Here is a 72,089-nt window from a genome sequence, read left to right as displayed (position 1 = left end):
GTCGCTGTAGGTGTCCTCCGTCGCCAAGTTAGGGCACGGAAGATCGAACTGCTCGGCCTCATCTTCCACTCCGTCTAGCAGTTCTTAGTGTGGTAAATAAAACTTCCTTTTTACAGCACCGTTGATCCTATGGCTTTGTCACTTTCTACCACAAGTAGTTTCTATTCACACAAGTTAGATCTGTCTCATACTGCATCTCATAACATGCCTAGTATATTCACTTATGCTTCACAAAGTAGTTAGATTCCTCACTTGTACTGATCTGTGGATTCGTACAAATCTGGAACCAACTCCTTATCTATGAGTGAATGTCTTCGCACGATGAGGTCAATGTCTTCTAAACTGATTTATCTTCAAAATCTTCTGAGAATTCATATGACCTCTTCCCCTTCCCTCGCACTTAATGGTGTCACAGGTACATGTCCGTGGGAGAATCCTTTGGTTCTCATAGTCTGCATTCATTTGCAGAGTTCTTACAGCATCACATAAATTCTCCCGAAGCCAGTTCCTGTTTTTCCAGCAAGCGAAAACCTTTGAAGCCTTTGAACGTGTTGAAGCCTTTCAGTTTAAAGTTTATGGCTTCAGAGAAATCAGCAAGGAAGGGTGGCAGAAAGCGTCGTGGAGAAACATCCAGAGATCTGCCAGATGACCTCTCAGAACTGTACAAGACAGATCCTGAAGAGGATTACAATCAGCGCAAGACCCGAATCCAATGGATTCGAAGATATGGGCAGAACAATGGTTCAAATACCGATTTGTAACCCAGGAATATGCTGAGAAAAATGCCATCAAGAGACCATGGGGAGACATCCTATACAAGAATCTTCTACCCAGGTCCAGAGATGAAGCCATTGAACACGGCTTCTATCCCTGCATTGTCCGTGGGCCACAGCCTGCTGATGCACACTCATCGTCACTACTATGGTGTCGTGACGACAATCTGTTCAAGCGGAATTTCCAATTTGCCCAGAACTCAGCGAAGCAGAACAAGAAGACTTTGGGGTTAGACTTCAACCCTGGTCCCTCAGCACCAAGGGCAGATGGCACACGAGATGCAGAACCCAATGTCATCGGTCCTTTCTACAACCTTGAAGGCCTCATCACCCATATCTTGGTTCAAGGGACTGCAGTGAATGAGCCTGCCACTGACGCTGAATCAGATGAAGCGCCTGCAGCGCTGAAGCCAAAGAAGCTAAAGAAGCCTAAAGCTTCAAAACCTGCCCCTTCACCAAAAATCTCACAGGCGAAGCCACTGGCAACTGCACCTCCTGAAGACAGTGTGCAGTCCGAAGACTTATCACGCATCTCCAAGCCCCAGAAGGTCAAAATGCCTCTGCCTCACACCGGCCAAGAGCTAACTACTGCTGCCATTCTGTGCAATGACGCCATCGATCTGTCAAGTGATGAAGATCTTGCAGATGACGCTCTTGAGCAACTCATCAAGAGCAAAGAAGAAGCAGAAATCTTCAATGATCTGCCTCTCTTTGATGTAACCATCATCCACAACTTCATTGATGAGTGGTTTGACACGCCAAACATCAGCTTTGAAGATCTGCAGCTACCCATTGGCCTCAGTGTCGCCTTCCAAGGCGCCATTGCTTCAGAGCTAGCTGTCGCCCAGCGCATTGTTGAACTGAAGCAAAAGATTGACTATGAAAAGGCTCAGTTCAAGAAGCATATGGCCAAGCTCAGCGTGCAAGAAGTGAAGAACTTCAAGATCATGATGCACGAGCTAAAGGAAGCCTTTCTGAAGAAACGTGCAGAAGCTCAGGGTTCGCGTGAGCGCATGAAGGTTCTGGCTGACAGATGTGTGCAAGCCTACAATGAGGCTGAGAAGCGCAAGGCCCTTGGGCGTCCTAGCATCGACCCCAGGATGGCTGCAAAGAAGAAGAAGAAGCCTGCTACGGCTGAACCCGACGCACCAAGGCAGGAAGCAATTCCTATTGTCTCCCCAACTAGAATGACTGGCTCGAAGCCAAAAAGCCGGTCAACTGCTTCAGAGCTCAAGAAGACGAGGACTGCTGAGGCTGAAGCCAGGAAGAGGAAACATCCTGAAGCCTCTCCCACTGCCCCTCCCGAGAAGAAGAGGAAGACCAAGAAAGATCGGGCTGCTCCCACAGAGCCTTTGATAGTTGAACCCATTTCTATGGTCTATCCTGAAGCTGAACGCCAACTGACAATCCATGAGCCTACTTCCACAGAGGCTCATGAAGCTAAAGACATTCCAGCAGCTGATCCCATCGCTACTGAAGACATTGGTCAACATGACCATGTAGAAGATGGTGCAGTCCTTCCTCAACTCGAGAACAGCGAACTCATCAGCATTGGTCGTCCACTGACGCCAATTGCACAGGATGCTTCATGGGCGGATCGCCCACAAGAGGAAGAAGACTATGAGGCCCAGCCAACTCCAACTTCACAGGCGTTGCCTGCGTTGCGCAGGCTTCGCAAAGTCCAAGGCCTCAAGTCTCTGCTGAAGACAATCCGGCTGCATCAGCCGCGGAAGAAGAAGTCCCACAAGTTCCCACTCCCCTGTCCCACCAAGAAGCAGTTCTCAAGGAGAACGTGCCTGTGACCGACCCTCCAGCTCGTCAAGTGGAGGATGAAAATCTTGCGGCTGCCACCACCACCAATGAAGCTAATGTGGAGCCCTCCCCAACAAAAGCATCAGAAGACAGCGAAGCCACTGATCCCGCCACTTCTGTTCCTGAGTCTGCTGCCGGTCCCCAGTTCGACTATCATGTTGAGCACAGGCCTCAGGTACAGAAGCCAATCCCAAGATTGCCAAGGTTCCCAGGTCCTGCATCAGCACCTGGCTCCTTCAATATCAATGGCTTCAGAGCAGACAACACATTCTTCGATAGCTCCAGGAACCCCTACTCAAGGGAAAGGATATCATCTGATCGGTTCTAGAGCTATCCGCAGCGAAGCTATTACTCATGCATTCTTTACAACCAAGGTCGCATCTTCCCACACAAGCGCCTTGACATTGAAGCTATAGCTGGTCTACCCTGTCTGGAAGAAGCTTTGGATTGCTTCAAGGAAGTTGGACTGCTGCCGTTTGTTACTGACCAAGAGCATTGGAATGAAGAGTTGCTGCTCCAATTCTATGCCACACTTCACATCCGCGGGTATAGCAGAGATCCGAAGACTTGGGTCCTGGAGTGGATGACAGGAAACGTTCATCACGAAGCCAAAGCCTTTGACATCATTGAGCTCACTGGTTTGCCCACTCCAAGCGATCTCTACGAGCATGGCTGTCAGCTTCATAGTGAAGCCATTGAGAGCATCTTTCAGAAGCCTGAACCTGATATGAGTCAGATGCTCAGCATGATGAAGCCATTGCCCCAAGATGCTGCTTATCCCACGGAGTTCTTCGTTGAAGACCTTGAGTATCTGCCAAGAACCATTTATCACATCATCAGGCGAACTCTCTGGCCCATCAAAGGGCACTCTCCACATGCCAAGCTTAAAGGTGCAATGAAGACTTTGATCTTCTATATTCTTCATGGAAAATGCTTCAATGCACAGGACTTCTTCATTCGCCAACTTGTTGCATCAGGCTCTGATCTGTTTGGCTTGAAGTTCTACGCCCCATGGGTAATGCGGCTAATCAAACTTCACTCCGATATCTCATATCAGCCATCTGCTCGCAATCATCGGATTTTTCTGCCTGATGTGGATATCTCTATTGAAGCCATCTATCCTGAGCCTGCCAAGGAACCTCTAAGTCTTCAGAATGCAGAGCATCAGAGTTTCTCTCAAAACATTGAAGGAGTTGAAGCAGTCACTCGTGTGTATCCTTTGGCTGGCACTACACGTGCACCACATCCTACTCCCACTGAAGCCACTGATAGTACAACTGCTCCACGACCCAAGAAGCGCACTCGTGTTCTTAACGACCGAGAGCTTCTTGTGGCTCTTCATCAGAAACAGGATAGGCATCATGACTGGCTGAAGCGTCAGATGCAAAGCCTCTTGGTGGATGTTAATCGCATTCGCAATCTTGCCACCAAGAATGCTTTCGTTGCCCATGAAACCTCTCGCCGCACATGGAAAGGGCTAACGCTGCTATGTTCTGAAGATGATCTTCAAGAGGATGGCTTCACTGAGCGATTCAAGTTTGACTCCACACCTCCTTGAAGGGCTGTGCTGCTAGGAACTCCATCCCTTGAAGATTCTGAGTTCTCTTCCTTTGCTGCAACTGTGACTGCCAGAGTTATCGAGGATGAAGACGATGCTACTTCACCGCCACCTCCTTCAGCATGCTTCGACTCTGCTCCAAGCTCTTCTGCACCGCCAAACACCACCAACGACCCTGCTGCTTCACCTACTCCCCACGGGAACGAGTAGATGCTCTATGTCTTCAAACCTTTTTGGTCCTTACTGACAAAAGGGGGAGAAGCATATGAGGTTGATAGTCTTCAAGCGGGTCCATATGGGCGGGTGCTTTATATTTTGCTTCGTGCTTACAACTCTCGTTTTGCTACATTTGGTTCCTTGAGTTGTAACACTTAAACTCGATGGTCGTCTGCTACTTATCTGCCACCTTGTTTTGCGATGATAAATTCCGCATGTGCGACGATAAATTCCGCACTTAGATCATTCTACAGACGTCCATTTTCCATTATGCATGTCGCATGTCATTATCTTCATATACTTTCACATGCATAGTGGATTGTCATCATAAGTTGAAGTGGATCTCCATAAATACAACCTGCCATGTGCATTTGCATTCCAAAAGCAAATTACTTATATGCACATCTTCAGGGGGAGCCCTTGCAACTTATGAAGACAATTCCTTATCCTTTACAATTTCACAGATTATATACCCCGTTGAAAACTTCAACTAGTTTGTCATCAATCACCAAAAAGGGGGAGATTGTAAGTGCATCTAATGCCACCCCTAGTTGGTTTTGGAGTATTGACGACAAACCTAGTTGAGGGACTAATGTGTTTGTGAGAATTGCAGGATAACACAGGTAGAAGTCCCTCATTGATTCGGTTTTCCTACCAGAGATGACCCCTAAAAATGTATGAAGACATTGAAGTCAAAGGTGGTATATGAAGATATTCACATTGAAGACTATGACAAGAGAAGACACCACATGAAGCCTATGGAGCTCAAAGACTTAGATCTTTCGTAGTTCTCTTTCTTTTGTGTTGAGTCATAGGAACCACCGTACTGTTAAGTGGGGTCCAAGAGAACCAGTCAGAATGACTGAAGTGATGCCTAACCATAACCTATGTCTTTGAGTGAAGACTATGAGAGCAAATCTTGTCCAGAGTCGGACAAGTCAGCTTTGCTTGCAGCCCAAGTAAAGTTGCCGTGTGAGTTTGAAATCTGACCGTTGGAACACGTGTCAGTTCCTTAGTGACCCAGGGTCATTTCGGACAAATCAGGTAGGGTTGCCAAGTGGCTATAAATAGCCCACCCCCTACAACCATAAACGGTGGGCTGCTCAGATTCAGTGTATGGCTTTTGTCGTTTGAGAGCAACCCACCTCGAAGCCTTTGAGAGAGAATTCCTTGCGAGGATAAAGCCCTAACCACCCAGAGCCAAAGAGAATTAGGCATCACTTAAGTCTTCTTGTCTGTGTGATCTGAAGACTTATTACACTTGAGGACTGTGCATCCTCCAGCCGGTTAGGCGTCGCGTTCTGAGCATCCAAGAGACATTGTGGATTGCCGGTGAACGAAGTCTGTGAAGGTTTGGGAGTCTACCTTGAAGACTTACCAGAGTGATTGGGCGAGGTCTGTGTGACCTTAGCTCAAGGGGAATACGGTGAGGACTGGGTGTCCTGAGCTGCGTGTTCAGGACTGGGTGTCCGGGACTGTGTGTCCTAAGGTTTAAATACCTAGCCGCCCCTAACCAGACGTACAGTTGTCACAGCAACTGGAACTGGTCCAACAAATCATTGTCTTCAACGAGTCACTGGTTTCATCTTCCTTCCCTTTACTTACTGTTACTCCTTGTGAAGTCATTGTATGTTGCACTATCTTTTGTCTTCACTGAGTGACTGCGTTGTTCTGTCTGCTTCACAATATCTTCCTACCTGATCCTTACTACATTGCTGCTATTAGTCATTGTGCTTTCACTCTATTGAATACTTGACTATGGCTTGCCTAGTGTAGTCTACCTTCCGCTGCAGGGTATTAGGTTTATTTCTATCGTTTGTCTTCATAACTCCCACGTTTTGAAGACTTTCATAAAAATCGCCTATTCACCCCCCCTCTAGTCGATATAACGCACTTTCAGCCTCGACCTCTGTGTCTGCCGCTCTCTCATGAGGGCTGGCTTCTCCATCCTCCTGTGCTGAATCTTGCTGGAGGGGGTTTTCTTCGGTACTCTGCGGAGTATTATTATCTCCCATGCTGGAATCACCGTATTTGCTTTGGCGGGATTTTGAGCGGCGCCGCTGACGCTGGCGCTTAGGCTGTTTCTTGGAGGGGTCATCCTCCGCTGTTCCATCACCATCTCCTTCTTTTGGGGTGTCCACCGTGTATATGTCATATGACGAGGTGGCTTTCCAGGGCCCAATAGGCGCTGGTTCTTCATCGTCTTCTGCATCGGCGTCCATGCCGTCGATGTCTTCGGAGTCGAAGTCGACCATGTCGGTTAAATCGTCGACAGTGGCTACAAAGTGGGTGGTGGGTGGGCGTTGAATTTCTTCATCGTCCGTATCCCAACCTTGCTGATCGTAGTCTGGCCAGGGCTCTCCTGATAAAGAGAGAGACTTTAGTGTCTTCAGAATATCACCGAAAGGCGAGTGCTGAAAGATGTCCGCGGCAGTAAACTCCATGATCGGCGCCCAATCGGATTCGATCGGCAGGGGCGCGGAGGGTTCAGAGTCCGGAGAGGAGTCCGGCTCCTTGGAGTCACGAGTCTCGCGGAGTGCGGGGCTGGTGTTCAGCTCGATCGCCGTTGGGATCGCAGCCCCCGAGGCGGCGTCCAACCACCCATCCTCGATTGGCGCAGTTGGCTCCGAATTAAGGGTCGAAGCCGATGCAGGTGTGGCCTCCAGGGCATTGTTCGGCGGCAGAGCTAGATCATGCTCGTCGTGACAGTGCGGCGCGCTCGGCAGTGGCTCGAATCCGTCGAAGATCAAGTCCCCACGGATGTCAGCCGTGTAGTTTAAACTTCCAAATCTGACCTGACGGCCAAGGGCATAGCTTTCGATCTGCTCCAGATGGCCAAGTGAATTGGCCCACAGTGCGAAGCCGCCGAAGATGAAGAACTGACCGGGGAGGAAGGTCTCACCCTGGACTGCATCGCTATTGATGATCGTAGGAGCCATCAAGCCTAACGGCGACGACACAGAGGAACTCTCAATGAAAGCACCAATGTCGGTGTCAAAACCAGCGGATCTCGGGTAGGGGGTCCCGAACTGTGCGTCTAGGCCGAATGGTAACATGAGGCAAGGGACACGAAGTTTTACCCAGGTTCGGGCCCTCTTGATGGAGGTAAAACCCTACGTCCTGCTTGATTAATATTGATGATATGGGTAGTACAAGAGTAGATCTACCACGAGATCGGAGAGGCTAAACCCTAGAAGCTAGCCTATGGTATGATTGTTGTTCTGTATGTTGTCCTACGGACTAAAACCCTCCGGTTTATATAAACACCGGAGAGGGTTAGGGTTACACAAAGTCGGTTACAATGGTAGGAGATCTATATATCCGTATCACCAAGCTTGCCTTCCACGCCAAGGAAAGTCCCTTCCGGACACGGGACGAAGTCTTCAATCTTGTATCTTCATAGTCCAGGAGTCCGGCTGAAGGTATAGTCCGGCCATCCGGACACCCCCTAATCCAGGACTCCCTCAATAGCATTCATCATTCGGTAAGCACGAAGGGAAATTAAACAATGTATGAGTTGAAGAGTTAACTCTCATTAGAAGGTGGGCACGGGTGATCAATCCGCTCTTCCTCCTTTTGTTCTTCGCTCTCCTCCTCATCTTTTTCATCCAATGAGCTCACAGTTTCATCAATTTCTTCTTCCATAGACTCCTGCAAAATATTAGTCTCTTCTTGGACAGCGGAGGAGTCCTCAATATATGGTTTAACATAGGCATTAGAAGCATAATTATCATAACAATATTTAAGTGTGGCAAAAAATTTAGATTTGTGAAGAGTAGCATCATACTTTCCAATCAAAGAAGCAATTTCATAAGCACCCTTAAAAGCAACAAATTCTTCAATTTGTTGAACATCATAGTAATTATAAACACCCTTATCATACGAAGATACGATTCCATTATCACTAAACTTACATTGGTAGGGAAGGTGTTTCTTAGGGTCTTCAGAACAACAAGTAAAATCATAAATTTCACATAAATTCAAAGAATAGCATTGCAAACGATGAATTTGATCCAATAAAAGTTTCCCTTTTGAGATAAGCGGTGTCGCACATAACAAGCATGCTCATCTAAAGATTTGCCCTCAACTAAGCTAGTTGGGGTTTCACATGAGCACATAGGGATCAAACATGATCTAGGTAAAAAGCTTCAGGAGTGTGATAGATTTTGAGTGGTTCTTCAACCATTGGTGTAGCAGGTACAACTATGTTTTTTGGTATTTTGCGTTTCCTACACATAACTAAATATAGAAAAAAAACTTAGAACAGCAAATAAAAATTACTTAGTGATAAAGCAAACAAGCACACACGAGAATACTCACCCCACGCTATTGCTCCCCGGCAACGACGCCATAAAAAGGTCTTGATAACCCACAAGTATAGGGGATCAATTGTAGCCTCTTTCGATAAGTAAGAGTGTCGAACCCAACGAGGAGCTAAAGGTAGAACAAATATTCCTCAAGTTCTATCGACCAACGATACAACTCTAGGCACACTTAATGTTCGCTTTACCTAGAACAAGTATGAAACTAGAAGTACTTTGTAGGTGTAACGGATAGGTTTGCAATAATATAAAGAGCACATAAATAAAAACTAGGGGCTGTTTTAGGTAAAGAAGCAATAAAATTAGTATAGCGAGTGTGGAAAAGTGGTGGTAGGAGTTGCGAAATTGTCCCTAAGCAATTGACTACTTTACTAGACCGATAGCAAGTTTTACGTGGGAGAGGCCACTACTAGCATGTCATCCCTGACTTGGAATTCTATGCACTTATGATTGGAACTATTAGCAAGCCCCGCAACTACTAACGTTCATTAAGGTAAAACCCAACCATAGCATTAAGATATATTGGTCCCCCTTCAATCCCGTATGCATCAATTTCTATGCTAGGTTGAAGCTTCTGTCACTCTTGCCCTCCAATACATAGTCCTATCAACATACAACTAACCCTATGGTGTGATCCACGTGCGCGCTCATATGATGGGCACCAAAGGACAGCAACATAACCACAAGCAAATTAAACCAATCATAGCAATTCACCAATTACCGATAGGACAACGAAAATCTACTCAGACATCATAGGATGGCAACACATCATTGGATAATAATATGAAGCATAAAGCAACCATGTTCAAGTAGAGGGTACAACGGGTTGCGGGAGAGTGGACCTGTAGATAGATGGGGGAAGGTGATGGAGATGCGTTGGTGAAGATGATGGAGGTGTTGGTGTAGATCGCGGTGATGATGATGGCCCCGGCGGCGTTCCGGCGCCACCAGGAGAGAAGGGGAGAGAGCCCCCTCCTTCTTCTTCTTCCTTGACCTTTTCCCTAGATGGGAGAAGGGTTTCCCCTATGGTCCTTGATCTCCATGGCATGGGAGGGGGGAGAGACCCTCTGAGATTGGATCTGTCTCTCTGTCTCTCTCTGTTTCCCCGTTCTCTGATTCTGCCCTTTAACCGTTTCTTATATATCCAGAGATCCGTAACTCCAATTGGATTGAAATCTTTGCTCCGATTTTTCCCCAAAAATTAGCTTTCTTGCGGCCGAAGAAGAGCAGTAACCGCCTTACGGGGGGCCCACGAGGGTCAGGGGCACTCCCCCTGCCTCATGGCTCCCTCAGGCAACGTCTCACATTGATTTTCTTCCCATATTTCACATATATTCCAAAAATATTCTCCGTCCGTTTTTATCCCGTTTGGACTCCGTTTGATATGGATTTTCCGTGAAACAAAAAACATGCAACAAACAGGAACTAGCACTGGGCACTGGTTCAATATGTTAATCCCAAAAAATAGTATAAGAAGTTGCCAAAAGTATATGAAATTTGTAGAATATTGGCATGGAACAATCAAAAATTATAGATACGATGGAGACGTATCAGCATCCCCAAGCTTAATTCCTGCTCGTCCTCGAGTAGGTAAATGATAAAAAAGATAATTTTTGCGGGAGAGTGGACCGACGTAGATAGATGGGGGAAGGTGATGGAGATGTTGGTGAAGATGATGGAGGTGTTGGTGTAGATCGCGGTGATGATGATGGCCCCGACGGCGTTCCGGCGCCATCGGGAGAGAGGGGGAGAGTGCCCCCTCCTTCTTCTTCTTCCTTGACTTTCTCCCTAAATTGGAGAAGGCTTTCTCCTCTGGTCCTTTATCTCCATGGCATGGGAGGGGCGAGAGCCCCTCCGAGATTGGATCTGTCTCTTTGTCTCTCTCTGTTTTTGCGTTCTCTGATTCTGCTCTTTCACCGTTTCTTATATATCCAGAGATCCCTAACTCCGATTGGATTGAAACCTTTGCTCCGATTTTTTTTCCGAAAATTAGCTCTCTTGCGGACGAAGAACTGCAGTAACCGCCTTACGGGGGCCCACGAGGCTCAGGGGCGTGCCCCCTGCCTCATGGCTCCCTCGGGCACCGTCTCGCGTTGATTTTCTTCCCATATTTCACATATATTCCAAAAATATTCTCCGTCCGTTTTTATCCCGCCGTTTCATATGGATTTTCCGCGAAACAAAAAACATGCAACAAATAGGAACTGGCATTGGGCACTAGATCAATATGTTAGTCCCAAAAAATAGTATAAAAAGTTGCCAAAAATATATGAAAGTTGTAGAATATTGGCATGGAACAATCAAAAATTATAGATACGACTAAGAAGTATCAAGGCCGAGGTGGAGCGCCTCGGGGCGGAGGCCGCCTGGGTCGTGGAGGCACAGCAGGCCCTTGCCGAGGCGGACCAGCAGCGCGGCAAGCTGGCCGACGACAAGGGGTAGCTCCAGGCCGAGGTGGAGCGCCTGAAGGCGCTGGTGGCCACAGCGGAGGAGACCTGGCAGGGGGAGACCCGGCTCCATGAGGAGGCCGAGAAGGCGGCCGAGGATAAGGACACCGAGCTGAAGGCAGCCCTTGCCAAGGTCTCCGACCTGGAGAAGGCGTTGGAGTAGCGTGACCGCACCATCGCCCTGGAGCGGGGCGGTACGTTGCTCGAAGCGCAGCACCTAGAAGAGTCCATCTCCAGTAAGTGCTTTTCTTTGGTTTTGTTGTTGTCGCCGGGTTGGGACTCCGACCTTTCTTCCTTAGTAGTTTTCTTCTGACTTGCTTTTCTTCTTGACAGGGACCTTCCCAGAGACGCTCCCGCTGGCCCGCAAGGAATCGTGGGTTCCGGGACCGACCCGAATGTGGCCTAGACTTTCCCAGAGATCGTGACCGCCGCCCAGGCCTGCCCACGGGTCCTGAGCAACCAGATGAGGCGGCTTTCTCAGGCTGGTGCGACGATGACGGTGGCCCTCTGGCCGGGTTCCGTTGCGCCAGGCAGCTTCACGTGGCTGGCACGGTGGTTGGAGGCGGGCCCGGACCGTCTTCATGAGTGGCGGGTTTCCGCTGCTCGCGCCGGCGCTGAGATGGCGCTTCGGTTCGCGGTGTCATGGCATCCGGACTTGGCGCTGGATGCGTTGATGGGCCAGCGAGCCAGCTCGGAGAGCCAGCTGCAGGCGGCAGCTAGATGGATCGCCGCCCGGGCCAGCTACATCGCCAGGTTTGCCTTCCATGACGAGTTCCAGCCGGAGCGGGCAGAGGATGGCAGAGTTGTGCCTGCTGAGGACTACGGCCTTCTTCTGGACGACCCGGAGGGCAGCTCCGAGGAGACGGGAGTCTACCGCGATGGAGATGCCGAGGAGGAGCATACCGGCACCTCTGCGGACCCGTCGGCCGCGCGCTTTGGTGGAGGCAATGCCTGATTTCTTTTAACTTGTAGAAAATTTCTGTTAGGTAGCAGGTCCACCCACCCACTGGGGGTTGACTGGGTGTAATGAATTCTGGCCTTGAGCCTGTTAAAATTTATGATGTATGAGCTGTGTGAATGTTTGCGCCTTTGCTTCTTGTCTTTGGAGCTGTTTTCTTGCGACTGCCTCCCTTTGGGTTTCACCCCCGTGAGTCTGACGGCCAGGGCTCTAGTCCGTGATAAGGGGTTCAGCCTTTGAGAGGGACGCGCAGTACTTGGGCTTTTGAAACGTTGGGCGTGAGCGAAACACCCACTGGGCCGGCTGTCGGCCGGGTTGGCGAATAGCCGGTCGTGTGGTAATTTAAAGCGGTGCGGCCGGGTCGACCGATCCGGCGATATGCAGAAACTTCATGGATGCCTGCGCTTTTGCTTTTCATTTTTAGGGCCATTTTCTTGTAACTCTCCCTCTTTGGGCCTCCCCCCCCCCACGAGTCTGACGGCCAAGGCTTTGGTCTGTGACAAGGGGTTCGGCTTTTGAAAGGAGCGTTCAATACTTAGTCTTTCAAAATGCTAAGCGCGAGCGAAACACCCACTTGGCTGGCTGACGGCGATCCGGCGGGCCGGGTTGGCGAGCAGCCGGTCGTGCGGTAACTTAAAGCGGCGGGGCTGGGTTGGGCGACCCGGCGGTTCTTGACTTAGTGTTCGTGGCGCACTGGTGCTTTTGTTCTCATGCGCTTGCTAGCCCGCAGTCAAATCCGGATCTTCAGCTTAGGGCGACTCGAGAAGCTATGGCGATCCGACGCGTTGAGAGCCGCTAAGAAAAAACGGCGAGGGGCCAAGCCGTCCAGCCCCCGAGCCCCCGGGTCGAGCGAATCGACCCGGTGGCCGGGTTCGGCTTAAGTTTTTAAAGTGGTGCACAAATGTAGAGACACAATAGCTTGGTCGCAAAAGGGGCAGCCCCCGAGCGTCGTTCGGGGACCCCATAGTTTTGAGATGATTACAAAAGATGGTGATACATACGTGTTCACAGCTAACTGTAAAACGGGGCGGAGTAGCTCCGCGTTCCATGGCCGGGTTGTTTCTTTGCCGGCTGTGTCTCTCTTGCGCTGGTTCGACTTGCGGGCGTCGATGAGGTAGTAGGCGTTGCGATCGCATAGGGCCTTGCTGACGATGAAGGGGCCCTCCCATGGTGAGGACAGCTTGTGCTGGCCATTCTGCTGCTGGACGAGTCGGAGGACGAGGTCCCCCTCTCGGAAAGCGAGGGGCTTGATTTTCTTGCTGTGGTAGTGCCTCAGACCTTGCTGGTAGATGGTTGAGCAACTGAGTGCTAGGAGATGTGCTTCTTCAAGCAAGTCGACACCGTCTTCGCGGGCTTCTTTTGCTTCGGCTTCCGTGTACATCGTGACACGCGGCGAGTCGAACTCGACGTCGGTCGGGATGACGGCTTCTGCTCCGTAGACGAGGAAGAACGGGGTGAACCCGGTCGACCGGTTAGGCGTGGTGCGGAGACTCCAGAGAACAGCCGGCAACTCGTCGAGCCAGCTACCGGGGGAACGGACGAGTGGCTCGACGAGCCGCGGCTTGATGATGGATAGGATGAGGCCGTTGGCCCGCTCTACTTGGCCGTTGGACTGCGGATGTGCAACAGAGGCCAGGTCGAGGCGGATGCCGGAGACGAAGCAGTACTGCACAAGTGCGCCCTTGACGAAGTTGGTGCCATTGTCCGTGATGATGTTGTTCGGCATGCCGTAGCGCACCGCAATGTCCTTGATAAATCGAACGGCCATTGGACCGTCCAACTTCTTGATCGGCCTTGCCTCGATCCACTTGGTGAATTTGTCCACCGCCACCAGCAAGTGCGTCATGCCGCCTCGAGCGGTCTTGAAGGGTCCCACCATGTCGAGTCCCCAGACCGCGAAGGGCCAGGCGATCAGGATGGTCCGGAGTGCCGACGCCAGCTGGTGGCTGCGCTTGCTGAAGCGTTGGCATCCCTCGCACTTGAGGACGAGTGACTCGGCATCTTCGAGGGCCGTGGGCCAGTAGAAACCATGGCGGAAAGCCTTGGCCACCAGGGACCGCGAGGCGGCGTGGTGCTCGCACTCGCCCTGGTATGTCGAGGAGGATCTCAATGCCCTTGTCCTGTTCGACGCAGTGCTAGAACACACCGGTGGAGCTGCGCTTGACGAGCTTGTTGTTGATGATGTTGTAGGCGGACGCTCGGTGCTGTACTTGCCGAGCTTCGGTCTCGTCCATGGGGAGGACTCCGTTTTCCAGGAACTCTGAAATGGGCAGGGCCCAGGATGGTACCGCGACCCCGGTGAGGACGGCCATCGCGACAGGTTCCGGGGTGGCAGCCCCCGAGCCGGGTTGGGGTGTGGCCAGGCTGGCTGGAGCAGTCCCCGGGCCGGGTTGAGGCACGGCCGGGTCGGTCAGAGCAGTCCCCGGGCCGGGTTGAGGCGCAGCCAGGTTGGTCGGAGCAGTCCCCGGGCCGGGTTGAGGTGCGGCCGGGTCGGTCGGAGCAGTCCCCGGACCGGGTTGAGGTGCGGCCGGTCATCTGGGGCATGGATGGACTCGGAGTCCGGAGACGGCTTGACGGACGGCTTCTGTAGGTGCTCGAGAGAGACGTCGGACGGAATGGACTACTGGGATGAGGCGATTTTGGCGAGCGTGTCGGCCGCTTCATTCTCCGCGCGCGGGTCGTGGAGGAACTCACAGCCCTCAAAAAATCCGGACAGCTTATGGACGAGGAAACGGTAGCTTGCCATGTTGGAGTCGTGGGCGTCCCACTCGCCGGAGCACTGCTGGACTACTAGGTCCGAGTCGCCGAAGCACAGGATTCGCGGATGCTGAGTTCCTTGGCAAGCTGGAGGCCGTGCACAAGGGCTTCGTACTCGACGATGTTGTTAGAGGCAGCGAAGTGGGTCTATAGTGCATACTTGAGCCGATCGCCCTTGGGAGAGGACAGCACGATGTTGGCCCCCAGGCCGAGTCGCATCTTCGAGCCGTCGAAGTGCATGCGCCAGTGCGTCGAGTCCGTCGGCGGCGGCATGTACTGGGTCTCAGTCCAGTCGACAAGGAAGTCGGCCAAAGCCTGGGACTTGATCGTGGTGCGGGGCTCGTAGAAGATGGTGTGGCCGGCTAGCTCGAGCGCCCACTTGGCGACCCGGCTAGAGGCATCCCGGCACCCGATGATCTCGCCGAGAGGGGCCGTGCTGACCACGGTGACGACATGCTCTTGGAAGTATTGCTTCAGCTTCTTGGCGGTGAAGTACACGCCGTAACACATCTTCTGGTAGTGCGGGTAGTTTTGCTTTGAGGCGGAGAGCACCTCACTCAGGTAGTAGACGGGACGCTGGATGGCTTGAACCTTGTCCTTCTCTGATTGCTCGACCACCATCACCGTGCTGACCGACCGCGAGGTCCCGGCGACATAGAGCAACAACGGCTCCTTCTCGGCCGGGGCGGCCAGGACAGGTGCTGTGGAGAGCATGCGTTTGAGATCCCGGAAAGCTTTGTGCGCCTGGTCGTTCCACTCGAACGGTGTTGTCTTCTTCATTAGCTGATACAGGGGCAAGGCCCTCTCGCCCAGCCGGCTGAGAAACCGGCTGACCGAGGCCAAGCAGCCGGTGAACTTCTAGACATCGCGCAACCGAGCCGGCTTGCGCATGCGCTCTATGGCCTTGATCTTCTCCGGGTTCGCCTCAATGACGCGCTCCAAGACGAGGAAGTCGAGTAGCTTTCCGGCCGGGACGCCGAAAACGGATTTTCCGGGTTGAGCTTGACCTTGTATTCACGCAAGCTGCCAAAGATTTCCTTCAAATCGTCGAGGAGCGTGAGGTGCTGCTTGGTCTTCACCACGATGTCATCCACGTATACGTGGATCTTGCGGCCAAGTTGCGGCAGCAAGCATTTCTGCATGCAGCGCTGGAAGGTAGCACCGGCGTTCTTCAAGCCGAACGACATGGTGATGTAGTAATACGCCCCAAAAGGCGTGATGAAGGATGTCTTCAGGGCATCGGCTGGGTCCAGCTTGATCTGATGATAGCCGGAGTAAGCATCCAGGAAGGACAGGAGCTCGCACCCGGCGGTGGTGTCGATGACTTGGTCGATCCGCGGGAGGGCGAAGGGTCTTTGGGGCAGGCCTTGTTCAGGTTGGTGTAATCGATACACATGCACCAGGTCTTGTCCTTCTTCAGGACGAGGACTGGGTTGGCCAGCCACTCAGGGTGAAATACTTCCATGATGAAGCCGGCCGCCAAGAGCTTGGCGACCTCATCACCGATGGTCCTTCTCTTCTCTTCGGAAAAGCGTCGCAGGGGTTGATGGACAGGCTTGGCGTCCTTGCGGACGTGGAGTTTGTGCTCGGCGTACTTCCTCGGGATACTCGGCATGTCCTTGGAGGTCCATGCAAAAATATCTCGATTCTCATGGAGGAAGTCGACGAGCTCGCCTTGCTATTTGTTGTCGAGGCGGGTGCCCACGACAACGTACTTGCTGTAGCTGGGATCCTCCGGCTTCAGCTTTACCTTCTTGGTCTGTTTGCAGGTCTTGAACGCGGCCTCATCGGCCAGCTCCTCGGTCAGGATCTGGGTGGCCGACGCCTCCTGGGCCAAGGCGACGATCTGGTCCAGTTGGCGCCGCTCCTCGGCTACAACCGGCAACTCGGGTAGCTTGGCACCGTCTCGGGCGCAGTCCACGAACTTGCAGTAGTCGCCGGTGATGGTGATGAGGCCCTTTGGACCCGAGAGCTTCATCTTTAGGTCGGCGTAGTGGGGGACCGCCATGAACTTGGCAAGCGCAGGCCTGCCCAGCAGCGCGTGGTACGCGCTGGACAGGTCCACCACCTCGAACCAAATCGGCTCGCGTCGGAAGTGGCTGCTGTCGTCGAACAGGATGTCGAGCCGGATCCAGCCGATCGGGGAGCAGAAGAGGCTGGGAACGATGCCATGGAAGATCGTCCGGGTCGGTTCCAGGTCCTTGGCCTCGAGGACGAGCTTGGTCATGGTGCCGCGGTAGAGAATGTTGATGCTGTTGCCGCCGTCGACGAGAACCCGGGAGAACTTGCACATGCGTCGGGGCACGACAATGGTGGGGTCAAGTACGAGAGCGTAACCACCCGGGTTTGGCATGACGGCCGGGTGGTCTTCCCGGGTCCAGGTGACCGAGCGCTCCGACCAATGCATGTACTCCGTCTTGGCTGGGACGACGGTGCTCACCTCCTGCCGAAGGAGGCGCTCGCTGCACTTGTCGTCGCCGAGGCTGGTGAGGACGACGTAGGTCGTGTTCTGGGCCGGGAAGGGGTTGTCGCGTATCGCGCCGGCGGCCAGAGGCGGTGGCGGAGGCGGAGGCGGCGGGATGTCGCCCCTAGCGATGCGCTTGGTGATGGCCCACTGTCGAAGCGTGTGCGTAGACAGCCTCACGCCGCTGTGGTGCTTGCAGGGAGCGTCGAGCATCTCCTCGAAACTCATGGCAGGCTGCCATGCCATTTTGCCGGTGTTCCGTCGTTTGGCGGCCGGGTCGGCCGCGGGCGCCTGCTCGGCGGTCGCGACGAGTCGGTTGTCGTAGCGCTGAGCCATTTGATCGGCTTTGCGCTTGTTGTTCTGCTGGTTGTGCTGCTGCTGGCTTCCCTCACCGGCCGGCTTCGGAGGCGGCACCGGCTTTGCCTTGCTGGCTTCGTCCAGCGCCACCTGGATCTTCATGTCAGAGTTGGCATTGGCCTACTTGTCCGCCGTCACCATGAGCGCAGCCATAGTGGCCGGTTCGGAGCGCAAGAGCTTGTGTTTGAGGAGGGTGCCGTCTCGGCACCCGTTGACGAAGTACTGGATGGCTTGAACTTCGTGGACGCCCTCACAGTTGTTCCGGAGCTCGGTCCAGCGTGCGAGGTACTTGCGGCCGGTTTTTGCCGGCCCCTGCATGCACATGGCGAGCTGACTCGGGCGGCCGGGTCCTTGTAGGTGCCGGTGAAGTTGCGCACGAAAGCCTGCTCGAAGTCGACCCACGTGTTGATGCTACCGGCCAGCAGACTGTTCAACCAGGTGCGGGCCAACCCCTGGAGCATGAGAGGCGCGTAGCGCACGGCGAGGCGGTGGTTGCCGCCGGCGATGCCGATGGCGGTGGTGTAGTCGGTGAGCCAGTCCTCCGGCTTCACAGTGCCGTTGTACTTGGGGGTGTCGCGGGGGAGCGTAAATCCTTTGGTGAAGGGCTTGCCCCGGATGCGTGGCCCGAAGCACGCCGGTCCGATGGGGCCGGTATCCTCCAGCTCCTGGGAGAGGGTGAGTCGGTCGAGGCGGTGACGAGCGTCGGTGTTGTCGATGTCGCGTGGGCCCAGCCGGTCAGTGATCGCGCCGCGGGGGGGAGGGTCACCTGCAGCCGGACGTCGGCCGGGTTGGAGCAGGGGATCGAGGCGGCGCCGGGCCTTGGAGGCCGGCTCGTCCGCCAAGCCGCCAGCGGCCGACAGGGCGGGGTTGCGCCGGGTCCGGGTGCGGACGGAGTGCGCCTCGCCGGGTGGCGAAGACGCCGTGTGCTAGAAATCGCCGGGTCCAGCTACACGAGCGGAGCCGGATCCGGCTGGCTTGGCGAGTTGGTTGAGGCGGTCCTACTGCGCGTTAGCCGCAGCGAGGAGGCCGTTCACCCTCTTGAGGTGATCCTACAGCTCTTCATCCGCGAGCTGATCCATGCCGGGCGCGGCCGCCTGGGCGGCGTGCATGTTCTTCGTGGGAGTCTCGTAGATAGGAGGGAGGGCGCCAAAAGCACGCCCGATTACGCCACCCCGAGCTCGCACGTCGGCGACCCGGCTTGGCTCGGGGGCATCAGGCATGAAGCCGTAGGTGGCGTTGCACTCCAGCTGGGTGGAGTCGAGGCGACGCTGCATGGCGGCGAGCGTCTTGGTGAGGTCCAGCAGGCGCTGGCGATCGTCGTTGAGGCGAATCTGGACCTCGGTGATGTTGGAGGCATCGATGTCCGTGCCTATGGGAACGCGGAGGCTCTGTATCGTGGCGTGCAGCGGGTTGTGCGAGCCGGCCCTATACACCGTGGCCTTAGCTTCGGCGGCCTTCCTTGCCGCACTTGACGATGAGGAGGCGTCGATGTCGGTGACGAAAACCTCCACGCAGAGGTCCATCTTGCCGGTGGGAGCGCCGTCGTTGATGAGAGCGGAGGGTCGGTAAAGCTAAGTACCTCGCGGGGGTACTCGTCGTTCGTAGACGCTTCGGAGATGCGCATCGTGGCGAAGGAGGCGGCGAGCACGTCGATGACGTTGTCCGCCAGCACGACGGGCTCGTCGGAGTCGGAGAAGATCCCCATCTGAAGCATGCTCCTGGCCAGGACCTCGAGCTGCCCCACGGTGGGCGCCAACTATCGTGGTGGGTGCATGACAGATGCCAAGGGATGGCTAAAGATAGGAGGAGGCTCGAGGGCACTGGTGGGCTCCAGAGGAGAGGTTGGCATGAGCGAGCGCGGGACGCAAGACATACCCAGGTTCGGGGCTCTCCGGAGAGATAACACCCCTAGTCCTGCCGAGTGTGGTTTATATGTAACAGTACAGAGCTGCTCCTAGAGCTGTAGGGAGGAGGAAGGAGGTCCGGCCAAGGCTTAGGCTGCTCCCTCTCCTCGGGTGTCGCTTGCTAGGTGTGCGTGGTCGACAGTGTGAATGAAGTGGGTTGCCCGTATGCATGGGGGCTCCTGGGGGTTTTATAGGTCAACCCCCCAGGGGTACAAGGGTAATGTTACAAGGCCGTAGGGCCGGGTTGTCAGTGTCCGTGAACCCGGAGCTGGGACCCGCCGGGTACTAGGGCTCGCCGGGTTCTCCTGGCGCGGGCCCCACGCGCCTAGGGGGCACTGTGTGTCGTCTTGTCGATCGTCAGGGCGTGGCCGGGTTGAGTCGGCTACAGTGGCGCTCCATCAGGTCGCCGCTTGTTGGCGTCATAGGTTACACCGAGGCACTGTTGCCACGCCAGACCTAGTCAGCGGGTAGGCGTAGGGCACTGTGGCCACGCCGGCCCTAGTCAGCGGGTAGGTGGAGGGCATTGTTGCCTCGTTCGGCTGACCAGAGGCATGGGCGGGCTACTGTGGCTTTGATCATTAGCTGGCGGAGACTTGTCCCATCATACGGCTGGGATGGGATGGCCGCTGACCCTTGGCTGAGTTTGGAGAACACGCCAAGGGCGGTGCTGGCTTGATGGAGAAGTCTCGAGCTTGGTCGTTGGGGCCGAGTTGAGGAGTCTGGCCGGGTCGGCCTGCTTGGCCGGGTCGAGCGACCTGGCCGAGTCGAGCAACTCGGCCAAGGTCGGGCCGAGTTGCGGGGTGATGCAGGCCCCATTGTTTTTGAAAAGGATCCGGGTTTCGTCGCCTGCCTGGGGTTCATCCCCCCGACAATGTGCCTATTGTGGTTGCAAATGTTACTATCTTAACGGACTTTGTTATTCTTGATATTCCCAAGGACGATAGTATGTCCATTATTCTTGGAAGACCATTTTTGAATACTGCAGGGGTTGTTATTGATTGCAACAAAGGCAATGTCTTTCATGTTAATGGTAATGAGGATACGGTACACTTTCCGAGGAAACAACCTCAAGTCCACAGTATCAATTCTATTGGAAAATTTTCAACAATTACTATTGGAGGTTTTGAATTTCCTTTTCCTACCGTCAAGAAGAAATATGATATTCTTATTGTTGGGGACATGCATATCCCCGATGAGGTAACCTAGTGCTATTCGAAATTTCTCCGGTTTCATGCGATTCGGAATGAGTTTGTTAACAAGACTTGATCAACCTTGTTAATGGATTCCTTTTGATGAGCATGAGATGGATGAAGTTAGAAAGCACAACCTTCTGTACCATCTTTTTTACTTTCTGTTATTTATATTAAATAAAGCAAAAATAGTATTTTCTGTCTGTTTTCTGAATTATCCTTGCAATAAAAAATACCTCGAAAATAAAAGTTCTCCAAATGCCCTGAAAATGAAATATGATTTTTCCAGAATATTTAAGAATTATTGGCACTGAGAACACACCAGGGGGCTCCACCATGTGCCCACGAGGGTGGAGGGCACACCCACCCCCCCTGGGCGCCCCCTGCCTTGTGGACCCCACGTGGGTCCCCTCCACTTATTCTTGCACCCACACACTTCATCTTGCTCTAGAAAAAATCACCCACCAGCTCAAACCCGAGTTCTAGCTGATCTTGCTGCCATTTTCGATCTCCTTGCTCAAAGCTCCATTCACAAAACTGCTTTGGGGGATTGTTCTTCGGTATGTGACTCCTCCAATGGTCCAATTAGTTTTTGTTCTAGTACTTTATTCATTGCAAATTTTTGCTACTTAGGTGACCCTGTTCTTGAGCTTGCATGTCAAATTTATATGGTTCTAAGTAGTTCTAATGCATGATATTGCCTCTAGGCACCTATGGGAGTAGTTGCTATCAATCTTGTTGAATTTGGTTCACTTTTATTTTAAGTTACTAAAAATTTCAGAAAAAGATGAAGAGATTTTTGAGGGGCTCATCGAGCCGAAGCTCGAAGGATAAGCAAAGTGAAGAGAATAAGAAGCCCAAGTATAATCTCCCTTGTACTGCAGAGGTTCGGCCGTGTGAATGGCCTTGTGACGAGTTCTTAAGAGAAGCAGGGATTTATGAAGATTTTTATTATTTGGCTGAGAATGCAAGCCTCACCGACTTCCTCCATGACCAGCGCGAACAGTATATCTTACTCACCAATATCTTTGTGCAAAATTTTCATTTCCATGCTAGGAGATCACCACCTTCAGTGGAATTTTATTTATATGATGAGCATAAGGAGATGTCACTTTGAGGGCAGCACAGAGGAACCACATCGTGATGATGTGGAGGGATTTATTGATGTAATTGTTGTAGGGGAAACAAGGAAAGTTTCTGATGCAAGAATCACTAGCATACATTTTCCTGTTCTATGTTACTTTGCAATATTTGCTAGTAGATACTTAATTGGTCGCGGGAACTGTGGAAATCTTAGTGCCCCTGATATTGTTATTTTGCACCGTGCTTTGTTTCATGATACTACTTTCAGTTTAGGCGCTATCGTTGCTAAACGGTTAAATCTGAACCGTACAAAGGGTCATGTCCTAGGAGGCATCTTCGCCTCGCGCCTTACTGCACACTTTAACATACCTATTAGGCATTATGAGAAAGAGGAAAAAGTTGTTGCCCCCTATTTTTCTAGATTATAAGAGTATGGTAGCACATGAGTTTTTTGTTAAAGATAAGAAGAAGTTGCTTAAGTATAAGTTGATATTTGATAAAAGTTATTGCGAAGTTATTACCTTGCCTGCTCCCTCTTTGTTTAACATATTTTCAGGTACATACCTCATTTTGCCGGAGGCCATTCATGCATGCCGGAGCCAGACATCAGCTCCGGAGCCAGAACCACCACTTGATCCTTACCGTCAGTCTGTTTATCAGTGGGATCCGGAGGAGATCGCCAACCAGTGGAATCCAGAGGACACTCCTCCATACACCGGAGAGGGCCACTTTGATCCTTGGGCATAGACCAACTTAGGCTAAAAGCCTAAGCTTGGGGGAGTACGTATTTCTCACCAACATTAAATTCATGTTCACACACTCATGCCAGTTGTCGGTGCTCATATTTTTTCATTGTATCATCCATGCATCTTTTTAAGCTTTCTTCTTGTGCGTTTGAAAAACCTTAAGAAAAGAAAAACAAAAAAATTAGTTGTAGCTTTTAACTAGTTTACTTTCCATGCCTGTAGTGGTAGTAATTAAAAGAAAACCTAAAAAGATTTCTCGTTCTTCTTTTGCTTGTTGGGAGTTTTCCCGTGTAAATAGTTTTATTTCTTTTCTTTGAGGGTCGAGGGGAGAAGACCATGATGAAAATGTTGAGTGGCTCTCATATGCATTATTGTTGATCTAACAAAGAGCCCATATTACGTTGTCTTCTCCCTTGAATTGAATGCTTGCAGATTCCAGCTTAGTCCAATGCACGTGCACTATTATTATTATCCACACTATTCGGTCGTGCAAGTGAAAGGCAATAATGACGATATATGATGAACTGATTGAGATGAGAAAAGCTGGTATGAACTCGACCTCTCTTGTTTTTGTAAATAGGATTAGTCCATCGTTCCTGATTCAGCCTATTATGAATGAACCATGTTTGCAATGACAATTAGAGATTATAGTTGCCCATGCCATGCTTAATTTGCTAGGAGTTTATAATGGTTTACCTTGCGTGCCAACATGCTATTAAAATGGTTGTGATGTGGTATGATAGGGTGGTATCCTCCTTTGAATGATTCGAGTGGCTTGACTTGGCACATGTTTACGCATGTAGTTGAAACAGAATCAACATAGCCTCTATGATATTTATGCTCATGGTGAATTATATCCTACTCATGCTTGCATTCGGTGTTGATTAATTTTAATGCATGTTCATGACTATTGCCGCTCTCTAGCTGGTCGCTTCCCAGTCTCTTTCTAGCCTTCACTTGTACTAAGCGGGAATACTGCTTGTGCATCCAATTCCATGAACCCCAAAGTTATTCCATATGAGTCCACCATACCTTCCTATATACGGTATCTACCCGTCGTTGCAAGTAAATTTGTATGTGCCAAACTCTAAACCTTCAAATAAACATTCGGTTTTGTATGCTTGAATAGCTCATGTGTCAACTAGGGTTGTCTGTATCCTCCATGCTAGGCGGGTTATTCTCAAGAGGAGTGGACTCCGCTCCTCACTCACGAGAAAATGGCTGGTCACCGGGATGCCCAGTCCCATGCTCAAATCAAATCAAAATAATTGCAAACAAAACTCCCCCTAGATTGTTGTTAGTTGGAGGCACACGTTGTTTTGGGCAAGCCATGGATTGATACTTGTTGGTGGTGGGGGAATATAAACTTTACCATTCTGCTTGGGGACCTCCTATAATGTGTGTAGCATGGGAGATATCGAGATCTCTCGGTTGTTATGTTGACAATGGAAGTATACCGCTCAAAATATTATTCATCTCTATTTCAAAATCGAGCTCTGGCACCTCTACAAATCCCTGCTTCCCTCTACAAAGGGCCTATCCATTTACTTTTATGTTGAGTCATCGCCCTCTTATTAAAAAGCACCAGTTGGAGAGCACCGCTGTCATTTGCATGTATTATTGTTAGTTTACATTGAGTATGACTTGACTGGATCTTTTTTACCATGAATTACAATTTCCAGTCAGCCCTTAATCGTTAAAGGTGCTCTGCATTTATGTTTTGCGGTCTCAGAAAGGGCTAGCGAGATACCGTCTTGTTATATCATATTATGATTGTTTTGAGAAAGTGTTGTCATCCGAGATTTATTATTATTGCTCGCTAGTGGATTATGCCATTGATATGAGTAAACATGAGACCTAAATGTTATTGTGAATATGGTTAGTTCATAATCTTTGCTTAAAACTTGAATACTGGCTTTACATATTTACAACAACAAGAGCAAACAGAGTTTGTAAAAGTTTTTCTTTATAAGTCTCAGTTTGTTAACTGAATTGCTTGAGGACAAGCAAAGTTTTAAGCTTGGGGAGTTGATACGTCTCGAACGTATCTACTTTTCCAAACACTTTTGCCCTTGTTTTGGACTCTAACTTGTATGATTTGAATGGAACTAACCCGGACTGACGTTGTTTTCAGCAGAATTGCCATGGTGTTATTTTTGTGCAGAAATAAAAGTTCTCGGAATGACCTGAAAATCAACGGATATTATTTTTAGAATGTATAAAAAAATTCTGGTGAAAGAATCAAGGCCAGGGGGCCCACACCCTGTCCATGAGGGTGGCGCGCACCTACCCCCTGGGCGCGCCCCTGCCTCGTGGGCCCCCTGGTGCTGCACCGACCTCAACTCCAACTCCATATATTCGTGTTCGGGGAGAAAAAAATTAGAGAGAAGGATTCATCGCATTTTACGATACAGAGCCGCTGTCAAGCCCTAAACTCTCTCAGGAGGGCTGATCTGGAGTCTGTTCGGGGCTCCAGAGAGGGGAATCTGTCGCCATCGTCATCACCAACCTTCCTCCACCACAAATTTCATGATGCTCACCACCGTGCGTGAGTAATTCCATCGTAGCTTGCTGGACGGTGATGGGTTGGATGAGATTTATCATGTAATCGAGTTAGTTTTGTTAGGGTTTGATCCCTAGTATCCATTATGTTCTGAGATTGATGTTGCTATGACTTTGCTATGCTTAATGCTTGTCACTAGGGCCCGAGTGCCATGATTTCAGATCTGAACCTATTATGTTTTCATGAATATATGTGAGTTATTGATCCTATCTTGCAAGTCTATAGTCACCTATTATGTGTTATGATCCGTTAACCCCGAAGTGACAATAATCGGGATACTTACTGGTGATGACCGTAGTTTGAGGAGTTCATGTATTCACTATGTGTTAATGCTTTGGTCTGGTACTCTATTAAAACGAGGCCTTAATATCCCTTAGTTTCCAATAGGACCCCACTGCCACGGGAGGGTAGGACAAAAGATGTCATGCAAGTTCTTTTCCATAAGCACGTATCACTATATTCGGAATACATGCCTACATTGCAGTGATGAACTGGAGCTAGTTCTGTGTCACCCTATGTTATAACTGTTGCATGATTGATCGCATCCAACACAATTAATCATCATTGATCCATTGCCTACGAGCTTTTCATATATTGTTCTTCGTTTATTTACTTTTCCGTTGCTACTGTTACAATCACTATAAAACCAAAACTGTTACCGTTACTTTTACCACTGTTACCACTACTATCATGTTACTTTGCTACTAAATATCTTGCTGCAGACTGATAACCCACAAGTATAGGGGATCGCAACAGTTTTCGAGGGTAGAGTATTCAACCCAAATTTGTTGATTCGACACAAGGGGAGCCAAAGAATATTCTCAAGTAGTAGCAGTTGAGTTGTCAATTCAACCACACCTGCAAACTTAATATCTGCAGCAAAGTATTTAGTAGCAAAGTAATATGATAGTAGTGATAATAGGAACAAAAGATAACGGTAGTAAAAGCAATGTTTTTGGTATTTTGTAGTGATGATAGCAATAGCAACGGAAAAGTAAATAAGCGAAGAAGAATATATGGAAAGCTCGTAGGCAATGGATCGGTGATGGAAATTTATGCTGGATGTGGTTCATCATGTAACAGTCATAACCTAGGGTGACACAGAACTAGCTCCAGTTCGTCAATGTAATGTAGGCATGTATTCTGAGTATAGTCATACGTGCTTATGGAAAAGAACTTGCATGACATCTTTTGTCCTACCCTCCCGTGGCAGCGGGGTCCTTACGGAAACTAAGGGATATTAAGGCCTCCTTTTAATAGAGTACCGGAACAAAGCACTAACACATAGTGAATACATGAACTCCTCAAACTACGGTCATCACAGGTAAGTATCCTGATTATTGTCACTTTGGGGTTAACGGATCATAACACATAATAGGTGACTATAGACTTGCAAGATAGGATCAAGAACACTCATATATTGATGAAAACATAATAGGTTTAGATCTGAAATCATGGCACTCGGGCCCTAGTGACAAGCATTAAGCATACCAAAGTCATAGCAACATCAATCTCATAACATACTGGATACTAGGGATCAAACCCTAACAAAACTAACTCAGTTACATGATAGATCTCATCCAACCCATCATCGTCTGGCAAGCCTACGTTGGAATTACTCACGCACGGCGGTGAGCATCATGAAATTGGTGATGGAGGATGGTTGATGATGATGATGGCGACGGATTCCCCTCTCCGGAGCCCCGAACGGACTCCAGATCAGCCCTCCCGAGAGGTTTTAGGGCTTGGCGGCGGCTCCGTATCGTAAAATGCGATGATTTCTTCTCTCTAATTTTTTCTCCCCGAAACACAATATATAGAGTTGGAGTTGGAGTCGTAGAGGCAACAGGGGGCCCACGAGGTAGGGGGGCGGACGGTGGGCCCCCTGGCCTTCATCTTTGGCAGGTATTTTTCTTATTTTCTGAAAAGTGGCTCCGTGAAGTTTCAGGTCATTCCGAGAATGTTTGCTCCTGCACATAAATAACACCATGGTAATCCTGCTGAAAACAGCGTTAGTCCGGGTTAGTTCCATTCAAATCATGCAAGTTAGAGTCCAAAACAAGGGTGAAAGTGTTTGGAAAAGTAGATACGTTGGAGACGTATCAACTCCCCCAAGCTTAAACCTTTGCTTGTCCTCAAGCAATTCAGTTGATAAACTGAAAGTGATAAAGAAAAACTTATACAAACTCTGTTTGCTCTTGTTGTTGTAAATATGTAAAGCCAGCATTCAAGTTTTCAGCAAACATTATAACTAACCACATTTGCAATAACGCATATATCTCAAATTTACTCATATCAATAGCATAATCAACTAGCAAGCCATAATAATAAATCTCGGATGACAACACTTTTTCAAAACAATCATAATATGATATAACAAGATGGTATCTCGCTAGCCCTTTCTGAGACCACAAAACATAAATGTAGAGCACCTTTAAAGACCAAGGACTGACTAGACATTGTAATTCATGGTAAAAGAGATCTAGTCAAGTCATACTCAATGTAAATTAACAGTAATGAATGCAAATGACAGCGGTGCTCTCCAACTAGTCTCTCCCTAATAATAAAGCACGGATTGAGTCTCCGGGTTCACCGTCACAATACGCTTCTTCCCGTGATTTTACGCTTTCAGCTTGAATTTAAAACACATTCGAGGTGGTACTAAATTTTTTCTTTTATATTATAATTGATCACAACGATCGGACGCCAGTTTTTTTCGAGACAACGGACGCCAGTTTTAACGGGAGTACATGCAGCCGGGCCAGCCCAATTCATCGAGCATAGCATTTTCTGTAAGGAATCGAGCACAGCGGTCAGACGCACAAAAGGGCCGGCCCAATTCGCAGGCTTCGAACGAAATACGAAAAATATAATTGGTACTATAGGAATCGAACTATAGATCTCACGTTGGATGTTACTGAAGCTAACCAGCCGAGCTACCAACCAAGCACGACTAAGATGGAGCACTAAATCTAAAGTCTAATAACTACTTGCCAACCAATTCGGAACACGACGACCAACCGAGCAACCTCATGCTCATGTACTGATGAGAGGATTCACATTTCTATTAAATAGTACCATCTCGCTCCTTAACATATTATTTCATAGGCAAGACCATCGTTGGGTTTAAAAACTACAGGCATATATGGCGGCTATACGGCCGCTCCTGTCCTGCTCAACTGTGCCCCGTAGCCGTGTTGCATGTGCATGCCGGATGATTAAAACTGATTCTTGAGATATGCATACTGGATGATTACAAAGGGATGGTGGTTCTATTTGTTTTTTTATCACGAGATAATGGTTAGCTCTAATTAAAGACATGATTATGCCTTGAATGGTTAGGTATTTCCACACACAACTATGATAAGATATACTATATATTTTAGGAGTACCATTCAATGAATGAATAAAGTAGCACATTACTTCCGGCTTGAAAAATACGGACGCAGCTAAGTGGTCAGCCCACCTAATAATACTCGACTTATGGAGTATACATAAGCACTGATAATATATGCGAAACCTCGGCTGGGCCTGCATCCATGCTCAATTGTATCCGTCGTAGGCTGCATATACAATTGAATATATAGTGATACACTGAATAATCTCACCTTGCTCTCGTGAATCAAATCTCACCAATTCAAATATGTCTACGTTATCCCTAGCATCAACCGGCCTCCTCAAGAATGAACAAAAGCACATGAGAAAAGCACAGGCAAAGGCGGGACAAGATCGGCGGGAGGCAAGGGTACGGAGGTGGGTCAGTGGAGGGAAAAACATGTCTGCTATAGGAGGCGAGGACGGCGCTCGGGACGGCCGACCAGGCGGGAGGTGCAGGCGGGGAATTGCTCGTCAGCCGACACCGCACCTATAGATGGCGGGGATGGGTACACTCCACGGCGGCGGTGCTTGGGGTTCCGACGAACGGAGGCGAAAGTCGACAGGAGAAGCTCTGCGGCGACACCCTGAAGGCCATCAGCCATGGCGGGAGCTCTCGGAGCCCGCTCAGAGGCCGCCATGGTCGCCACCATGGGACGCGCGGGCGGCCACTGGCGTTGTGGAGCAGGGGAGCTGGGGATCCGGCGCGCGAGTATGTAGCCCGCCATGGCCATTGGTGCTGGGTGGTGGAGCACGGGAGCGGGGTATCCTGGCTGGCAGCGTGGGCAGGAAGACAAGCGGCCGGAGCAGGGGAGCGGTGCGGGGGGGTAACGGGGTAACGGTGGCGATGATGGGGCAGGCGGAAGCGGCGGCACGTCTGGTATCGAGGTGGGATGGGGGTGGGGGTTGGGAACTTGGGATGGATAACTGACGATAAAACCGAAGAGATAAGGCGACGGGGTGAGCTCAGGGAAGAACTGACGAGTCCATACCACGCCTGGAGGATCGGCTGATTTTTTTTCTAACTACGTGCAGGCAATTTGGATGGACCGGTAAATATCTTCCACTTTTTTTTAGGAGTGCACACATGTGTTTGTTCTCCAAAACTATGCACACATTGCGGGATTTAGTGATATTATTATTGAAAGGAGTATGAACAGGTTAAAGCACACACGAGCCAACACACATATGCTTGCATGTCCTATAAAGTAAATATAAAATAAATTGTCTCCGGCCGCTATTGTTCTCATTTCATACGAGTGCGTAATAAATTATTGGCGTCAAAACACAGACATTTACGTGTCATGGCAATCGAATCTTTAGTTGATCTCAATTGCGATGAAAAACCATGCATGTACGCAACAGAATATGATTGGCGCCCCTAAGAATTCTATTGTTAATTGATTCATCATTTTTATCATCATTAAACTTATCCTCTACATGTCTAGCCTAATTAATGATAAATTAACGTTTGCTCGCAGTAAAACACACCACTTTTTTCTCCCATTGCAACGCACGGGCATGTTTTCTAGTACTTTTTAATAAGAGGATGATGACTCAGCATAAAAGTAAATTGATAGGCCATTCGCAGAGGGAAGCAGGGATTTGTAGAGGTGTGCCAGAGCTCGATTTTGAAATAGAGGTGAATAATATTTTGAGCGGTATACTTTCATTGTCAACATAACAACCAAGAGATGGCGATATCTTCCATGCTACACACATTATAGGCGGTTCCCAAACAGAATGGTAAAGTTTATACCCCCCTTCCACCAACAAGCATCAATCCATGGCTTTCTCGAAACAACGAGTGCCTCCAACTAACAGGAGTCCCAGGGGGAGTTTTGTTTGCAATTATTTTGATTTAGTTTGCATAAAGCATGGGATTGGGCATCCCGGTGACCAGCCATTTATCTCGTGAGTGAGGATCGGAGTCCACTCCTCTTGAGAATAACCCGCCTAACATGGAAGATACAGACAACCCTAGTTGATACATGAGCTATTCGAGCATACAAAACAAGATATTTATTTGAAGGTTTAGAGTTTGGCACATACAAGTTTACTTGGAAGGGCAGGTAAACACCGCATATAGGTAGGTATAGTGGACTCATGTGGAATAACTTTGGGGTTTAAGGGATTGGATGCACAAGCAGTATTCCCTCTTAGTACAGGTGAAGTCTAGCAAAAGACTGGGAAGCGACCAGCTAGAGAGCGACAACAGTCATGAACATGCATTAAAATTAATCAACACCGAATGCAAGCATGAGTAGGATATAATCCACCATGAACATAAATATCGTGAAGGCTATGTTGATTTTGTTTCAACTACATGTGTGAACATGTGCCAAGTCAAGTCACTTAAATCATTCAGAGGAGGATACCACCCTATCATACCACATCATAACTATCTCAATAGCATGTTGGCATGCAAGGTAAACCATTATAACTCATAGCTAATCAAGCATGGCATAAGAAACTATGATCTCGAGTTGTCATTGCAAACATGTTTATTCATAATAGGCTGAATCAGGAACGATGAACTAATCATATTTACAAAAACAAAGGAGGTCGAGTTCATACCAGCTTTTCTCATCTCAGCCAGTCCATCATATATCATCATAATTGCCTTTCACTTGCACGACGGAATAGTGTGAATAATAATAATAGTGCACGTGCATTGGACTAAGCTGGAATATGCAAGCATTCAATAAACAGGAGAAGACAAGGCAATATGGGCTCTTTTGTCAGATAAACAATAATGCATATAAGAGCCACTTCAACAATTTAATTATGGTCTTCTCCTATCGACCCCCAAAGAAAAGAAAAGAAATAAAACTATTTACACGGGAAAGCTCCCAACAAGCAAAACAAGAACGGGAAATATTTTTGGATTTTCTTTTTAATTACTACTACAAGCATGGAAATTAAACTAACTAAAAGCTACAACTAATTTTTTTTGGTTTTTTCTTAAGGTTTATTAAACACACAAGAAGAAAGCATAAAAAGGAAATTAAACTAGCATGGATGATACAATGAAAAAGTGTGAGCACCGACATCTAGCAATGAGGGTGTGGACATAAATGTAATGTCGGTGGGAAATACGTACTCCCCCAAGCTTAGGTTTTGGCCTAAGTTGGTCTATGGCCACGGCTGGGCTGGCGGATATCCATAATAGTAGCTGGGGTCGTACTGCGATGCCGCGGCTATCGCCTGCTGAGCTGCAGCGTGGCGACGAGCGGCCTCCTCTCTCCTCTCGTACTCATCTGCCTCCTCTCTGGTAATAGTATATCCTCCTCTTGCCTGATAATCAAAGAAGGCAGGAGCAGGGAGAGTAATATGGAAAGCACGACGTCTGGCAAAGATTAATCGGTACTGGAGAGGTGATTCATTCCTCTCGACAAACTGGTGGTGAACCATAGCATTAAAATCTAGATAAGCAGGCGGTAATTCAATATCATCTTCGCGTATGGCTATACCAAGAAAATTAGCGATGTGGGTTGCATAAATTCCACCAAAGAAATCTCCATTAAATCTATTAAGATGCAACCTACGTGCAACGATGGCTCCCAAATTATAAGATTGGTCTCCTAACACAGCACTCCTAAGAATACTGAGGTCAGGGACACACATATGACATGCCTCATCTTTACCATTAATGCATCTACCTATGAAGAGAGCAAAATAATGTATAGTAGGAAAGTGAATGCTCCCTATGGTAGCTTGTGTAATATCTCTAGATTCTCCTATAGTTATGCTAGCAAGAAAACCTCTAAATTCAAATTTGCGAGGATCCCTTATACTACCCCATTGTGGAAGTTTGCATGCAGTGGTAAAATCCTCTAAGTCCATAGTGTAAGATTTATCATAAAGATCAAACAGGACAGTTGGAGAATTACGTGAAGTTGAAAATTCAAACCTCCTCACAAAGGTACTGGTGAGGTTGTGGTACTGGCTGCACTTCTCTTCCTCGAAGCTCATGAGATCAGCGTTACGCAAATATGCGTTGAATTCTTCCTTAATTCCCGCTCGATCCATAAAGTTCTCAGAAGGCCATTCACAAGGACGCATTGGAGCGTCTCTTGGTGGCTCGTCATCAGCATCACGCATTGCAAGCCTGGGTCCTTGCTGCCTTGAAGAACCACCTTGGAACATTTTCCTAAGCATTTTTCTTCCTCTGAAAAATTCTGAAAATTTTTAGTAACTTCAAAATAAAAGTAAACCAAACTCAATAATATTGATAGCAACTACTCCTACAAGTGCCTAGGGCCTATATCATGCATCAAAACTACTTTTGACCATATAAATTTGACATGCAAGCTCAAGAACAAGGTCACCTAAGCAGCAAAAATTTGCAATGAATAAAGCACTAGAACAAAAACTAATTGGACCAATGGAGGAGTCACATACCAAGGAACAATCTCCCCAAGCAGTTTTGTGAGAGGTGCTTTGAGCAAGGATATCAAAAATGGTAGCAAAGTGAGCTAGAACTCGTGCTTGAGCTGGATATTCGTGTTTGTGGGAGGAAGATGAAGTGTGTGGGTGCAGGAATAAGTGGAGGAGGGCCACCGTGGGCCCACGAGGCAGGGGGCGCGCCCGGGGGGTAGGGCGCGCCCTCCACCCTCGTGGGCAGGTGGTTGACCCCCCTGCTGTGTTCTCAGTGCCAAATATTCTCAAATATTCTGGAAAAAATCATATTTAAATTTCAGGGCATTTGGAGAACTTTTATTTTCGAGGTATTTTTATATTGCACGGATAATCAGATAACAGACAGAAAAATATTTATTTTTATTTTATTTAATATAAATAACAGAAAGTAAAAGTGGGGTACAGACGGTTGTGCCTTCTAGTTTCATCCATCTCATGATCATCAAAAGGAATCCTCTAACAAAGTTGATCAAGTCTTGTTAACGAACTCATTTCGAATAACATGGAACCGGAGAAATTTCGAATAACACTATGTTACCTAATTTCAGTAGGTGTCAACTTGCTCAAATCAAGTCTACGATATAAAGAGAGTGGCATAACACTAACATCGGTTCCAATATCACATAAAGCAGTTTTAACATAATTTCTTTTAATAGAGCATGGTATAGTGGGTACACCGGGATCTCCAAGTTTCTTTGGTATTCTACCCTTAAAAGTATAATTAGCAAGCATGGTGGAAAATTCAGCTTCCGGTATCTTTCTTTTATTTGTAATAATATATTTCATGTACTTAGCATAAGGATTGGTTTTGAGCATATCAGTTAATCGCATACGCAAAAAGATAGGTGTAATCATTTCAGCAAAGCGCTCAAAATCCTCATCATCCTTTTTCTTGGATGGTTTGGGAGGAAAAGGCATGGGTTTCTGAACCCATGGTTCTCTTTCTTTACCATGTTTCCTAGCAAAAAAGTCTTTCTTATCATAACGTTGATTCTTTGATTGTGGGTTATCAAGATCAACAACAGGTTCAATTTCTATATCGTTATCATTACTAGGTTGAGCATCATCATGAACATTATCATTAACATTACCACTAGTTTCAGGTTCATTACCAGATTGTGTTTCAGCATCAGAAATAGAAATATCATTTGGATTCTCCGGTGTTTCAACAATAGGATCACTAGAAGCATGCAAAGTCCTATCATTTTTCTTTTTCTTCTTTTTAGAAGAACTAGGTACATCTATATTATTTCTCTCAGAATCTTGCTCAATTCTCTTAGGATGGCCTTCAGGATACAAAGGTTCCTGAGTCATTTTACCAGTTCTAGTAGCCACTCTAACAACATTATCATTATTTTTACTATTCAATTCATTGAGCAAATCATTTTGAGCTTTAAATACTTGTTCTACTTGAGTGGTAACCATAGAAGCATGTTTACTAATAAGTTTAAGTTCACCTTTGACATTAGCCATATAATCACCCAAGTGTTCAAGCATATTTGAATTGTATTTCAATTGTCTAACAAAATAAGCATTAAAGTCTTCTTGCTTAGCCATAAATTTATCAAACTCATCTAAGCATGGGCTAGCAAATTTAGTAAATGGGATTTCAGCTTTATCATATCTGTAGAGAGAATTTACCTTTACTACCTGTGTTGGGTTATCAAGACCATGAGTTTCTTCAATAGGTAATGGATTAAGATTATATGTTTATTCAATAGGCGGTAAATTAAGACCATGTATTTCTTCAATAGGAGGTAAATTCTTAACATCTTCAGCTTTAATACCTTTTTCTTTCATAGATTTCTTTACCTCTTGCATATCTTCAGGACTGAGAAATAGAATACCCCTCTTCTCTCGGAGTTGGTTTAGGAATAGGCTCAAGAATTGGCTCCGGAGGTGTCCAGTTATTTTCATTTGTCAACATATTGTTCAATAGAATTTCAGCTTCATTCGGTGTTCTTTCCCTGAAAACAGAACCAACACAACTATCCAGGTAATCTCTGGAAGCATCAGTTAGTCCATTATAAAAGATATCAAGTATTTCATTTTTCTTAAGAGGATGATCAAGCAAAGCATTAAGTAATTGGAGAAGCCTCCCCCAAGCTTGTGGGAGACTCTTCTTCAATTTGCACAAAATTATATATATCCCTTAAAGCAGCTTGTTTCTTATGAGCAGGGAAATATTTAGCAGAGAAATAATAAATCATATCCTGGGGACTACGCACACAACCAGGATCAAGAGAATTAAACCATATCTTAGCATCACCTTTTAATGAGAACGGAAATATTTTAAGGATATAAAAGTAATGAGTTCTCTCATCTTTACTGAACAGGGTGGCTATATCATTCAATTTAGTAAGATGTGCCACAACAGTTTCAGATTCATAACCATGAAAAGGATCAGATTCAACCAAGGTAATTATATCAGAATCAACAGAGAATTCATAATCCTTATCAGTAACACAGATAGGTGAAGTAGCAAAAGCAGGGTCAGGTTTCATTCTAGCACTTAGAGATTGCTTACTCCATTTAGCTAATAACCTTTTTAGTTCATTTCTATTTTCGCAAGCTAAGATAGCGAAAGAAGCTTCTTGATCAAAAACATAACCCTTAGGAATAACAAGTGATTCTTCATCATCACTTTCATCAGTATCATCAGATTCAATATTTTCAATCTCTCTAGCCCTAGCAATTTGTTCATCAAGGAAATCACTAAGTGGCACAGTAGTATCAGGCATAGAGGTAGTTTCATTATAAGTATCATGCATAGCAGAAGTGGCATCATCAATAACACGCGACATATCAGAACGAATAGCATAAGCAGGTGTAGGTGTCGCAAGCTTACTCATAACAGAAGGTGAATCAAGTGCAGAGCTAGATGGCAGTTACTTACCTCCCCTCATAGTTGAGGGATAGATATTGGTTTTTGGATCTCTCAAGTTCTTCATAATGATAAGCAGATATATATATATCCAAAGTGACTTAAAGAATAGAACTATGCTCCCCGGCAACGGTGCCAGAAAATAGTCTTGATAACCCACAAGTATACGGGGTCGCAACAGTTTTTGAGGGTAGAGTATTCAACCCAAATTTGTTGATTCGACACAAGGGGAGCCAAAGAATATTCTCAAGTATTAGCAGCTAAGTTGTCAATTCAACCACACCTGGAAACTAAATATCTGCAGCAAAGTATTTAGTAGCAAAGTAATATGATAGTAGTGATAACGGAACAAAAGGTAACGGTAGTAAAAGCAATGTTTTTGGTATTTTGTAGTGATGATAGCAATAGCAACGGAAAAGTAAATAAGCGAAGAACAATATATGGAAAGCTCGTAGGCAATGGATCGGTGATGGAAAATTATGCCGGATGCGGTTCATCATGTAACAGTCATAACCTAGGGTGACACAAAACTAGCTCCAGTTCGTCAATGTAATGTAGGCATGTATTCCGAGTATAGTCATACGTGCTTATGGAAAAGAACTTGCATGACATCTTTTGTCTTACCCTCCCGTGGCAGCGGGGTCCTTACGGAAACTAAGGGATATTAAGGCCTCCTTTTAATAGAGTACCGGAACAAAGCACTAACACATAGTGAATACATGAACTCCTCAAACTACGGTCATCACAGGTAAGTATCCTGATTATTGTCACTTCGGGGTTAACGGATCATAACACATAATAGGTGACTATAGACTTGCAAGATAGGATCAAGAACACTCATATATTAATGAAAACATAATAGGTTCAGATCTGAAATCATGGCACTCAGGCCCTAGTGACAAGCATTAAGCATACCAAAGTCATAGCAACATCAATCTCAGAACATAGTGGATACTAGGGATCAAATCCTAACAAAACTAACTCGATTACATGATAGATCTCATCCAACCCATCACCGTCCAGCAAGCCTATGATGGAATTACTCACGCACGGCAGTGAGCATCGTGAAATTGGTGATGGAGGATGGTTGATGATGACGATGGCGATGGATTCCCCTCTCCGGAGCCCTGGACGGAGTCCCGATCAGCCCTCCCGAGAGGTTTTAGGGCTTGGTGGTGGCTCCGTATCGTAAAACGCGATGATTTCTTCTCTCTAATTTTTTTCTCCCCGAAACACAATATATAGAGTTGGAGTTGGAGTCGGAGAGGCAACAGGGGGCCCACGAGGTAGGGGGGCGCGCCCCCACCCTCGTGGAGAGACGGTGGGCCCCCTGGCCTTCATCTTTGGCAGGTATTTTTCTTATTTTCTGAAAAGTGGCTCCGTGAAGTTTCAGGTCATTCTGAGAACGTTTGCTCCTGCACATAAATAACACCATGGTAATTCTGCTGAAAACAACGTTAGTCCGGGTTAGTTCCATTCAAATCATGCAAGTTAGAGTCCAAAACAAGGGCAAAAGTGTTTGGAACAGTAGATACGTTGGAGACGTATCACAGATATTAAGTTATCCAGGTGTGGTTGAATTGACAACTTAGTTGCTAATACTTGAGAATATTCTTTGGCTCCCCTTGTGTCGAATCAATAAATTTGGGTTGAATACTCTACCCTTGAAATGTTGCGATCCCCTATACTTGTTGGTTATCAGTGGGCAGGGGCACCCCAAAGGCACACCAAGATTTCTCTTAGCCATGTGCGGTGCCCCCCTCCACCGTTTACTCCTCCGGTCATAGTGTCGTAGTGCGTAGGCGAAGCCCTGCGTGGATCACATCACCATCACTGTCACCACGCCATCGTGTTGTCGGAACTCTCCCTCGACCCTCTACTCGATCAAGAGCTCAAGGGACGTCATCGAGCTGAATGTGTGCTGAACATGGAGGTGTCGTACGTTCGGTACTTGGATCGGTAGGATCGTGAAGACGTTCGACTACATCAACCGTGTTAACCTAACGCTTCCGCTTTCGGTCTACGAGGGTACGTGGACACACTCTCCCCCTATCGTTGCTATGCATCTCCTAGATAGATCTTGCATGATCGTAGGATTTTTTTTGAAATTGCATGCTATGTTTCCCAATAGTGGCATCCGAGCCAGGTCTATGCGTAGATGATATGCACGAGTAGAACACAAAGAGTTGTGGGCGATAATAGTCATACTGCATACCACCAACGTCTTACTTTGATTCGGCGGTATTGTTGGATGAAGCGGCCCGGACCAACATTACATGACCGTGTTCATGAGACTGGTTCTACCGACGTGCTTCGCACACAGGTGGCTGGCAGGTGTCTGTTTCTCAAACTTTAGTTGAATCGAGTTTGACTACGGCCGGTCCTTGTTGAAGGTTAAAACATCACACTTGACGAAAAATCATTGTGGTTTTGATGCGTAGGTAAGAACGATTCTTGCTAGAAGCCCGTAGCAGCCATGTAAAACTTGCAACAACAAAGTAGAGGACGTCTAACTTGCTTTTGCAGGGCATGTTGTGATATGATATGGTCAAGACGTGATGATATATAAATTGTTGTATGAGATGATCATGTTTTGTAAAAGTTATCGGCAACTGGCAGGAGCCTTATGGTTGTCGCTTTATTATATGAAATGCAATCGCCATGTAATTGCTTTACTTTATCACTAAGTGGTAGCGATATTCGTAGAAGCAATAGTTGGCGAGACGACAACGATCCTACGATGGAGATCAAGGTGTCAGGCCGGTGACGATGGAGATCATGACGGTGCTTTGGAGATGGAGATCAGAGGCACAAGATGATGATGGCCATATCATGTCACATATTTTGATTGCATGTGATGTTTATCCTTTATGCATCTTATTTTTCTTAGTATGGCGGTAGCGTTATAAGATGATCCCTCACTAAATTCTCCCTGAGTATGCACCATTACTACAGTTCGTCGTGCCGAGACACCACATGATGATCGGGTGTGATAAGCTCTACGTTCACATACAACAGGTGCAAGCCAGTTTTGCACATGCAGAATACTCGGGTTAAACTTGACGAGCCTAGCATATGCAGATATGGCCTCGGAACACTGAGACCGAAAGGTCGAACGTGAATCATATAGTAGATATGATCAACATAGTGATGTTCACCATTGAAAACTACTCCATCTCACGTGATGATCGGACATGGTTTAGTTGATATGGATCACATGATCATTTAGATGACTAGAGGGATGTCTATCTAAGTGGGAGTTCTTTAGTAATATGATTAATTGAACTTTAATTTATCATGGACTTAGTACATGATGGTTTTTGCATATCTATGTTGTTGTAGATCAATGGCCCATGCTACCGCTTCCTTGATTTTAATGTGTTCCTAGAGAAAGCTAAGTTGAAATATGATGGTAGCAACTACACGGACTGGGTCCGTAACTTGAGGATTATCCTCATTGCTGCACAGAAGAATTATGCCCTGGAAGCACCGCTAGGTGCAAGACCCGCTGCGGGAGCAACTCCGGACGTTATGAACGTCTGGCAGAGCAAAGCTGATGACTACTCGATAGTTCAGTGTGCCATGCTTTACGTCTTAGAATCGGGACTTCAAAGATGTCTTGAACATCATGGAGCATATGAGATGTTCCAGGAGTTGAAGTTAATATTTCAAGCAAATGCCCGAGTTGAGAGATATGAAGTCTCCAACAAGTTCTATAGCTGCAAGATGGAGGAGAATAGTTCTGTCAGTGAACACATAGATGGAGGAGAATAGTTCTGTCAGTGAACACATACTCAGAAGTCTGGGTACCATAACCACTTGACTCCGCTGGGAGTTAATCTTCCTGATGATAGTGTCATTGACAGAGTTCTTCAATCACTGCCACCAAGCTATCAAGGCTTCGTGATGAACTATAATATGAAAGGGATGGAAAAGAGGGCAAAGTGGAGAAGGGGAACTTCAAGAAGAGCAGCAAGTAAGTTACTACTCAAGGGAAGAAGCCCAAGTCTGGATCGAAGCCTGAAACCAAGTGCTTCTACTTCAAAGGGACTGATCACTGGAAGCGGAACCTCCCAAAGTATTTGGCGGATAAGAAGGATGGCAAAGTGAAAGGTATATTTGACATACATGTTATTGATGTGTACCTTACTAATGCTCGTAGTAGCGCCTGGGTATTTGATACTGATTCTGTTGCTCATATTTGCAACTTGAAACAGGGGCTACGGATTAAACGAAGATTGGCTAAGGACGAGGTGACGGTGTGTTGGGGAACGTAGCATGCAATTTCAAAAAAATTCCTACGATCACGCAAGATCTATCTAGGAGATGCATAGCAACGAGAGGGTGAGAGTGTGTCCACATACCCTCGTAGACCGAAAGCGGAAGCGTTATGTTAACGCGGTTGATGTAGTCGAACGTCTTCGCGATCCAACTGATCCAAGTACCAAACATACGGCACCTCCGTGTTCAGTACACATTCGGCATGATGACATCCCTCGAGCTCTTGATCCAGTATAGGGTCGACGGAAAGTTTTGTTAGCACGACGGCATAGTGACGGTGTCGATGATGTGATCCGTGCAGGGCTTCGCCTAAGCACTACGATAATATGACCGAGGTGGTAAACCATGGAGGGAGGCACCGCACATGGCTGAGGAATAGTTGATGTGCTTTTGGGGTGCCCCCTGCCCCTGTATATAGAGGAGGAGGGGAGGAGGCGGCCGACCTAGGGGGCGCGCCAAAGGGGGGAGTCAACTAGGATTCCCAATCCTAGTTGGACTTCCTTTCCTTTTTCGGAGGGGGGAAAGAGGGAAGGGAGAGGAAGAGGAGAAGGAAAGGGGGCTCCCTCCCTAGTCCAATTCAGACTCCCTATGTGAGGGGGCGCGGCTACCCCTTGTGGGATGCCTCCCCTCTCCCCTATGGCCCATGTAGGCCCAATATTCCCCTGGGGGGTTACGGTAACCCCTCGATACTCCGGAAAAATCCCCGGATCACTCGGAACCATTCTGATGTTCGAATACAACCTTCCAATATATGAATCTTTACCTCTCGACCATTCTAAGACTCCTCGTCATGTCTGTGATCTCATCCGGGATTCCGAACAAACTTCAGTCACCAAAACACATAACTCATAATACAAATCGTCATCGAACGTTAAGCGTGCGGACCATATGGATTCGAGAACTATGTAGACATGACCGAGACATATCTCTGGTCAATAACCAATAGCGGAACCTGGATGCTCATATTGGCTCCTACATATTCTACGAAGATCTTTATCGGTCAAACCGCATAACAACATACGTTATTCCCTTTGTCGTCGGTATGTTACTTACCTGAGATTCGATCGTTGGTATCATCATACCTAGTTCAATCCCGTTACCGGCAAGTCTCTTTACTCATTCCATAATGTGTCACCCCGCAACTAACTCATTAATTAGTTACATTGCTTGCAAGGCTTATAGTGATGTGCATTACCGAGAGGGCCCAGAGATACTGATGACCCACAAGTATAGGGGATCTATCATAGTCCTTTCGATAAGTAAGAGTGTCGAACCCAATGAGGAGCAGAAGGAAATGATAAGCGTTTTTCAGCAAGGTACTCTCTGCAAGCACTGAACTTATCGGTAACAGATAGTTTTGTGATAAGATAATTTGTAACGAATAGCAAGTAATAAAAGTAAATAAGGTGCATCAAGATGGCTCAATCCTTTTTGTAGCAAAGGACAAGCCTGGACAAACTCTTATATGAAGGAAAGCACTCCCGAGGACACATGGGAATTATCGTCAAGCTAGTTTTCATCACGATCATGTGATTCGCGTTCGGTAGTTTGATAATTTGATATGTGGGTGGACTGGTGCTTGGGTACTGTCCTTACTTGGACAAGCATCCCACTTATGATTAACCCCCATTGCAAGTATCCGCAACTACAACAGAAGTATTAAGGTAAACCTAACCATAGCATGAAACATATGGATCCAAATCAGCCCCTTACGAAGCAACGGATAAACTAGGGTTTAAGCTTCTGTCACTCTAGCAACCCACCATCTAATTATTACTTCCCAATGCCTCCCTCTAGGCCCAAACAATGGTGAAGTGTCATGTAGTCGACGTTCACATGACACCACTAGAGGGATGACAACATACATCTCATCAAAAAATCGAACAAATACCAAATTCACATGACTACTTATAGCAAGACTTCTCCCATATCCTCAGGAACAAACGTAACTACTCACAAAGCATATTCATGTCATAATCAGAGGGGTATTAATATGCATAATGGATCTGAACATATGATCTTCCACCAAATAAACCAAGTATCATCAACTACAAGGAGTAATCAACACTACTAGCAACCCACACGTACCAATCTGAGGTTTGGATACAAAGATTGGATACAAGAGATGAACTTGGGTTTGAGATGAGATGTTGTTGGTGAAGATGTTGATGGAGATTCACCCCTTCCCGATGAGAGGAACATTGGTGATGACGATGGCGATGATTTCCCCCTCCCGAAGGGAAGTTTCCCCGGCAGAACAGCTCTGCCAGAGCCCTAGATTGGTTCCGCCAAGGTTCCGCCTCATGGCGGCGGAGTTTCTTCCCCAAAGCTTGCTTATGATTTTTTTTCTCAGACGAAAGACCTCATATAGCAGAAGATGGGCATCCCACCGGGGAGCCCACAAGGCAGGGGGCGCGCCCAGGGGGGTAGGGCGCGCCCCCACCCTCGTGGCCGGGGTGTGGGCCCCCTCTGGAACTTCTTTCACCCAATATTTTTTATATATTCTAGAAATAACTTCCATGAAGTTTCAGGACTTTTGGAGCTATGCAGAATAGGTCTCTAATATTTGCTCCTTTTCCAGCCTAGAATCCCAGTTGCCAGCATTCTCCCTCTTCATGTAAACCTTGTAAAATAAGAGAGAATAGGCATAAGTATTGTGACGTAATGTGTACTAACAGCCCATAATGCAATAAATATCGATATAAAAGCATGATGCAAAATGGACGTATCAACTCCCCCAAGCTTAGACCTCGCTTGTCCTCAAGCGAAAGCCGATATCGAAAAATATGTCCACATGTTTAGAGATAGAGGTGTCGATAAAATAAAATACAGACATGAGGGCATCATGATCATTCTTAGAACAGCAACATATATATATATATTGTCATATGATCTCTTATGATAAAGTAACAATTCAATCACAATTTCAAGTATGAATCATAAACTTCATTGAAAACTAACAAACTCTAATCTCAGTCATTGAGGCAATTGCAATTTATCATAACATAGGAAAGAGTCAATATAAGAGATTTTCAGGAAGTCCACATACTAAACCATCATTTAGTCTTTCACAATTGCTAACACTCACGCAATACTTATGGGTATGGAGTTTTAATCGGACACAGAGAAAGATAGGGGCTTATAGTTTTGCCTCCCAACTCTTTACCTGAATGGTAACGTCAACAATAATAGTTCATGCAAACCCACATCTAATTAGCCATATATATTAGGATCTTTCCAACACATTGTGCTTGCCAAAGGATAAAATGTAAAAAGGAAAGGTGAAGATCACCATGACTCTTATATAAGGTAGAAGATAAAAGTAAAAGATAGGCCCTTCGCAGAGGGAAGCAGAGGTTGTCATGCGCTTTTATGGTTGGATGCACAAAATCTTAATGCAAAAGAACGTCACTTTATATTGCCACTTGTGATATGGACCTTTATTACGCAGTCCGTCGCTTTTATTTCTTCCATATCACAAGATCGTATAAAGCTTATTTTCTCCACATTAATAAATCATACATATTTAGAAGGCAATTTTTATTGCATGCACCAATGACAACTTACTTGAAGGATCTTACTCAATCCATAGGTAGGTATGGTGGACTCTCATGGAAAAACCGTGTTTAAGGATATTTGGAAGCACAAGTAGTATTTATACTTGGTGCAAAGAACTTGGCTAGCATGAGAGGGAAAGGCAAGCTCAACATGTTGGATGATCCATGACAATATAATTTATCTCAGATGTAAGAAAACATAACCCATTACGTTGTCTTCCTTGTCCAACGTTAACTCTTTAGCATATCATACTTTAATGAGTGCTCACAATCATAAAAGATGTCCAAGATAGTACATTTATATGTGAAGACCTCTCTTTCTTTATTACTTCCTATTAATTGCAACGATGACCAAAACTATGTTTGTCAACTCTCAACAACTTTTATTCATCATACTCTTTATATGTGAGCTCATTACTCTCCATAAGATCCATATGATCTCTTTATTTCTTTTTATTTCTTCTCTTTTATTTTATTCCCTCAAGATCATAGAAAGGTAATCAAGCCCTTGACTCAACACTAATCTTTATTATATATAGCTCACGGACTCGATTACATAGAAGGATCATAAAGCAAAACTCACAACTAGATCATACTAAAACTTTATTCTACTAGATCAAGATATTATCAAAAAGATCGAACCAAAAAAATCGGTAAAGATAAAAGTTGTGATGGTGATATGATACCGGGGCGCTCCCCCAAGCTTGGCAGTTACCAAGGGGAGTGCCCATCCCCATGTGATTATGTCTCCTTCCTCTGAGGTGGTGATGAAGGAGTTGTTGATGATGTAGGCTTGTCGTCCATCTTCCAAGGCATAAGCTCACCATAATAGAAGGATGATCGAGTCTCCGGAATCCTCAAATCTGCAGCCAAACTCATCCTCTTGAATCTATATTCATACTCATAGTTTTGGTTTTGCAGGTCATAGATCTGGGCTTGGACGCGCTCGATTTTCCCGTGAAGCTTGAAGATGGCCTCCCCAATGTCCTTGGTGTCTAGCTTGTGGTTGTTGGTGAACTCCGTGATCATTATGTGATTGGAGTCGAGTCCACTCTCCACCATCTCCTGACACTTGAAAACTTGTTGCTCCATTGCCTCGAGCCTTGTCTCCACGCTTCCGGTCCTCCTCGGTCCCTCCACATCGCGGATGTGCAACAACCCCTCACGCATCTCAATGGTTTGAGGGTGTTGCATCACTTCCGTGAGGTAGGGGTTGATGACCTTCTCGAAGAACTTGTCCTTGGGGGCACTTGAAGACACCATGGCGATCTAGATCTGTCAGAAAAATAGCTCGAAACAAAGACAGGAGATATTTGCATGATACGGTGGTCAAAACCTTCGGGAGATTATATAATGAATTTTTACCGACCAAAAGGAGTATCGTACAAGAAAACAGAGTCCGGGGGGCACACGAGGTGCCCACGAGGCAGGGGGCGCGCCCAGGGGGGTAGGGCGCGCCCTCCACCCTTGTGGAAGCCTCGTGTCCTTTCCGGTCTGCTTCTTATTTTCCTATTTTCTTAAATATTCCAAAACAGAGAAAAATTGCCACTATAACTGTTTTGGAGTCGGTTTACTTACCGTACCATGTACCTATTCCTTTTCGGAGTCTGAAACGTTCCGGAAAGTGTCCCTTATGTATTCCTCCGGGGTTACGGTTTCAATAATATTAGTTTCAACATTTATAGGATTACCTGACATATAATGTTTGATTCTTTGACCGTTCACCACCTTCGGATTTGTGCCTTCCAAGTTGTTGATTTTTATGGCACCGGAATGATAGACCTCCTTGATAACGTAAGGACCTTCCCATTTAGAGAGAAGTTTGCCTGCAAAAAATCTTAAACGAGAGTTGTATAGCAATACATAATCACCTACATTGAACTCGCGCTTTTGTATCCTTTTATCATGCCATCTTTTAACTTTTTCTTTAAACAGTTTGGCATTCTCATAGGCTTGGGTTCTCCATTCATCAAGTGAGATAATGTCAAATAACCTCTTTTCACCGGCAAGTTTGAAGTCATAGTTGAGCTCTTTGATAGCCCAATATGCCTTATGTTCTAGTTCGAGAGGTAAGTGACATGCTTTATCATAAAACATTTTATATGGAGACATACCCATAGGGTTTTTATATGCAGTTCTATAGGCCCATAATGCATATCAACTTTCCTGGACCAATTCTTTCTAGATCTATTAACAGTCTTTTGCAAAATTAATTTGAGCTCTCGGTTACTCAATTCTACTTGACCACTAGACTACGGGTGATAAGGAGATGCAATTCTATGATTAACATCATACTTAGCAAGCATTTTACGAAAGGCACCATGAATAAAATGTGAACCACCATCAGTCATTAAATATCTAGGGACTCAAAACCTCGGAAAAATAACTTCTTTAAGCATCTTAATAGAGGTGTTATGATCAGCACTACTGGTTGGAATAGCTTCTACCCACTTAGTAGCATAATCAACAGCAACTAAAATATGTGTATACCCATTAGAGGAAGGAAAAGGTCCCATATAATCAAAGCCCCAAACATTAAATGGTTCAATAACAAGTGAATAATTCATAGGCATTTCTTGACGTATACTAATATTACCGATTCTTTGACATTCATCACAAGACAAGACAAACTTACAGGCATCCTTGAAGAGAGTAGGCCAATAAAAACCGGATTGCAATACCTTATGCATAGTTCTATCTCCAGCGTGGTGCCCTCCATAAGCCTCGGAGTGACACTTGCGTAGGATCTATTCCTGTTCATGCTCAGGTACACAACGCCTAATAATACCATCTACTCCTTCTTTATAAAGATGTGGGTCATCCCAAAATTAATGTCTCAAATCATAGAAAAACTTTTTATTTTGCTGGTATGTGAAACTAGGTGGTATAAATTTAGCAACAATGTAATTAGCATAATCAGCATACCATGGAGCAGTGCTAGAAGCATTTATGAAATTTAATTGTTCATCAGGAAACCTATCATCAATAGGTAGTGGGTCATCAAGAACATTCTCTAACCTAGACAAGTTGTCTGCAACGGGGTTCTCATCTGGCAGAAATCACATATTTGACCTGAGGGCCAAATCAAATCACAAACTGACCTCGTTCCGAAAAAATTTCACTCTGCTGACCCTTTCGTGTGGCGCCCGACAGCTGGGTGCCACACACTACTATGCAGCGCCTCTCTCTTGGGCGTCGCACCTCCTGCCAGCGTGGCAGCCTGGTCCAGGTGCGGCCCCACAGACAGCACTGCAGCGCCTCAGACTTAGGCGCCACACTTGTATTGTGCAGCGCCTAGATCTTGGGCGCTGCACTATGAGTTAAAGTGCATCGGCCCAGCCCGTCCAGGTAGTTCTTCCCCCTCTCCGCTCTCTGGACAGAGAGCAGCGGCGGCGCCCCCATCGAATCCCCCCCCCCCACATCCCTCTCAGATCTGAAGATTTGATCCGTGGATTCGATCTCCAATCCATCCTACTAGGTAAACTCCTTCGTTCCCTTTCTTTTCCTCCGTAAATTTGTTGCCATTTTAGATATTTGTCCAAGATTTGATGGAACCCTTGATTTGCTTGATTTGCTTGATTTAGGATGTGTATTCATAGTGGTAGTATTGTAGTGTTGTTGCTTAGTTCACAATATATAGTTCTTGTTAGTGAAACCCTAGATTGTTTTGTTTATATATATATATGAGATGCCTATTTATATAGATAACAATGAGATGTTGAGTTTTGTAGAGATATATGATCTGTTTTTTTAGATATATATTAGATGTTGATTTTATTTGAAATATTAGATGTTGAGTTTATTTGAACACATATGACATATTCATTGTGTGAGAAGGAGATGTTGAGATTCTTGTAATTGAACACATATTAGATGTTTAGTGTATACCGATATTTGAGATGAAGATGAACTCATATATGTTTATTGTTTGAACTTTGTAAGGATGGTTTGGCTTCTCGACGATGTCTACGACATGAAACACCGGGCCTACATGATGCGCGAGAAGGAGATGGTAATAACGAGTAATCTAAATATTTTGCCTTAAGTTGAAATTTACATGCCCTAAGATTTGTCATTACTTGTTTTTTGCAGAAGCTTGAACCTTCGAAGATTCGGTATCACGGGGTCTCTGGTCCTGCCATGCCTTACGATGAGCGGTACACACCGTACATCAAGCAGGCAGGACTACTCCCGTGGATTCAGTTGGTCAGCCGGTCCACGCCGAATCTGAACGCTCCACTGGTGTCCGCTCTTGCTGATCGGTGGAGGCCGGAGACGCATAGTTTCCATCTTCGGACTAGGGAGATGACCGTGACGCTCGAGGATGTCTCGTTGATCACCGGTCTTGCTATCGACGGGATGCCTCTCTGTATGAGCACCGATTCTGATGGGTGGCGCGAGCAGATGATTGCTCTTATCGGTATGGCTCCTACCAAGGCTGAGGCTGATGTAGAGGAGGGAGAAGAGAAGAAGAAGGAAAGGAAAGCAGCCGGAGCTGCTTTCATGTGGATTCAAACTCACTTTGCGACGTGCCCTCCGGATGCCACTGATGATATGATCCAGACACATGCTCGTGTCTACATGTGGTATGTTGTGTCGAGGACTTTGTTCCCTGACTCCACTGGCAAGAACGCTCCATGGATGTGGCTGAAGGCGTTGACCGTCTTCGATAGAAAATGGAGCTGGGGTTCAGCGACTCTTGCCTACTTGTACCGACAGGTAGTTGGTCTGTTTTGTGATCAACTCATTTCTTCATTAGCAATGCAAGCTTGCTGTCAAGTTAACATTGTTTTTCTTTCATATGCAGCTGGAGGATGCATGTTGCAGGATCACAGGTAGTGCAGGCATTGGTGGTAATATGCTTCTACTTTCTGTATGGAGCTGGGAGCGTCTGCCTATTGGATGCCCGAAGAGCGTCAGGTTTAATCCTTGGTATGAAGATGAAGATGACGAATTACGGCGCCCCACTTGGGCTTACAAGTGGGATGTGGTTTCCAAGATGACGAACGATGTCAATCTCATGTACCAGAAGTACGTTGCCAAGTTGGACACGATTACGCCTGAGCAGGTAACGAGGTCATTACTTCAGTCATTTCTCATGTTTGCCTGAAAAAATTCACCAATTTTGCATTCTTTCCCTATTTCATAGGTGGAATGGCAGCCATATGGCGCCAATGACAGACTTGGGTACACCCCGGAGTTTACCATCAACCCGATGTGCTTGCGGGATAGGGATCTCTGGCGTATGCGGTGCCCACTGATATGCAACTGGGCTGTTGAGTTTCATTTGCCACATCGTGTGTGTCGTCAGTTTGGTCTGTTCCAGCCTCACCCGCCGGAATGGGTGGATACGGACAAAGCACTTCATAGGTAAGAGAGCATGAACCGTATTGACTAAGCATCATCACTCCTTGATTTTGCTAATGTTTGGTTTTGTACCATGCAGGTTGGACAGGAGAAGGCAACGGAAGATAAAGGACTGGGACAAGCATCATGCTTCGTATGTTACCCGCTTCCAGCTTTGTGTGGAGGAAGCTCGTAGCAGTGCACGCGCCAAGCTTCGTGAGCATAGTCCACTTGCTTTTGATAACTACATACGATGGCTTCTTGAAAATACTCAAGTTGAGATATGCCCGCTGGCATATAATGAGGATATTCTTGAAGAACCTGTAAACTTTGAGGATCTATCAAAGGGGAAGTACAACAGAGATGTCAGGGTAGGGCACGGAGTCCCTGCTGTTCCGGTGATTAACTATGTGGTAAAGTGTTTCTTCTTTACTTTCCGGTTGGCCGTATTACACATGTTTGAATGGCTAACGTGTTCATTCTTTCTCATCCGCAGCGCACCGAGATCAAGAAAGCAGCTGATGAGAGCTAGTCTATTCTGGAGGAAACACCGGCTGGAAAAGGCAATGATGATGGTTCACTACGAGCATTCCTCAAGGTACAAATCGCATTCACTATGAGAGGTAGCCTATGTTGCGGAGTTTCATATCTTCCACACTTGTTCATGTTACAGCGTCAGGCCAGGAAGTTAAGGCGGTTAGCAAATCTTCTCGGTTGCCGTGATCCCGAATTTGATGAACCATCTGCCTCTAGGTTTGGTACACCATCAGCCCCTCATCTCACCATCAGAGGGACGATGTGAGTTCCTCATATGCTTATCAGGATGATGAGGGTGCGGTCACCCAAGAGGTATGACTAATCCTTTAGATGTGATTCTCACTTGATTACGACGTCGGTCTTCACCATATTGTTTGATTGTGTGATAGGGCGATGAGCTTGATGATGACATGACTTTGGCGGACGCTCAACTTCGGTCCCCATATGTGTTCAAGCCTAGGCAGCCTAGACGACGGTACACGCCCAACGACTTTGACAACAGAGGCAACCCAAAGGTGGTCGTAGGGACCTCGCGGATGGCTAGCTTGGATCATGAGGCGGAGGAGGAGGCGGAGGAGGAAGTGCAGGAAGAGCAGGCTCGTCCACCCAGGAAGAAGAAGATTGCCTGTAGGCGTGGCACCAGGAACACGCGCGGAAGGCATTAGTGTTTGTTACTATGGAAGTGCTCTATTGTAGCCGTTTCGTTAGGTTGATGAACTTGTTGGGTTATGTTATATGTTGGTGAACTCTTACTATTATGGTATTTGTGTTTGCGAACTAGTAGTAACGTTGAATTGTCCTAAATGATGTGATGTTCAAGTTATTAGTTGTCTTTGTTCAGTATTTGTCCTAAATGATGTTGTCTTTGTTCAGTTGAATTGTTTAGTATTTGTATTTGCCAAAATGGAATCTGTTTCTGCAGTTTGGCAGTTAACAGCACTACAGCGCCTGACAGTCAGGCGCTGCACTGTACTATGCAGCGCCCAACGCCTAGGCGCTGCACCTCACAGTGCAGCGCCCGTCTCATAGGTGCTGCTTCACTGGCCATGGCTACCCATAGGGCCACATAAGGCTTTGAGCACTGGCGATCCACGAAAATTACCAAGTCATAGTGCAGCGCCCCAGAGCAAGGCGCTGCACGTTATAGTGTGACGCCCGTCCGTTCGGCGCTGCATAGAACAGTGCAGCGCCTTTGTTCTGGGCGCTGCACGGTTGTTTACTACAAAAACAGAGTTGACAGCACATTCATTCACCGGAACATCATAATACTTACAATGACTGCATCATCACAGCAATTTGAACAAACAAAAATTTTATGTCGACGAGTTCATAACTTAAGACAATTCATACACAAACATTTAGCCAAAAAGACACAGTCATTTACGTCTCATATCACATAGTAGCACACATTTTGGTTCATAGAAAAGGCCATGGTCCTTGTCCCTTCTTCTTCCTCTCTTCTTCTTCTTCTTCTTCTTCTTCTCCCTCCTCCGACCACCAAGGGAGCTCACCTTTCGCCTCCGTGTCCTCCACCCCCTTCATTGTTTCCATACCTATGAAAATGTCAATATAATAGTTAGTCACACAATGCAAAATGACAACACAAGCATTGAGCCAAAAGAACAAGATCATAGTAAGTCACATATGGCAATGGTCCATTGAGCCAAGTGAACATTCCTCCACCACGGCCGCTGCCAAGGCCAAGATCACCACCACGGCCTCTACCACCACCACGGCCTAGACCACCACCACGGCCTCTACCGCCACCATGGCCTCTACCGCCACCACGGCCTAGACCACCATGTTCTTACTGAGAAATTCATGACCACCGGGGTCAAGTTTCTTGTGTCTGAGCAATGCATTGAACAATGTGGCAAACCGCTTATTGGTGAAAGCGAGACAACAATCTTGAAGATCATCGGCCAACTCCTTGATACCACATGCCCTATAGAAGTTTGCACAAAAGTGCCTCATGCACCATCGATGGTGCAACTTTCTATGTCCGGGAATGTCAACCACCACCGCATTTAGAATTCTTGGATGGCGATCCGATATGACACAAATTTCCCTTTCGGCTGGTAATACCCTTGTTCTCAATTGACGCAAGAACCACTCCCAGTTATCATTGTTCTCCACCTCAACCAAAGCGAAAGCCAAAGGCAACACCCGGTTATTGGCATCACTTGCTATTGCAACCAATAAAGTGCCCTTGTATTGTCCGATCAAGAACGTGCCATCAATGGTGATGACGGGCCGACAATGCTCAAAAGCCCTCACACATTGCTCAATGGCCCAAAATGCACGACCAAATACTCGAACGGTCCTCTCATTGTGAATCAATGTTTGGTGCCCATGAGGCTCAACCACGTGAACCATGCCTGGGTTTGTGGTGGCCATAGCTAACAACAACCTAGGGAGTCGGTTGTATGCTTCCTCCCAATTGCCATACAACATCTTGAATGCGGCTTGCTTTGCCTTCCATGCCTTGTCGTACTTCACCTTGTAATGAAAGATGGCTTTCACAAGGTCAATGACACTCTTGATGCTCATTGTTGGAAGTGTGGATATTTGGTTGGAAAGCCTATAAGCGATGAACTCGGACGTGAGTTGTCTGTGTTGTTGGTACACAAGCTTGCCATCCGCATTCTTGTGCCGGCACATGTGATTTGGCAGACAACTCACTATGCGCCAAGTGGGACCTCCTTTTCATGGCCTTGCACGTACAATCCATGGACAACTTGGCACTTCACATTTCACCGTGTAACGCACATTGACGTCCGAGTTGGCCACTTTATGTGGACGATAATGCGTAACCGAGTAGTTGTCGAGCCACATCTTCAATTCCAAGAAGGATTGAAACTCAAAACCGGGATATATCCCGTTCTTGCCGTCTTCCAAATCACGGTGAGAACTTGGCCTAGCTCCAAGAGATATGCATTTGCCACCATCCACAACGGCTTCATCCGCGAGACTAAGATCCTTGAACAATGGTGTCTTGTGATCCCGCCCGAATACCTTCTTGAATGCTTGGGCCTCCTTCGGTGTGAACCCCTCCTCATCAACTTCTTCATCGGGACCATCGTCATCCGAGTCTGATGCATATGCATGGGAAAAAGGGATGGATTGGTCCATTGTCTCTTGCACATGATATTGGTCGAGATCACCCACATTGTTGTCATGGAGATCAACTTCGTTGTCATCCTCCTCGTACTCATCATTCTCCTCTTCAAAACCTTCATTTTGGTTGTTTGGAGTCGGGCTCAATGTTGGCCAATCTTGTTGCGTGAAATGAGGTTCACTCATTTGATCTTGGTTCATGGGTGGTGGAGTGCTAGCAACCAACGGGGAGGGGTTCCGGTTCAAGTCCAAATTCAAAGTAGACTCAACCTTCTTGGAGGCAAATAACTCAAGAGCCTTGTCTAGAGATTTGGCAACCGTCTCCTTGTATGCAACCCAACGTTGCTCAGAGTTCACACGCATTGTCTTCCAACGGATGTGCATTCCAAAACCAACATTATGCCTTACCTCGAACTCAACAACGTCACTTGGGTCCATCCAATTCAAATCCTTCCTCACTTGGTCCAAGAGCTCCGCATAGCTTGGACTACTCTCAAACACCATGTCAAGCTCATCCGGGTCCGGCTCAACATTGCCTTTCAAAAGGCCTCTTTATCCACATGATGAACATAAACACATTATCTCCCCATCCCTACAATAATAAAAAACACACATATATCAAGTAAGTACTTAACAAAAATATTTGCACAAAATACATATGCCATAACATATATATGAATTAATAACCCTAACCCCCACTTAACAATAACCACAACCCTAACCATAGCATAACCCTAACACCAACATCAAACACACATAACCCTAACCCTAGCATACTATGAAAGCCTAACCAACCCAAATTAGCAAAGAAACACAACATGATTCAATACAAATTTGCAAATCCAAGCCAAAACTAGGGTTTCCCCAAAGTAGCAAGATTTGAGCAAATGTGACAATTCCTATGGATGAAAACGAGGGGATCAAAGGAGATTACCTTAAGGGAGGGGTTGGCTTCGAAATCCATGGTCAAATACTCCGGATTTGCAAGATTTGAGAAGGATTTGAGAGGGGGAGAGGGGAAGAGAGGAGGGGCGCAAGGCTAAGGGTTTGTGTGGGGTGGGGTGTGTGGGGTGGGGGTGGGATGGGAGAGAGGGTGGGGCCAGCCTAAGTGGAACACAACCTGTGCAGCGCCCAAGAGCTAGGCGCTGCACATTACACGTGTGGCGCCTAAGCCTGAGGTGCTGCAGTGCTGTCTGTGGGGCCGCAACTGGACCAGGGCTGCCACGCTGGCAGGAGGTGCGACGCCCAAGAGAGAGGCGCTGCATAGTAGTGTGTGGCGCCCAGCTGTCGGGCGCCACACGAAAGGGTCAGCAGAGTGATTTTTTTTCGGAACAAGGTCAGTTTGTGATTTGATTTGGCCCTCAGGTCAAATATGTGATTTCTGCCTTCTCATCTCCCTTTCTATCGATAATATGCAAATCAAATTCTTGTAGCAAGAGAACCCATCTAATAAGTCTAGGTATAACATCTTTCTTTTCCATAAGGTATTTAATAGCAGCATGAACAGTGTGAATAGTTACTTTAGAATCAACGATATAAGGTCTGAACTTATCACAAGCAAAAACAACTGCTAAAAATTCTTTTTCAGTAGTAGCATAATTTCTCTGGGCACTATCTAGAGTTTTACTAGCATATTGGATAACATTCAGCTTCTTATCAACTCTTTGTCCTAGAACAGCACCTACAACATAATCGCTAGCATCACACATAATTTCAAAGGGTAAATTCCAATCAGGTGGCTGAACAATAGGTGCATAAATCAAAGCTTTCTTAAGTATTTCAAATGCTTCTACACAATCATCATCAAAGATAAAAGGAATGTCTTTTTGTAATAGGTTAGTCAGAGGCCGAGAAATTTTTGAGAAGTCCTTAATGAACCTCCTATAAAAACCTTCATGACCAAGGAAACTTCTTATACCTTGAATGTCCTTGAGACACGACATCTTTTCAATAGCATCAACTTTAGCTTTATCAACTTCAATACCTCTTTTAGAAATTTTATACCCCAAGATAATACCTTCATTAACCATAAAGTGGCACTTCTCCTAGTTCAAGATAAGATTAGTTTCTTCACATCTCTGCAAAACTCGATCAAGGTTGCTCAAGCAATCATCAAAAGAGGACCCATAAACGGAGAAATCGTCCATGAAAACCGCACAAATTGTAGCGACCCGACCTCAAACGGTCAAGTCTCTGTGCTTCAGTGTCATCCCTAGATCGGTAATGCTGACACACACACAGTACTCAAGGATTTATAACAGAGTAGCAATCACACACTTATTTCATCGAATGTCTCAAAAGAGAACTTATTACATTAAATATGGCTTAAGACCACCTAATACGATAATAGCGGAAGGCTTGGAAGATAAAGTGAGTCCATCAACTCCAACGGCATAGCTGAGCTGCACGATAACGACCTAACGAACCTTACTCCTTGTCTGAAAAGTCTGCAACATAATACGTTGCAGCCTGGAATGGGTGAGCACATGGAATATGTTGGCAAAGTAACATAGTAGAGCAAGAACAGAATAATGCTATCACTACATGCATATTTGGCTGGTGGAAAGCTCTAAGGTTACAGTTTTGCAAAAAGCCAATTTTCCCCTACAACAAAGGAATATATTTTATTTAACTATCATGGTAGTTGAAACATCATTGAGAAGGTTCCTCCAACTCAATCCCAATTAGAGTAATTAACAACCCAACAATATTAGTTTAGAGTGATGAGATACTTATGATACTCCAAGTACTAGATACTCAAGATGTCCATAACCGGGGACACGGCTAACCATGATTAGTTTATACACTCTGCAGAGGTTTGCACACTTTTCACCACAAGAACCGATCTCCTCCGTTGGATTTCTCGCACTACAAGTGTTTGAGAAATGTATGACCGAGACACAGTCTTTTAGAAGCATTAACCCCTTACTCCGGGCAGACCATACCAAACCTACATCCCACTACACGCTGATCCACCTCTTCGGGAGCTTCACGCAACTTACTCAACTATGCTAGAGCCCATAATAGCTTGTGGCTGCACACGGAAGTTTCTAGCATGAAAATATCTCAGATCCCTTTGAGCCTGGGTGGCGGACCATAGGATTATCACACGGGTACTCCAGGATATCCTAGGACAACACTTGATTCTCCAGGTGCCCAACAAACAATCCGCCCAGATGTGTATTCAAGTTGCCACCTTAAGTTGAACCATTAATTAACAATCTCACATCTGTCATGGATTTCACTCACCCAACCACGTCTACGAGCATAGCATAGCAATATAAGCAACACATAGAAGTAACTCCCAAGGGTTTGATAATAACAGGGCAATAGGTTCTACCTCATCAACTACTTCCCAACCCACATGTTAATCACATCCTAACCATGCAATGTTTGAGGATTCGAACTAATGCATAAAAACTGGGTGATAAAGGGGTATGATCAAAGTGTTACTTGCCTTGCTGATGATCCGCAAAACCTAGGGACTCGTAGTAGCATGCTTCACACTCCGGGTGTTCTATCGCAAACAAACAAAAGCATACATAAGAAATCAAGCAACGAAGCATGCGTAAATCTCGAATAATAAGATCTAACCAGAAAGTTCAACTTAAGAACTCCGGTTTGCAAAAAGAATCAAATCAACAGAGCAACGAAACTCAAACTGCGGAAGAAACAAGATCCGTTTACTAATTTGGACTAACGTCAAATTTTATAGTAGCAAAAGCTTGTTCAAGTTGGTTAAATGGAAAGAGGGTTTCGAGACAAAGATCTAGGCCCTTGAATCGCCTGATTCCGACAAACGAGCGAAAAGATAAACTAAAACGAAAATCGGATCAGAAATCACGATTGAAAATAATCACGGAAAATCCGAGAAAAAGAAAACTGACGAACAGGCTAATGAACGAGCGTACGTTGTCTGTTACTAACGAGTAAACTCCATTCATTAAAACGAACGTACGGACGAACGTCCGCAAAGTAACTAAACCGCGAAAAAACCGGCGAACCGATCTATCCAAAAAAACTAGGGTTTCTAAAAAAACCGAACCGGGTTTTTTTTTAAAAAACAGACGGTTCTACCTCCGGTGAGGTCCGGCACGGCGGGGCAGCTCCAGCGAGCGGCGGGGCAGTGCGGGGCGGCGGCGGTTAGGGCAAACGGCGGCGGCGGCGGCTCCGATGAGGGGCGGCGGTGGCGGCGATTGCGGGTGGCGGGGTTGGCAGCTCTAGGGGCGGGGGCGGGGGCTTATAAGGAGGGGGCGGCGTGGCTTTGAGGAGGGGGCAAGGCGCGGGGGGGCGGAGTCCCAGCCGGACTCTGGTCGGGCGGCGCCGCGGCGCGCGCAGTCTCTTGCTCGGAGACGGCGGCGCGGGGAGTGGGCCGGCGGCTGGGCTTCGGCCCAGTTAGCCACTGCGCGCTTTTTAAATAATTCCGTCGAAACTAAAAAAAATCCTAGAAAATAAAATAAAAATCTAAAAATGCCAAAACAAATCTTCACCGTCTAAATAAAATATTTAGAACAAGATGAACATTTTCTTGGCCCTAAAATGCAACTTTGAAACATGCAATTTTTCTAATTCAAATAAAATAGCAATAAAATCCGAATAAAACAAATATTTGATTTTAATATTTTCCCTCCAATATTTCATTTATTTTGGAGAAGTCATATTATCTCCTCTCATATATTTTAATATGAAATATTTTTGAAGAGAAAAATATTTAAACCAAAAATCTCATTTCAATATTTGATGAAACTCAAATATGAAAACAGGGAAATCCCCAACTCTCTCCGAGGGTCCTTGAGTTGCTTAGGATTCTGAGGATCGCAAAATGAAATGCAATAAAATATGATATGCATGGATGATCTATGTATAACATTCCAAATTGAAAATTTGGGATGTTACACAAATCTTTTCACAAAAGTCAGAGAATATAGCCATCATGCATCTTTGAAAGGTAGCAGGTGCATTACATAAACCAAAAGGCATACATCTATAAGAAAAAGTACCGAAAGGGCAAGTAAAAGTGGTATTTGCTTGATCATCAGCTGACACAGATATTTGAGAGAAGCCAGAGTAACCATCTAGAAAGCAAAAATGTGTATGTTTGGATAATCTTTCTAGCATTTGATCAATGAAAGGCAAAGGGTAATGATATTTTTTTAGTAGCTTTATTTAATTTGTGAAAATCAATTACCATCCTATAACCTATAATAATTCTTTGTGGAATCAATTCATCTTTATTATTACGAACGACAGTAATACCTCCCTTCTTAGGGACACAGTGGACATGACCTACCCACTGACTATCAACAACGGGATAAATTATACCTGCCTCAAGGAGCTTTAATATTTCCTTTCTTACCACTTCTTTCATCTTAGGATTCAGCCGTCGTTGGTGATCAATAACTGGTTTGGCGTCTTTCTCCAAATTTATTTTGTGTTGACATAGAGTGGGACTAATGCCCTTAAGATCATCAAGAGTATATCCAATAGCAGCACGGTGCTTCTTCAGAGTTTTCAATAGTTTCTCTTCTTCATGCTCTGAAAGGTTACCACTAATAATAATAGGATATTTCTTCTTTTCATCAAGATAAGCATATTTAAGAGTACCAGGTAATGGTTTAAGCTCAAACATGGGATCACCCTTGGGTGGAGGAGGATCCCCTAGGATTTCAACAGGCAAGTTGTGTTTTAGAATAGGTCCTTGTTTAAAGAATACTTCATATATTTCCCTTCTTTCATTCATGAACAGATCATTTTCATGGTCTAGCAAATATTGTTCTAAAGGGTCAGTAGGAGGCACGACAATAGAAGCAAGACCAATAATTTCATCTTTACTAGGCAATTCCTCATCACGGGGTTGTCTACGAAACTTAGCAAAATTAAACTCATGAGACATATCCCCTAAACAATAGAAACAATATCCTTATTGTAGTCTATCTTAGCATTAACAGTATTCAAGAAGGGTCTACCAAATATAATGGGACAAAAGCTATCTTGTGGGGAACCAAGAACAAGAAAATCAGCAGGATATTTAACCCCACACAAGACTTCAACATCTCTAACAATCCCAATTGGTGAAATAGTATCTCTATTGGCAAGCTTAATGGTAACATCGATATCTTCTATCTCAGCAAGTGCAATATCATGCATAATTTCTTTGTATAAGGAATGAGGTATTGCACTTGCACTATCACCCTTATAACATAAGCCATGATAGCAATGATCTCCTATTTTAACAGAAATAGCAGGCATGCCTACAACAGGTCTATGTTTATTTTTAGTATCAGGTCTAGCAATTCTAGCAGTCTCATCACAGAAGTAAATAACATGCCCATCAATATTATCGGCAAGATATCTTTAACCATAGCAATATTAGGTTCAACTTTAACTTGCTCAGGGGGTTTGTGTGTCCTTATATTACTTTTGTTGACTACAGTTGAAACTTTAGCATGATCCTTTATTCTAACAGGGAAAGGTGGTTTCTCAACATAAGCAGTAGGAACAACAGGATCATTATAAGTGATAGTCTTTTCTTCAACTTTAATAGGTGCAACTACTTTTACTTCAATGGGAGGATTATATTTAAACCACTTCTCCTTAGGGAGATCAACATGAGTAGCAAATGATTCACAGAAAGAAGTTACTATCTCATAGTCAAGTCCATATTTAGTGCTAAATTCACGAAATGCATCGGTATCCATAAAATATTTAACACAATCAAACTTAGGTGTTATACCGGACTCCTTACCTTCGTCGAGGTCCCAATCTTCAGAGTTGCATTTAATTCTCTCCAATAAATCCCATTTGAATTCAATAGTCTTCATCATAAAAGATCCAGTACAAGAAGTATCTGATGACCCACAAGTATAGGGGATCTATCATAGTCCTTTCGATAAGTAAGAGTGTCGAACCCAACGAGGAGCAGAAGGAAATGATAAGCGGTTTTCAGCAAGGTATTCTCTGCAAGTACTGAAATAAGTGGTAACAGATAGTTTTGTAATAAGGTAAATTGTAATGAGCAACAAGTGACAAAAGTAAATAAAGTGCAGCAAGGTGGCCCAATCCTTTTTGTAGCAAAGGATAAGCCGGAACAAACTCTTATAATAGGAAAAGCGCTCCCGAGGACACATGGGAATATCGTCAAGCTAGTTTTCATCACGTTCATATGATTCGCGTTTGATACTTTGATAATTTGATATGTGGGTGGACCGGTGCTTGGGTGTTGTTCTTACTTGAACAAGCATCCCACTTATGATTAACCTCCATTGCAAGCATCCACAACTACAACAAAAGTATTAAGGTAAACCTAACCATAGCATGAAACATATGGATCCAAATCAGCCCCTTACGAAGCAACGCATAAACTAGGGTTTAAGCTTCTGTCACTCTAGCAACCCATCATCTACTTATTACTTCCCAATGCCTTCCTCTAGGCCCAAATAATGGTGAAGTGTTATGTAGTCGACATTCACATAACACCACTAGAGGCTAGACAACATACATCTTATGAAAATATCAAACGAATACCAAATTCACATGACTACTAATAGCAAGACTTCTCCCTTGTCCTCAGGAACAAACGTAATTACTCACAAAGCATATTCATGTTCATAATCAGAGGGGTAATAATATGCATAAAGGATCTGAACATATGATCTTCCACCAAATAAACCAACTAGCACCAACTACAAGGAGTAATCAACACTACTAGCAACCTACTAGCACCAATCCCAGACTTTGAGACAAGAATTGGATACAAGAGATGAACTAGGGTTTGGAGATGAGATGGTGCTGGTGAAGATGTTGATGGAGATTGCCCTCTCCCGATGAGAGGAGCGTTGGTGATGACGATGGTGATGATTTTCCCCTCCCAGAGGGAAGTTTCCCCGGCAGAACAGCTCTGCCGGAGCTCTAGATTGGTTCTGCCTCGGTTCCGCCTCGTGGCGGCGGAGTGTCGTCCCGAAAGGTTGCTTCTTATTTTTTTCTCATCGAAAGACTTCATATAGGAGAAGATGGACGTCGGAGAGCCACCAGGGGGCCCACGAGGTAGGGGGGCGCGCCCTAGGGGGGCGCCCCCCACCCTCGTGAGAAGGGTGTGGGCCCCCTGGCCTTCATCTTTGGCGAGGATTTTTCTTTATTTCTTTTAAGATGTCCCGTGAAGTTTCGGGACTTTTGGAGTTGCGCAGAATAGGCCTCTAATATTTGCTCCTTTTCCAGCCCAGAATTCCAGCTGTCGGCACTCTCCCTCCTTATGTAAACCTTGTAAAATAAGAGAGAATAGCCATAAGTATTGTGATATAAAGTGAAATAACAGTCCATAATCGATAAATATCGATATAAAAGCATGATGCAAAATGGACGTATCAACTCCCCCAAGCTTAGACCTCGCTTGTCCTCAAGCGAAAAGCCGATAACAATAAATATGTCCTCATGTTTAGAGGTAGAGGCGTCGATAAAAATAAAATACGGACATGCAAGCATCATGATTATTCTTATAACAGCAACATATATAGATTTTGTCATATGATTACTTATGTTCAAGTGATGATCTATTCACAATGCAAAAGTATAAATCATAAACCTTATTGGGCTCCAACAAACTATAATCTCAGTCATTGAAGCAATTGCAATTTATCATAACATCGGAAAGAGTCTATGTCAGAGCTAAAAAGAAAGTCCACATACTCAACTATCATTTAGTCCTCCATAATTGCTAACACTCACGCGATATTTGTGATTACGGAGTTTTAACCAGACACAGAGAAAGATAGGGGCTTATAGTTTTGCCCCACAACCTTTTACCTCAAGGGTAATGTCAACAATAATGGTTCATGCTCCCCTACATCCAATTAGATATATATATATATATCATGTTCTTTCCAACATGCTGAGCTTGCCAAAGGATAAAATGAAAAAGAAAAGGTGAAGATCACCATGACTCTTGCATAAGGTAGAAGATAATAATAAAGGATATGCCCTTCGCAGAGGGAAGCAGAGGTTGCCATGCGCTTTTATGGTTGGATATATAAAATCTCAATGCGAAAGAACTTCACTTTATATTGCCCCTTGTGATATGAACCTTTATTATGCAGTCCGTCGCTTTTATTACTTCCACATCACAAGATCGTATAAAGCTTATTTCTCCCACACCAATCAATCATACATATTTAGAGCAATTTTTATTGCTTTGCACTGATGACAACTTACTTGAAGGATCTTACTCAATCCATAGGTAGATATGGTGGACTCTCATGGCAAAACTGGTTTAGGGATATTTGGAAGCACAAGTAGTATTTCCTACTTGGTGCTGAGAATTTGGCTAGCATGAGGGGGAAAGGCAAGCTCAACAAGTTAGAGGAACCATGACAACATACTTTATCTCAGATATAAGAAAGACATAACTCATTACGTTGTCTTCCTTGTCCAATATCAACTCTTTAGCATGTCATATTTTAATGAGTGCTTCAATCATAAAAGATGTCAATGATAATATATCTATATGTGAAAACCTCTCTTTCCTTATTACTTCCTATTAATTGCAACAATGACCAAAGCTATGTCTGCCAATTCCCAACAACTTTTAATCATCATACTCTTTCTATGTGAAGTCATTACTCTCAATAAGATCAATATGAACTTGTTGTTTCTTTTTATTCTTTTTCTCTTTTCTTTTATTCACCCAAGATCATGGCAAAATAATCAGCCCTTGACTCAACACTAATCTTTATTATATATAACTCACGGACTCGATTACATAGAGATCATAAAGCAAAACTCAAAACTAGATCATGCCATAAACTTTATTCTACTAGATCAAGATATTACTAATAGGATCGAACTAAGAAAAACAGGTAAAGATAGGAGTTGTGATTGTGATACGATACCGGGGCACCTCCCCCAAGCTTGGCAGTTGCCAAGGGGAGTGCCCATACCCAGATACTCAATTCTTCTTTGTTGGAGGAGACGGTGGAGGTGTTGTTGATGATGCGGGCTTGTCATCCATCTTCCAAGGCATAGGTTCACCATCATAGAAAGATGATCGAGTCTCCGGAATCCTCAAATCTGCAGCCAAACTCATTCTTTTGAATCTATATTCATACTCACAGTTTTGGTTTTGAAGGTCATAGACTTGGGCTTGGAGGTGCTCGATCTTCTCATGTAGCTTGAAGATGGCCTCCTCGGTGTTCTTGGCATCCGGCTTGTAGTTGTTAGTGAACTCCGCGAGCATCATGTGGCTAGCGTTGATTCCACGCTCCACCATCCTTTGGCACTTGAAAACTTGTTGCTCCACTGCTTCGAGCCTCGTCTCCATGCTTCCGGTCCCCTTTGGTCCCTCTTCATCGCGGATGTGCAGCAACCCATCACGCATCTCAATGGTTTGAGGGTGTCGCAGCACCTCCGCGAGGTAAGGGTTGATGACCTTCTCGAAGAACTTGTCCTTGGAGGCGCTTGGGGCCGTCATGATAACCTAGATCTGTCAGAAAAATAGCTCGAAACAAAAACAGGAGATTTTTGCGTGATACGGGAGTCAAAACCTTCGGGAGAATGTATAATGAATATTTACCGACCAAAATACGTAACGTGCAAGAAAACGGAGTCTGGAAGGCACACGAGGTGCTCACGAGGTAGGGGGGCGCGCCCAGGGGGTAGGGCGCGCTGTCGGTGTCAAAACCGGCGGATCTCGGGTAGGGGGTCCCGAACTGTGCGTCTAGGCCGGATGGTAACAGGAGGCAAGGGACACGAAGTTTTACCCAGGTTCGGGCCCTCTTGATGGAGGTAAAACCCTACATCCTGCTTGATTAATATTGATGATATGGGTAGTACAAGAGTAGATCTACCACGAGATCGGAGAGGCTAAACCCTAGAAGCTAGCCTATGGTATGATTGTTGTTCTCTATGTTGTCCTACGGACTAAAACCCTCCGGTTTATATAGACACCGGAGAGGGTTAGGGTTACACAAAGTCGGTTACAATGGTAGGAGATCTACATATCCGTATCGCCAAGCTTGCCTTCCACGCCAAGGAAAGTCCCTTCCGGACACGGGACGAAGTCTTCAATCTTGTATCTTCATAGTCCAGGAGTCCGGCTGAAGGTATAGTCCGGCCATCCGGACACCCCCTAATCCAGGACTCCCTCAGTAGCCCCTGAACCAGGCTTCAATGACGACGAGTCCGGCGCGCAGATTGTCTTCGGCATTGCAAGGAGGGTTCCTCCTCCAAGTACTTCATAGAAGATTTTGAACACAAAGATAGTGTCCGGCTCTGCAAAATAAGTTTCCACATATTGCCATAGAGAGAATAATATTTACACAAATCTAATCTGCTGACGTATTCCGTAGTGTGACGCACCACGGCCAAGCCTTTATTCGAATCGTTTTATTATCCCACCTCAGCGCGTCATGCGAGGCGGTTTCCTTGGCACGTCTTGTTAAAGCAGAGATCGTGTCCCCTTATTCCGGGATTCTCATCAATACGGGCGTGGGTAACCCAACCGCTTCTAGGACTCCTAGACTATAGGCAAGTCCAAACGGCCACGGAGAGGACGCTTGATATTCACCCTCTTTATAAAGGGACAAGGCTTTTATTTTTTCCCTCCCGTGCTCAATCGAATCCTTCCCCCACCTCAAGCTCAAACACCCAAAGTTCAGGTCAGGTGCTCCGAACCTTCAATCATGTCCGGATCTAGCCTTCAAGGCCGATGGGTGCCTTCCTCCGTCACGGAAGAAGACATCAAAAAGTTGAGGGAGGCCAGATATCTGACCGCCGAGGTTTTGCATCGGCTGCCTGCCCGAGGGCAGGCCGTCCCCTCCCCCGAACCCAACGAGAACGTCGTGTTCGTCTCCCACTTCCTCCGAGGTCTAGGCCTTGCTCTGGATCCTTTCGTCAGGGGTTTGATGTTTTATTACGGGCTAGATTTCCATGATCTAGCTCCGGACTCCTTTCTTCATATCACGACATTTATTGTCGTGTGTGAGGCCTTCCTCCGGGTTACCCCTCACTTTGGCCTGTGGCTCAAGACCTTTGAAGTAAAGCCGAAGATGATCGAGGGGCAACATGCAGCGTGTGGAGGTGCCTCAATATGCAAGATGACGGGAGCTCCATGGCCCAAAGGTTCCATTCCAGAGGTGTCTGAATTGTGGCAACAGGAGTGGTTCTACATCACGGCTCCTAGAAGTGCCAAGTGGGCGGCCGCCCCTGTTTTCCGCTCGGGCCCTCCACCACAACTGATGTCATGGATCAGCAGAGGTCTGAGCTGGGGTCCAGCCAAGGACGTGCCTATACTGCAAAGCCGCATTCGAGATCTCTTCAATGGAGATTTTAGTTTGGTTGCGGTAATACAAGTTATGCTGGTTCGTCAAGTCCAGCCTTGCAAACGCCGGCCCCTTCGCTTGTGGGAGTTCAATCCCGAGGGACCGCGTGTCATTCAAAATTTCCTCGGCCTGACGCACGAGGAGATGTACAAGTCATTCTTCGGACCTCAGGTAGAGTGTCCGGAAATCACCGAGGACGTGGGCCTGAGCAGTAACCGCGCCGCCGAACAGGTAAGGAATCTTCCGGCCGAACATACTATCTCTCATTTGTTACGAAGTTATTTCTGAGAGTTCGCTTTTTGACCAGGACTGGCTAACAAAGGCGAAGTTGATTCGGTGTTCGGCCCCCCTCCCTGAGGGTTTGGACAATCCGGTATTGGAAAAGATGCTCCAGGTCGCACCTTGCCCGGAGCCCTTGAAGGAAGATACTGGGGAGGATAATACGGGCGGACGCGGGCCCCCAACGCTGCCCATTCTAACCGAGGGAGCGAGCGTCTCCATGAAGGAAGACGACCGGAGGAGGAAAAGGACTGCGCCCGGGGATTCGGAAGCCGAAGCTTCCAAACGGGAGAAGAAGTCTCCCACAGAGGGTCCTACCTTGGGGGGTGCTTTTGCCGCACAAAGTCCGCGGGGGGATCAATTCTCCAGCGAGTCGTAAGTGACCCGAAATACTTTAATAGTACAGGTATGCCATCTTTTTCTTCTGAGAAAATAACCACCGCATATATCTTTGCAGTTCGGGCCTTAGCCCCTCTCAAATGAGCTCGTCTTCGGGGGATCTTCTTCCAGAGATGATGGAGAGCGAAACGCCTCCTCCGGACTCCTCCGCTCCGGAAGCGGGCGACCCCGAAGTGTCGTCGCGGAGGGCCTCTCCGAGTCCGGTGAGGCCAGAAGATAATCCCATTGACCCCCGAAGCTCCCAGTGTCCGGCTCCCGAAGAGAGCGGACAAAAGAGTCCGGCACCGTCTGGTGTGCGATCGGATGTTCTGAGGGAGTTGGTGGGGCGAGCGGCCATCTCAGATGAACACCGTGTGCTGATGAATACGGTGATGGAGAGAATCTCGTCCGCCGAAAGCGGATTGCATGAAGCTTTTATGAGTCTACTGACAGGCTTTGAGGTACGTAAAATAATGTATGATAGTCCTGCACATGCTAGGTGTGCCCTGTGTAGATAGTAGCCCCTGAGACTCTGGTTGTCGTCGGAAACGACGACGAACAGAGGATCATATCCTAGGTAATAACCATACTTGCCTCTATGTGCAGGTGATGGAAGCTCCGGTGGCTAGCCGGACTAGCGAGTTTGCCCATTTAGAACGACAGTTGGATGCGGCAGACGCCGACATCGAGCTTGTTAACAAAAGGCTTGATGAGGCACAGGGTAAGTGTCATTATCTGGTAAACGCCACATAGTAAGAGCAGCATGATGCCAGTATCTTTAATATGTTGTGACTGCAGATGGAGCTGCCACTGTTGAAGCCTTGCGGGCAGAACTTGCCCGAGCCAAGGAACAAGCGAGGTTTGGTAATGCGGCTGCTTTGAAGGCGGCCGAAGAGTTGAAAGCCGAGAAGGCCGCGCATGGCGAGAGCCGAGATAAGATGGCCAAGATGGCCATAGAATTAAAAGCCGCCGCCGACCGTTGCCGGGTTCTTGAAAAGGAAAACCTAGCGAAGGCATCGGACCTTGAGAAGGCTGCTGCGACGAGAAAAGACATCCGCTCTGCTATGAGGGCGAAGAAGGAGGAGCTGGGAAGCCGGGGATATTGTAGCTGGGAAATCCTTTATGTTGCGAGGAAGTTCGGAGATCCACGGTATGCCTCTCTGGATCGGCTGTGGAGTTCGGAGGATGTGTATATGGATTTGGCGGCGAGCGCTGCCGATGCGGCCAAGTACTTCCAGGGTCAGACGGACCGTGAAGTGGACCAGCTGTTTTGGACACAATTCCATTCTCCCGAGCGTCGCTTTCATTGACTGACCAATTAGCCGAATGGGCCGAACTGAATAGGTTGTCCGGACTCGCCATGAGGTCTGTTGTGGATCAGCTATGGCCGGAAAGGCCAAAACCGAACAGCTATTTCAGCTTGGTGCAGCAGCTCCTTGACGTGGTGCCGCGCATTTGATGCGATGAAGAGGTCGGCGTGCATAGAGGGCTCACGGATGGCCTTTGCCCGTGTTAAAGCATACTGGGCGGAGATGGATGCTACCACTGTTGCAGCGCGGGATTCGGCCATAGGCCGAATGGCTGCTGAGCACTACTTTGAAGAAGTTCTTGAGGGTGCTCGTTTGATAGAGACCCAGTGCTCAAAAAATATTATGTTTGAGTGATATGTAATCTCATTGTAAGCGAAATGCTTTTATAAATTTTTATAAGGCTATTTTTATACTTTTGCCTGAAAGTAATATGATGCCTCCTGGGCGGCCGTTTATGTATACATGTGTATAACCTGAAAGATTGCAGCCGTCGGCTTCAACCCCCACGCATATAATGCGGAGGTGCTCGCAAAAACACGCGTTCACACTTAACCCAACGTCTTGGTCCTATTAAGGAGGTGATAGCGGAGCGAGCGAGGCAACCGGACTATAATGCTTTAGCACTTTCACTTAGCCATAGGAGTTTGACAGTGGGGCTACTAGATAGCCCCTGGTGGCTCCGCACTCTCCCGATCCCGGGGTGCGTACATGCCTGGCCGGAAAACGGCCCTTCGTTAAGGCGGAGGAATTCTAACATTCCAACAGGTCATCGAGTGGTTGACCAGTCTCACGCTATATCATGACAGTCAGTTTTCGGCTTTCTCTACTGAGGTGCTCGTCCGGATGAACCAGGGCACAATCGCAGTAGTTCTCCTGGTGCTACCTTAGCCGGTAAAGCGGAACGTAAGGCACCAAAACACAGGAGCCGGGCAAACCCAACATTTGACCAAAGACAATGATTCGGAGCTGATGCATATAGGGCCAAACTCGCGACGCCGAACACTCCCTAAGGTATTCGGTCTTTGTGGTATAAACCGGGCCTAAATAATGGCCTTTGTAAGAAGCCCCTTGTGTCCAGGTACGTGCATTGTTCTGGCGTGGCCACATGCCAAGACGTCAGCATCCTTCTCAACGGTGGATATGTATCAACAAGAGACAGTAAAAAAGGTTTACGCAGGGTCTTAATCTAAAAAGAATCCTTGGAGCGGGTCCCTGCTGCACGTCTGCGCCTGTGTCTCCGTTGTGCCGTATCCTGGACGGGTGTAGCACGATGATCGTCTGTAAAAGAGAGGAATTTAGGTGAAAAAGTTGTCGTGCAAAAAGATAGTTTTTAAAGAAACCATGTATAATTCAAGATGAGAAAAATTGCCACTTGTCTGCGCGCGTTGAGCCCCTTGTATTGACAAATAGGGGTGTGACCATTTATTTGGTATAAATAGCGGCGCCGGACTTGATCTGGTCTGGCGCCTTTAGTGTGCGGCTGCCAGCAGCCGCACTCTCTTCGGCGCGCAGAGATCGCTTGATATTTCCGTTCACTGAAATGATGCCACGTGGACCGGGCATCTTGAGTGTGAGGGAGGCGTAGTGTGGTATTGCATTAAAGCGAGCGAAAGCTTCGCGTCCAGCAGTGCTTGATAGCCACTTTGGAACGGAGCGATGTGGAAGGTTAAATGCTCGCGACGGAAGTTATCGGGGGAGCCGAATATAACTTGTAGCAGGAGGGAGCCCGTACAACGAGCCCCTGGGCCTGGCGTTACTCCTTTAAAGGTAGTATTGCTATGGCGAATTTTTGTTGGGTCTAACCCCATCCCGCGGATTGTATCCTGATATATTAGGTTTAGATTGCTGCCACCGTCCATCAAGACTCGTGTGAAGTGATATCCGCCAATTACTGGGTCTAATACCAGGGCAGCCCATCCTGCGCGTCGGATACTTGCTGAGTAATCGCGATGGTCGAAAGTGATCGGTTGAGACGACCAGTGGCAGGACTTCGCGGTGACAGGCACTTGGGTATATTTTCCTGGGAGTGCCGCGTTGTTTTTTCCCTTGATCACGTGTAACACGTTTACTGTTTTGACTTCTGGTGGAAATTTCTTTTGTTCCCCAGTGTCTTGCTTGGGAGGCTCGTCCTCGTCTTCACTTGGTGTATCCTCCCCCTTGTGTACGGCGTTGAGCTTGCCGGACTGCTTGAAGACCCAACATTCTCTGTGGGTATGATTAGCAGGTTTACCAGGGGTACTATGGATCTGACATACTTGGTCCAGAATTTTGTTGAGGCTGGACAGTTCATCCCTGGTGCCTTTAGAGGGCGGCTTTGCTGACCTGGCCGAGAGCTTTTGAATCCGGCGTTTACTGCCGTGCCCTTCGTGCTGTTTCTTTATTCCGGCGTTTGTTATTGCTTGTTGCGCCGTGATTTCCCGTTTCCATCTCTAACTTCAGATGTACTGGGGTCGCTGGTGCTGCATCTGGCTAGCCAGCTGTCCTCACCCGCGCAAAAGCGGGTCATGAGGCTTGTTAATGCGGCCATCGTTCTCGGCTTATTTTGGCCGAGGTATCTGGCGAGCCATTCGTCATGGACGCTATGCTTAAAAGCTGCCAAGGCTTCGGCGTCGGACAGTCGACAATCTGGTTCTTTTTAGTAAGAAACCTGTTCCAAAGCTTTCGGGCTGACTCTCCAGGCTGTTGAGTTATATGACTCAAATCGTCCGCATCCGGAGGTCGGACATAAGTCCCTTGAAAATTTGCCCGAAAGGCGTCTTCGAGCTCTTCCCAACTTCCAATGGAGCTTTCGGGGAGGCCTTTAAGCCAGTGACGAGCTGGCCCTTTGAGCTTGAGGGGTAAGTACTTGATGGCGTGGAGATCATCTCCTCGAGCCATATGGATATGAAGGATGTAGTCCTCAATCCAGACCCCAGGGTCTGTTGTTCCGTCGTATGTCTCTATGTTTACGGGTTTGAATCCCTCTGGAAATTCATGGTCCAGCACCTCATCGGTGAAACATAGGGGGTGTGCGGCACCCCTGTAGCTGGGTGTACCGCGTTGTTCGGATGTTTGTTGTGTTGCATTGTATGCTGGGGCGCGCTTGCGTGGTCCATAGATGGATCTTGTTGCGCCGTCCTTTGGGTGCGAGCCCTCGCATGGGTCGCGTGTTGTATTGTGAGTGGCGTTGTATGCCGCTCTGTGTTGGTAGAGGGGTCGTTCTATCCGGCCAGGTGGCTGCTTTGATATTTGGTTGTGGGGGGTCTGAGGCCTCCTCATCGAATTCAGGTAGCAGCTTCCGCTTTGGGTAGCTCTTGGAGGGGCGATTGTCGCCGTACCTCGCTGCTGTGTTGAGTATTTTACTCCATCTGATTTGGAGTGTGTCTTGCAGGCCTTGAGCCTTTGCTTCTGCTTTTTAAGACTCCTCGCGGTGGCAACAAGCCTTTTACGGGCATTCTGCTGCTCCGGGTGCCTGTCCGGCGTTATGTCGTCCGGACCATTATCCTTGATAGAATTTGTTTGTTCGGTTTGATTATCCGGATTGCCGTTGTCCGGCAGCGGTTCGCCCTGCTCCAGCGCTGGGTCTGTGTGATCGTTATTTCTGTCGAGGCGGGATTTGGGGCGGCGCTTGCGTCGCCGCTTTGACTGCTTCTCGAGGGAACAAGCCTTCGGTGCGTCCTTCCGCTCCTCGTCGTCATCTTTTGGTGCGTCCACCATGTATACGTCATATGACGAGGTGGCTTTCCAGGGCCCAATAGGCGCTGGTTCTTCATCGTCTCCTTCATCGGCGTCCATACCGTCGATGTCTTCGGAGTCGAAGTCGAGCATGTCGGTTAAATCGTCGACAGTGGCTACAAAGTGGGTGGTGGGTGGGCTTTGAATTTCTTCATCGTCCGTATCCCAACCTTGCTGACCGTAGTCCGGCCAGGGCTCTCCTGATAAAGAGAGAGACTTTAGTGTCTTCAGAATATCGCCGAAAGGCGAGTGCTGAAAGATGTCCGTGGCAGTAAACTCCATGATCGGCGCCCAATCGGATTCGATCGGCAGGGGCGCGGAGGGTTCGGAGTCCGGAGAGGAGTCCGGCTCCTTGGAGTCACGAGTCTCGCGGAGTGCGGGGCTGGTGTTCGGCTCGATCACCATTGGGATCGCAGCCCCCGAGGCGGCGTCCAACCACCCATCCTCGATCGGCGCAGTTGGCTCCGAATTAAGGGTCGAAGCCGATGCGGGTGCGGCCTCCAGGGCACTGTTCGGCGGCAGAGCTAGATCATGCTCGTCGTGACAGTGCGGCGCGCTCGGCAGTGGCTCGAATCCGTCGAGATCAAGTCCCCGCGGATGTCAGCCGTGTAGTTTAAACTTCCAAATCTGACCTGACGGCCAGGGGCATAGCTTTCGATCTGCTCCAGATGGCCAAGTGAATTGGCCCGCAGTGCGAAGCCGCCGAAGACGAAGATCTGTCCGGGGAGGAAGGTCTCCCTGGACTGCATCGCTATTGATGATCGTAGGAGCCATCAAGCCTAACGGCGACGACACAGAGGAACTCTCAATGAAAGCACCAATGTCGGTGTCAAAACCGGCGGATCTCGGGTAGGGGGTCCCGAACTGTGCGTCTAGGCCGGATGGTAACAGGAGGCAAGGGACACGAAGTTTTACCCAGGTTCGGGCCCTCTTGATGGAGGTAAAACCCTACGTCCTGCTTGATTAATATTGATGATATGGGTAGTACAAGAGTAGATCTACCACGAGATCGGAGAGGCTAAACCCTAGAAGCTAGCCTATGGTATGATTGTTGTTCTCTATGTTGTCCTACGGACTAAAACCCTCCGGTTTATATAGACACCGGAGAGGGTTAGGGTTACACAAAGTCGGTTACAATGGTAGGAGATCTACATATCCGTATCGCCAAGCTTGCCTTCCACGCCAAGGAAAGTCCCTTCCGGACACGGGACGAAGTCTTCAATCTTGTATCTTCATAGTTCAGGAGTCCGGCTGAAGGTATAGTCCGGCCATCCGGACACCCCCTAATCCAGGACTCCCTCACGCAGCCCACCACCCTCGTGGGGCCCTCGTGTCCTTCCCGGACTGCTACTTATTTTTCTATTTTTCTAAATATTCCAAAACAGAGAAATATTGCCTTAGAAATTGTTTTGGAGTCGGTTTACTTACCGT

At 46.8% G+C, this 72,089-nt stretch overlaps 1 protein-coding gene across 2 annotated transcripts; it reads left to right on the top strand.

Annotated features, from left to right (window-relative positions):
• The first annotated feature begins 47,612 nt into the window (after window positions 1–47,612).
• LOC125556055 lies at window positions 47,613–50,261 on the top strand. Of its 2 annotated transcripts, XM_048718857.1 has the most exons (7): window positions 47,613–47,681; window positions 47,762–47,875; window positions 48,107–48,388; window positions 48,477–48,737; window positions 48,996–49,039; window positions 49,242–49,428; window positions 49,951–50,261. In XM_048718857.1, exons 1-7 carry the CDS (start codon window positions 47,613–47,615, stop codon window positions 50,215–50,217), a joined length of 1,224 nt encoding a protein of 407 aa, XP_048574814.1. In that variant the 3' UTR covers window positions 50,218–50,261. The 2 variants fall into 2 exon arrangements, 1 of the variants encoding a protein (XP_048574814.1); XR_007304985.1 differs by lacking the exons at window positions 47,613–47,681; window positions 47,762–47,875; window positions 48,107–48,388; ... (1 more) ...; window positions 48,996–49,039; window positions 49,951–50,261 and adding an exon at window positions 49,512–49,588 and having other exon boundaries at window positions 49,338–49,428.
• Window positions 50,262–72,089: the final 21,828 nt, after the last annotated feature.

The sequence above is a fragment of the Triticum urartu genome, chromosome 5, assembly GCF_003073215.2.
Source record: "Triticum urartu cultivar G1812 chromosome 5, Tu2.1, whole genome shotgun sequence".
NCBI lineage: Eukaryota > Viridiplantae > Streptophyta > Magnoliopsida > Poales > Poaceae > Triticum > Triticum urartu.
This window is presented reverse-complemented; position numbering and strand designations above follow the sequence as displayed.

Excerpts from the sequence above, each read along its gene's own strand:
- LOC125556055 (XM_048718857.1), top strand. The coding sequence starts at position 47,613 with ATGGTTTGGCTTCTCGACGATGTCTACGACATGAAACACCGGGCCTAC. Across the intron at positions 47,876-48,106 it reads TACTCCCGTGGATTCAGTTG|GCTGAGGCTGATGTAGAGGA; the intron begins GTCAGCCGGTCC and ends GCTCCTACCAAG. Across the intron at positions 49,429-49,950 it reads TTCCGGTGATTAACTATGTG|CTTGATGATGACATGACTTT; the intron begins GTAAAGTGTTTC and ends TAGGGCGATGAG.